Source organism: Peromyscus leucopus, chromosome 3 (genome assembly GCF_004664715.2).
Source record: "Peromyscus leucopus breed LL Stock chromosome 3, UCI_PerLeu_2.1, whole genome shotgun sequence".
Taxonomy (NCBI): Eukaryota; Metazoa; Chordata; class Mammalia; order Rodentia; family Cricetidae; genus Peromyscus; species Peromyscus leucopus.
In genome coordinates, this window is record NC_051065.1 from 143,748,743 (window position 1) to 143,820,831 (window position 72,089).

At 43.1% G+C, this 72,089-nt stretch overlaps 1 protein-coding gene across 6 annotated transcripts; it reads right to left on the reverse strand.

The window, feature by feature from the left end:
- Positions 1-3,160: 3,160 nt before the first annotated feature.
- Parp11 (poly(ADP-ribose) polymerase family member 11) lies at positions 3,161-45,773 on the reverse strand. 6 transcript variants are annotated; one of them, XM_028881537.2, is made up of 10 exons: positions 45,569-45,773; positions 23,000-23,120; positions 22,796-22,918; positions 20,877-21,002; positions 20,005-20,125; positions 17,388-17,463; positions 14,072-14,144; positions 13,851-13,981; positions 7,521-7,672; positions 3,161-5,817 (listed from the first exon to the last, which is right to left on the reverse strand). In XM_028881537.2, exons 4-10 carry the CDS (start codon positions 21,000-21,002, stop codon positions 5,501-5,503), a joined length of 996 nt encoding a protein of 331 aa, XP_028737370.1. In that variant the 5' UTR covers positions 22,796-22,918; positions 23,000-23,120; positions 45,569-45,773; the 3' UTR covers positions 3,161-5,500. The 6 variants fall into 6 exon arrangements, with proteins under 6 accessions (XP_028737370.1, XP_028737368.1, XP_028737369.1 ...); XM_028881535.2 differs by having other exon boundaries at positions 20,877-21,005; XM_028881536.2 differs by lacking the exon at positions 22,796-22,918.
- Between the last annotated feature and the right edge of the window lie 26,316 nt (positions 45,774-72,089).

The following is a 72,089-nucleotide window of genomic DNA, read 5'->3' on the forward strand; positions in this document are numbered from 1 at the left end:
ACCATCTGGATTTATAATTAACACAGCAAAGCGATTTGAATTCAATTCTGGATTGGGACTCTGTTAAACTACATCACAGAGGAGTCAGCATACGCCAAGGAAGCAGGCAGCCTGCTGTCTGGTGGCTCGGCAGAGGGCACAGCAAAGCTCAGAAGCTGCTGGAAATACTAATGTCTTTGGCATAAAACCCATGTTCTGCTCTTGTGAGACGACACTTGAAAATGAGCAAGACCGATGCTAAATTCCAAGTTACATGGCCGCACAGTGAGAGGTAACTGAAAGCCAAGTCCCTCTAGCCTGCCGCGCTGAAGAGCGGGAGCCAGGCAATTAAAGCTGAGGAAAAAAGACAGGAAACTTAGGTCAGACACAGGCAGGACCTGCTGTCTGGTGCTGGGAACCCTGGAGGTGCTTCCTACCTGGGATGGAGCAAGCCCAGGGCAGTAAGCGAAGGGGCAAGAGTAGAGAGGGAGACTGCCTGGACTCTCTGGAGTTCTTCTCCTTCCATCAGATGGGGTGAGAAGGGGAACTACCTTGGGAAAAAGTAAAGATAAAAGACATCCTGTGAGATCCTGCCCAAGATGTGCAAGGCTTGTCCCTCCCTGGATGAATTACTCACACTACACCTGAAGCTCTTGGTTCCTTGTCCACTTCTTACTTCTCTGCTATGTCCAGGTCTTCACCTGTTGCCCCAAGTGACATCATAAGATTGTCTGGGGGGAAGTGATGTAGGCTATGTATCACCAAGATTCTTAGGATGTGTGAAGAGATGTTTTTAAAAGAAGGGTTACAAAAAGGTAACATAGGGGGGCTGGAGAGTAGCTCAGTGGTTATGAGCTCTTGCTGTTTTTCTAGAGGACCAGAGTTCAGTTCCCAGCACCCATATCAGGTGACTCATCAACCCTGTAACTTCAGCTCCAGGGGATCCTAATGCCCTCTTCTGGCTTCTGAGGGCGTCTGAATACATGAGGCATATATTTCAACACAGAAACACAAATAAAAGTAAATATTAAATGTTTTACACACAACAACAACATCACTTTGCTGAAGTTTCCCACCAAACCAATTTTTGTCAGACATGGTGGTTGATGCCTCTAGTCCAGTTACTCCAGAGGCTGAGGTAGGAGGATTTCTTGAGCCCAGTCTGGGTAATGAGACTCTGAGGACATTTGTTTTACTTTCTTTGCTATCTTTCATGACCTTTTGTTTCCTCTTTATCGGAAGATATAATTTCACTGAGAAATTATCTCTTATCTTGAGCGAAAGTATTTGCATGCATATGCATTTTTGTGTGTGCATGTGAAGGTGTGTATGAGTGTGTGTGCACATGCATGCATGTGGAGGCCTGCCAGAGGTAGACTTCAGGGTCTTTATTGGTCTCTACCTTATTCTTTAAGGCATGGTCTCTGGTTGAATTTAGACCTGACTCAGCAAAAGCAGCTGACCAAAGTCAGGACCAACAGAAACTCCATGTTCCCAAATTCTGGCAGTTAAACTTGTGAAGCTGGTTCTCTGCTATCAAAAGGAGCAATGTCCCTTATCACTGGCAAAGGGACAAATGGCTGCCTGTGGTGCCTATGAGCATACAAAAGCACACGCTGACCTCCAGGCTCCCTCAGCATCTATCCCAAGTACCTGTTACACATTTCAGAGTCCATGCTGGCATCCTGATTCTTCTCACCTCCTCTCCACTCAGCTGAAGCACTTCCCTATGCACCCCCACTCGCTCAGCTGAGGAGTTTCCCTATGCCCCCCCCCACTCATTTTCCTTATGACAACACTATTCCTGCTATGCCCCCTCTTTTGCCCTCTCTGTCTTCATCTCTCACCTTCCCCCAGTCTGCCCCCTCCTCCTGCCTTGCTCCTGCTTCTCTCCCGGCCAGATCCAATCTGCTGGCCATGATCAGTCTACTACTTTTTCTGCTCTGGATTCTTCCAGATACCTCTGGCTGTTTTCTCTTTCAGATCTACAATAAAAAACCTTCCCCTTAACCATATCATAGAATGGTCATGTCAGTTTATAGAACCAGCAAATCCCAGGAATCCTGTCTCCACTTCCTCAACACTGGGAAGGCAGGCATGCGCACCATGCCTGGCTTTTCACAGGGTTCTAGGAGTGTGAACCCAGGTCTCCCTGTTTGAATGACAAGCACCTTCCCTACTGAATCGTCCCCAAATAGTTTTTAAGCATTTGTTTTTATTGTTATTTTGTGTGTGTGTGTGTGTACAATGTGTGTTTGCATGTGTGGGGGGTGTGTGTGGGGGGGGGACAAAAATTCTGGTCTTCTGGAAGAGTAGTAGGGGCTCTTAACCACTGAAACATCTCTCCAGGCTCCCCAAAGCAATTTTAATAGTAATAAAGAGCAGACTGGGCAAATCCTGTAATCTGATGCCCAGGAGTTAGTTAACTTACCTGGGCTGTGCACAGTTTGAGGTCACACAGACTATGTAGTAAGACATTATCTCCAAAGAAATTAAAAACAAACAAACAAACAAATAAATAAAGTGAAGCTGAACAAGCAAGATCCCCTTTCTCCAAGGAGAGAAGGAAGTCTAGAGAGAAGCCTGCTGCCAGGGACAGTGGATGATTACTTCTTAGGTGACTCTTGGATGATCCCTCCAAACATTCGAGGTGATTCCACAGCCTAGCTATGCCAGGAAAAGTACCTATGAAGATGGCACACTTACTATCAACCAACGGCCAACTCAATGTTGATCACAATGATGCTTACCATCAGTTGAACATGTAGACAGGAAAAGACATAATTTTAGGGGTTGCAAACTGGGCCATGGCCACAGGTGGCCTTTGTTCCATTTAGCAAGACTGACTGTGGACAGCTGGGAGTGCTAGTGAGTGGAAGTGTCTGGCACATCCCCAGAACCGACCCACTGGACCAGGACCCTTAAGGGAAGGATGATGTATCCACCAGGCCTTGATGTGTTCCAATTTCTAACAGCAGAGGACATGACTTCATCCCCAGGTTATCTGATCAGCCATTGCTCACAACAACCTAAACAAAGACTAAGAGGACCTGGAATGAGCTCCATGGGAGATATAGGCAGCAAAATCCTGGAGAGTCTACGAAGTCTGAGAGGAAAATTCCAGTTGGAACTGAGACCCAGAAATCAGAGGCACACACACAGCACACACCAGCAGCCAAGACCTGATATAGAAAACTTTAATCAACAATTGTGGAAACAATACACTCAGACATTAAATATCATAATTCTCCATCATCACCACCACCACCAGTCTAGAAATAAAATGATCCATTAATCTCAACTGTTCCTGGTGGGAGATAAAAGATTTAGGAAAATGTTTTCCATAAACACATTTCTTTTTACCCCAAGTGTAGACTCCACACAGAGATAAGACAAGTTTGTACTCAACGGAATTTATTCAGCCAGCTTTGTAGCACAGCTCATCACTATGCAATGCTTCCCCCACTCTCCCCTCCCACTGGATTCGATGAGCAGGGGAAACGATGGTCCACTATACACTTACCAGACAAAACAAGTAAAAGTTTAACATGAGTGAATTCTACGTCGTTATAGTTTAAAACACGTATCAAATCACATCTTTCTTGTAAAAGGGGCTGGCAGTCCACCAACAATGCAGTGCTTCCTTAGGGCGGCCCTGGGACGTGCCCTGCTGCTCTCATGCAGCCCACAAAGGAGACTGACTGCACAGACCGCCTGCTTTCTCAGTCACCTTGACACGGACACACAAGTCTAAAGGAAACAACCCCAACTACAGGAGTCATCCCATTCAAGTACTGAGAGAAGTGTGCATTGAAAGCTGGGGGAGACAGCCTCGAGAGAAGAGGGCCTTCAATACTTCACATGAACACAGCTGTAGAAGAGATGGTTAGATCCTGAATGCCTAATGCCTTGAACACTGGTTTGGTGAGCAGGTAGGCAGCCTAGCCTATTTGCCTCCAGGCACTTCTGCAGTGACTACAGTTGGTTTTAAAATGTGTCCTTTCTGTCCTTTCTTAAACCAGTGGTGGACCTACACATTGGAGCCAGGAAGTCATTACTGCCACAGTGCTCCCAAGTATTGTGCATACAGTTTCCTGTGTGCTGTTTATGTACTACCCACCGTACAATTACACATGTTCAGGGCTATAAGGAAAATCTGGTGATATACGAAGCTGAAAGAATCACCATCCCTAATCCTGTTCCACACATGTATTTTTTCTAGATGCTTCCCAGGTCAAATGATAAAGAGAACAATACAGGCAGGGGTACCAGAAGCTAACTTGTGCTCACTTTATCTCAGCTAAAGCTGAATGGGGATAGTAGAGACAAGATGCAGTATTAAGAGTTAGGCAAAGGTTCTGGGTGAATGGCCTGGGGAGTGATCTTTCCCATGAGGAATTATGGAAAAATCAATGCTGGGTAGACAATCAGACAGGCAGCTCCTTGTCTAACACTTCAACACCTGGACAACACCATGCTAGGGTGTTGTCCAACCTCTGCTAGAACACCGACGGGCAGCAGGAAGCTGGCACTGTCCACTTCATCTTCAGGACAGCACAGCAGGGAAGCGGAGAGGCAAAGCCATGAGCACAACTCTGTTCTACAGCTGCTCAGGAGTTGGGATCTGTCAGTCGCTACTCTAAAGAAACCAGACTTCTTCCCAGCATCCCATGTTCTTCACATACAATCATTCAAAACGGAGATACCCAGCTACTAATACATGTGGATTTTAGGAATCACAGTGGAACAGCTATATGTGTGTGTGTGTGTGGGGGGGGTGGACATAGATAAAACCTCTTAGAAATGATCACTGCAGGGCCTGGAAAACAAAGAGAAAATAAACATCTTGGGGCAGGGACCACAGAGCACTGGGGGCTGAACTGTGAGCTAGTGACCACTGGCAGCCACGGTCAGCTCAACTGTGGGAGGTAGGTGAGAAGGGTGTGAACTGTTCTGGGGCTGCAGCCTGCCTTCCTCCAGCAGTGGGAAGCAGGCTCTGTCTTGGTCTCTCTTCTGCTACCGTATCTGCCAGCATGGCAGACAATGCCTTTGTTTCTTTCCTCTGGGAGCACCAGGGCCTGTTTCAGGGTTTTAATGCCCCCTTTAGAAGACCAACAAAGGGACATGCTCATTGACAGACAATAATGCCAAAACTCCATTTATAAAGGGCTGGTTCTCCTACTGGGGAACGCAAACTAAAATCACTTGACCTGATACAAACATGTGACCTTTGAAGACCACCTGGCCTCGGTAATGAGACCTAACCCGTTCGGTTTTATGTGGCTCTCATTGATGTATGTTAAATGGCAACAGTATTGGTCTTTAACAAAACTGTAACTGACAGAAACAGAACAACATGTAACCAACCTGACAGCCAGTACTTCTTTATATATCCAGCCGCATTCTTTCCTGCATCTGTTTCAAAAGTAGCCAATATTTATATTTAGCGGCTAGAAGACAGGGGCCAAATCCTCCTGCAACGAGAGAGCAAAGCTTTGACCACTGAGCCTGGGAAGCGGGGTCAGTGAAAGTCTATCAAGTACTCTGGGTAGATCTGGTTGGCATCAAACACCACAAAGATCTTTGGGTTCCAGGTGTCATCCACACAGCTGTCATACAAATTCACATAGCTCCCATCTTTGGAGGGAGGTCTCATGTATTTGGAGTCTCCGTTTATGTAATCCCCAATTAGCACTCGAGCAAGAAACATGGATTTATAGGTTCTGAACAGATGTCGCTGCTGCACGCTGACCCCATGGATCTGGAACGTGTTACCGTGCTTGATGTCATCTTTGCAGAAACGGCTGGAGTATGCAGCGTCTCTAGCAAAATAGGTTCCTTCAACAGAAAGGGCCAAGGTTACTTTGGAGAAAAGATGAAAGGCGGGGACAACATTCTGAATGACAGGAGAACAGACATGAGCCATACCACAGGGGCAGATGTGGGACCTCCTCCTCTGCACACCTAAAGAACAGAACACAATTCCCACCCTCACCCCATGGGGGCAGCTGTAGGTGTCCCATGCCTCACTAGTGCCCTCTTGTGCCCTGGACAAACTAGGTGCCACACTTGTGTTTCCAAAAGAGCTTGCAAGGCAATCCAGGAAACAAAACACAAAAGCATTCTGGGATGAGAGGTGTGTCAGGTCTGGATTTCACTGGAGGCCGTCCTCCCCAGCTGGGTCCTTCCTCAACCTCTTCCCCATAACCCTCACCCAGCACCCAGTCAAGCTCTGTAGAATACTGCTCTATCTAAGGAGCTCACACCCAAGAGGCTGCTGGCTATAACAAGGGCAATCCAGAAGTAACTCTAGAACCAGGAAGTATACTCAAGAACAAAATTCTGAGACTGTACAAAGTTACAGCTGTGTCTTGGCTCTTCAGTCTCCCTGGGGCCCATGGATCAAATGCTTAATCTTCTGGGAGCTTGGTGCTAATGAGAGATGTAGGGAATTTAGAGAGGGCATGCCCTTAAAGGGGGATTATGAACCAAAGACCTTCTTCTTCCTTACACTTTCCATGGTCCAGCTGCCAGGAGGGATGGACAGTTCACTTTATATGACATACTCTGCCATGATGGTCTGCCTCAAAACAGGCTCCACAGTGCCAATGGAGCAGACTGAAATTTCCGAAACTGTGAGTCAAAGTGAATCTTTCCTTTTTTGAAGCTGTCTTGGGTGTTTTGTTACAGTAAGAGGAAGCTATGGAGCACATTTTTTCCTGCCTGAGCATTCCTGAACACTGTCAGTTACTGTCATGAACGCTCAATAAAGTGTTCAATGCTCTAGAAATGATTGACACAATCAATCAAGTGCCTCATTCTAAAACATTGGACGCGAATTGCAAAGTCTCATAACCAATCAATATTGATGGAACTGGTGTCTGACGTTTCTGACCTCTGACAGCTACAGTGAGCAGCCCTTATCCTTAAATTAATTCACTGCTTCAAAATTAGCTCCTCCTAATCCTACACAGCTCTTGCTGGAAGTGAGGCACGAAGGAAGGACTAGGAGAACAAATGCCCACCCTTACCCTGCTCAGCTCTCTCCCTATCTGCTAGAGTCATGCCACAGGGTGGAGAACGGAGACTTGCATGGCACTAGAAGTAAGGTGGAGTTTTACCCATTTTTCCCTTTAGTGTATGTTGATATTCTTACCTATCATTTTCTAACCAGCAAAACCAACCAAACAAAACACCCAAACCACTAGCTGCTCTACCAGAGCGTACTTAACGTGTTTCTATCACTCTGTGCATTTGCTATGGAGCAGTTTGGTGTGTAGGCTCATCCATGGAAAGGGCTGACTCAGAGACTACAGGTACTGCAAGGCTTCTCTAACAAGGCTCCTCGTCAGGATAACCAGAACCCAGGCAGCTACTGACTATGGCAGATGCGCCAGTCCCACTTCCAGCCTGTCTGAAACCAGAGTCCCCTAACTTGTAGCTTCATCGCTGCCAACTCTGAATCATAAAGCAACTGATTTTCCCTAGAGAGAGGGAATGCTCCCTATGACTGAACCTGGACCTGAGATTTGGATTATTACCTTTTCCAAAGACAGCACCGTGTACACCATTGATTCTCCAATCAAAGTTGTGAATGCAAATTGCTTCCACAAATTCACTGCTGGTGCCATGAAACAGCATTTGCTCATTGATCTGAGGGACACCTCTCTTTTTCTTGAGCTGAGCCTTTTTCCTAAAATCATAAAACATTCAAATACACAAACACAGAAAAATATACCAGTGAGTGGTATTTCTTAATTTAAAATGTTAAAGGGCAAAGTTCAATAGAAAGGGTGAGATAACAATATAAATAAATTATACAAGATAAATGAGTAGACAGAGCAATTCTAGCAAAGAAATTGTTTCAAATGCTCTGGGTTACATAAAAATCATGTCATCAAATATGACAGCTATCAGTGAGGTGTGGTACTTAGTGCTTGTAATCCCAAGGTACAAGAGACAGAGACAGAAGTTCAAGGCTATCCTAGGCTAAAAAAAAAAAAAAAAACAAAAACATTTTGAAGTTAGCTTAGGTTGCATGAAACTATTAAAAACAAAACAAACAAACAAACAAAAAGAACAAACCAAAAAGTATAGCTAACATTGAGACTGAAGGCTAAAAATTACATCCAAAAAGACCGACCGATCATGTAGCTGAGGGGTACAGTGCTTGTCTGGCATGTGGGAAAGCCTGGGTTCCATCCCAGCACTGTGGAACAAAGAGGAAAAGAGGAAAAGGGGTTGGGAGGTCAGCTGACATCTAAAGCAGCTAAGCATTAGAAGGGGTTACAAATGAGACCAAAAACAAATAGTACAAAGTTCTTAGATATTTAGACAAAGAATTCTGTCTTTGAGCTGGGACCACATTTTATTCTTTTATACCCACAGTCTGTGTCAGTGACTGAATTTTGAAGTTTAAGGAGCATCAAGCTCCAGTTTAACATTCTCCCTAGTGAACAAATCTTCAGTGCATCAGAGCTGGAGGACAGATCATATTAATAACAGAAAGACAAAACCAAAAGGCCTAAAACTTTCATAGAAAAATGGGTCCTTATCTACTTGTATATGAAAATAAAAAGCAGGAGCCAGGTATGGTTAATTCCAGCACTCAGGATGCAGAAGCATGAAAATCTCTGTGAGTTCAAGGCCAGCCTGGCCTACATGGCCATGGGTATAGGGTGAGACCCTGTCTTACAAAGACACAAGTTCAATGTAATAAACTAGGTCTAGGTGCACTGTAAATATAAAAAAATAATAAGCCTAAATAGAATGTTGTAAAAATCAATGTATTTCTCAAAATGATACTGTGTGTTATATAGACATACATACCCATGAAGTAACAACACAAAACTATAGGCCAGAAAACATCTCCTTTTGAGAAGAAACAAGAATAGCTTGGGATGGAATAAATGCTTTGCCTCTATCAGAGAGATGTGAGATAAAGATAATGAGCCAAGTACTGGAATGTCAAATCTGATGATGGGAATATGGGGTTTGGAAACTATTTGCTGCATTTGGGGTTTTGAAATGCTTCACTCAAAAGATATTTAAAATAGGGCACCCCCTTACATCTTTGCTAGCTCACTTGAGCTATGCCTGAGACTTCCTTAAAAACATAATACAAGGAAACACAAAAGCACACACAGGACCAGTAAGCGGCCCTTAGGATTTTAAAGAGCAAGGTTCAGCAGGAAGGCTGAGGCACACAAGTCTTCTGTAATATGAACCATGAATGGACAGCAAAGCAGCTTTCTGGAAAAGCCAAGAGTTGCTTAAATCCATTCTAACAGGGAGGACTTGTGGCTGGGTCGTTCTGTGACCAACACTAACTGCTACGAAGTGCATTCATCCCAACATCTCTCCTTTTTCTATGCCCTTTATCTACATCTCCACAGTGCTTCACTCTATGTAGGTGACTTCACTTATTTCACCATGGAAACTGAAAGGATTACAGTCTGTAGGATAGCCAGGCTCTCACCTCCACGTAAGTCTAACTGGACACGTAGTCTACCTCTTCTCTGGCACATGGTCATTGAATCTCATCCCATCATGCTTCTTTCAGAGTTTAATCAATCAACTGCCCTCCACTCTTGTCCTGTTCTCTCACCTCTCCTTTTCTGTAAGTTTCTTCCAATTATAATGTTAACCATTAAAGAAATAATAATAATAATAAAACCTAACAGAACAAAAATACTCTTCTCTTTACCCACTTTCTTATCTTCTCTCCACCTTCCAATGCCAAACTTCCTGAAGGAGTTGTCAAACATTACTTAATCACATGATACAACATCAAATATTACTTTCCCTTTCATTATGGTTTATTGCAAACCCCAAGAACATGCCTAATATTCATCATCCCTGGCACTTCCTCAGGATATGACCCTGCAGATTATCCCTCTGATTCCATTAGCTTCTGCAACTCCACGTTCTACTGGTTTCCTTTCCTCTGCTCATACTCTCCAGAGTCTGGTCCTCTTTTCTTAATGCATACACACATACTCTGGTCATCTTATCATTCCTAGTTGCTAGCATCTCATATCTTCTAGCCTTCATCACTAGTCTAGATCAATTTCCTGATGCAACCATAGAGTATCGGCTGCTACTCCCTCCCATGGTCTCTACAAAGACCAAGTCTTCTGTTCACTCGTACTCCTTTAGTCAAGTAAGACAAACCAGGATCTGGGAGTGGTACTGCCTGTCTTCCTCACTCACCCAGTGTACACCGAGAATCATACACCAAGCCCTATGATCTTACATCGTCAATACCTCCAAACCGCTGCCTTTGCTCCAACACAGCAGACACCACTTTGGTTGAAAGGCTGTCTGTCCAAAGTGTCTCAGTTTAATTACAGAAACCATTTCCTAAACTGCTCTCCCTGCTTCAAGCTGTGACTGCTTTACATCAGGGCTTCTCAACCTTAGCAGAATGCTATTTGGGGATGGAGAGGTTGTTGTTGTGGAGGCTGACCTGCATACTGTCAGATAGTTAGCATTCCTGACCTCTACCCACCAGCTGCCATAGCCCCTATACTCCACCACAGACAATCAAAAATATCTCATTACCAATGTTCCTGGGAGGAAAAATCACTACCAGCTGAGAGCCACCACCTTACAGCTTTTCCTACAGTACTGCCTGGTGAATTATCTTTCTAAACTCTCTCTCCCACCTGAAGTTTTACAGACTTTCCACTGTTTCAGAAAAAACAAACAACAGTAAAGCATGACCAGTTTGGCTTCTAAAGTGCTGCCTGGAAGGCACCTGCTAATTTTAATTTACGGTCTGGCCAATCTGACTCGGAGCTATGGAGGGAAGCCGCAGTCAGCTAGTGGCACCATCAGCTCCTAAGTACTCACTTCTTGACTAGGTTTCTAATGCTACTCACCCCAGGGTTCTTCTATGTGAAAGTCTCTGAATTTTCTGTGTTCCAATTTTTAGATACATTTTGGCCCATGATGACCCCATGTCTAAGATGCCCTCCTTCTCTCTGGCCCATGCCTAGTATAAATAACACCAGCTTTAGGAACCTCTCCTTAGTACCCCTGTTCACTACACACACCCTCCTTTAGGGCAAGGGGGAATCAATGCCCTCACTTTGTGTTCCCATACATCTTTGTGCTCACCCATACATCTCGGGTTAGCAGTGGTCTGGTTCTTTGACCTACAGACCTATACATCATCAAATCCCTAGTACCTAGAATACTGCCTACCACAAAGTGGGGGCTAAGACTACTTGCTGGGAAGAGAAGGAGAGAAGTAAGAAAGGAATGTATAATACGTAGCGAGGTGGACTCACTCAGGGCCTGGCTATCCAGATGATGAGTTACAGCTTACATGTCAATGAGACCAGGGAAGCTATTTTAGTTCTGCAGGGAGATTTCAGAGTGACAGGCTGCCTAAACCACAAGCCACAGTATTTTGAACTGTCATGGCAGGTGTCTGTGGGTTGACATTACAGAAGATCACAAAGGGCATAAACCAAGGAAAATTTCTAGAAATTCTTAGTATAAAATGCTATAGGACTCAGCACTACGTTTTTATGCTTTTCCTGAGAGCTCTGAAGTATGAAGATGAGTATGAACTCTAGCTCAGAGACTGAAATTAAGAATAATAGCAACAGGGGCTGGAGAGATGGCTCAGCAGTTAAGAGCACTTGTTGCTCTCACAGAGGATCTGGTTCAGGTCCCAGAACCCATATGGCAGCTCCCAACCACCTACAGTTCCAGGGGACCTGACCCTCTTCTGACCCCATGGGCACTAGGGATGCATGTGGTGCACAGACACACATGCAGGCAAAACTTACACACATAAAATTAAATATCTAATCATTTAAAGAATAAATAAGTTTCACCAACTCACTTCAGAAAAACTAACTGAATCACTGAAAGAATAAAATCATAGGGAGCAGAGGCTTCTATTTTCCCCTAAACAAAATGAATAAAACCTTCTAAATTCAGGTAAATTCAGTGACTGTCAGAAATATAAGGTTTTTGGCCAAACACTCAAGACTATAAAAAGCACGAGCTGAAAGCTCCACTGTTACTATAATTTCTTACAACTGAGGCCCAGAGACTTGGAGCCACAGAAGAGTTCCATACACCATTACTGTGATGGTGAGCTTTGATTGAGGACTTTACATAATGCAGAGTACCTGGGGATGCAGTCTCATTTAGGAGCAGTTTAGGCTGATCTGTGGGCATGCCTTTGAGGGACTTTCTTGACTAAGTTACTTGGAATGGGTCACTGTGGATGGGTAAGAGTGAAGAAAGCAAGCTGAGCACTAGTACGCATTCATTAATTCAAGACTTGACTGTGGATGTTTATTATGTATAAAGTGTTCAATCTGCATGTACCCCTGACCGCCAGAAGAGGGCACCAGATCTCACTACAGATGGTTGGGAGCCACCATGTGGTTGCCAGGAACTGAACTCAGGACCTCTGGAAGAACAGCCAGTGCTCTTAACCTCTGAGCCATCTCTCCAGCCTGCTTCAATATTCTTAACCTTCATCACCACCTTGACTTCCCTGAAATGATGGACTGTAACCTGGAATTGTGAGCCAAATAAATTCTTTCTCCCTTAAATTGTTTTGGTCAGGATATTTTACCATCGCAACAGGAAACAAAACTGTAACAATCACCAAAGGAAAGTCAGCCTAATTTTCAAGTACATGCAAATGAAATAGTGGACAGAAATATGTTCCAATAACAAAGCAACTATGTGTGGTTAATCTTGGTCTGTTTTGGGCAAATGTTTATTTGTTTGATTGTTTTTTTGAAAGTCTCACCACAGAGTAGTGCAAGTGGCCTCCAACTTGCTCTGTAGCCCTTGAACTCACAGTCCTGCTTTAGCTTTCTGTGTGCTGGGCTAATGGGGGTGTGCCTCCTCATCTGCCTGGGTAGCAAACCCTGACAGATGTTGGACAGGATCACAAGTACACAGGGCTTATTATGGTAGAATTCTACTTCTGTGTTGATTTGAAATTCTTCTGAATAAATCCTTAAAAGCTTATAATAAAAATGTCAGAAATCAAATCTCATCTATAAATGTTTATTTAAAATATTTCAGAGAACCACTTATTTAAATATCATTTATTACAAAAGTACAACATAACAGGTTAATTTGGGTAAGAAATAAGTGTTAGGTAAATAAGCTTTATATTTAGGTTAAAGGCACACTGAGAAATCTAACAGTCATTACTAATGTAGATTTAGTAATGAATAGAGATTTTTAAATCCACAGCATAAACTGAGTGAAGCAAAAAATTTGAAGGTAAATTGTAAAGTGTTCTTTCAAACAAAACAAGCAAAAAGCTGCAGGAAGGATAGTATTAACTGTTTGTTTTTTAAGTCAGTATTTCCAGAGATTTCTAATTCAATCTCAAGTGCTGAGGCAAGTAGCCTCAGCAAAGCTAAAGAGCTCCATTTCGACCTCTAGGAAGCAGTTTCGGACCTAGTGAAGGCGGAGCTTCTCCCACTGTGCTGGCTGAACGCATTCCAGGAGACCCTGTGTGCTGCTGTCTAAGGATGGAGAGAGGGCCAAGGGCCAGCAAGGGCCAGCAAGGGCCACAGAGATGGCTCGGGTGTTAGGAGCGCTTAGTCTCTTGCAGGACTCCCATGGGCTCACAACTGCCTCTAAGTCCAGTACCAGGGGACAGAATGCCCTCTCTGACCTCCGCAGACACCACACATGCACAGGGTGCACAGACGTACACACAGGCAAAACAGTCACACCCATAAAATAAAATAAATGTACAAAGAAATTAAGGCATGGCAAGAGAAGGGCAGCAGGAGAACACAGCTAACCTTGTGTGGCTATCCCTGCAGTTTGGAAGAGTGAGACAAGGAGAAAAGAGGGACAGGAAACCCACCTACCTGCAAAAGAACTCCCATAAGTCTAAGTTTTGAATCCTTTGAATCCTTTTAATTCGGTTCCGATCCATTGTTTTCCCAAAGAGACTGGCAACTTCGTTATATTCATGGGTTTGGTTCTGCAGGGAAACCAGCTGGGAGAAGAAGTTTGCAGAGTTTAGCAGTGGTTTTCCCACCTACTGCCCCAGGATGGCCTGTCCTACAGTCAGTCCATCTGCCCTTACCTGGTAGGGAACCTCAGTATTCACATTCTCCCAGTGTGTTGGCATGGGGATGGCCTCATTTTCACAGATGTAACTTCAAACAGCAAAAGACAGAGCAGAGATTCAGAAGCAGATAATTAGTGTTGGGGATTTAGCCTTTTCTCCACAGCTGAGTGTTCTGTTTGCAATGTATTCATGACAAACTCAATTAAGTTTAACCTTTGGCTTCACTTAAAAATATTTACTAAATGTCTACTTTCCTAATTTTTAAATGCTAAGTTATAAGTTTTGATAGAAATTCACAAATCTACATAGCTTCAACACTTCAAAAACTGCTAATTCAATTTCTTTTCGTTGAGATTTCTATAAAATGTGAATAATATTTTAACCAAAGAAAAGGAATTTCTAAGAAAAATTAGGCTGACTTAAAACAATATCGCAAGCGTCTACGATATTTGTATTGAATGAAATCGGAACCTCCAGCAGCCACTGCTGTCCTCTATGACCTGACTCAGGCCTCCCTTACCGCTTTCTATTTCCTCAGACGGGGCACCCTGACTTGCCGAGTGCAGTCAATCACTCAGCAGCAAATCTTTAAAAGCCATGTAACGTGGTCAGGCCACAGGACACCAACGCAGAGATGGTGGCAATGGAGGTTCACCGGGAATGTAAAAACAGGTACACTAACCTTCCTTGGACTCAGAGTGAGTGGGTGAGACTAACCAACTTCAAACCTATCCTTAGCTCACTTCTGTCAAATTATGGAGGAAACCCCAATACAATACATAATTTTTTCAAGATTTTTATTTGTATGTGTGTGTATCTGTGTACAAGTGTGCTTACACATGTGTAGGTGGCTTCAGAAGCCAGAAGAGGGCATCCAATGCCCTGGAGCTAGTCACAGTCAGTTGTGAGCTGCCTGTGGGGGTATTGGAAACCACTGGGGAAGGTCTTACAAGTGTAATAAGGACAGCGTGGGAACCTTTGTTCCTGCTCCAGGCAGTGTTCTGGTCAGTGCTGACTCTTCAATCCTCCCCCACACAGTCACTGTTTCTAGACCCAGACGTCCTTTAGAGCTTCCTTAGCTTCAGAAAGCCGAGTTTTACTCAACACAAATGGTAGCACAAACCACACATTTTTGTCCCTAGGTTGTTCTGTTCATTTAATCAATTCTTATCATGATCTTTATCAATACAAATGCAATCTCCTCATTCCCAGGGCCAAGGGGAGTCCCAGCACATGGCAAACACTTAGTTAACACTCAATAAATAAATGCCTTCTCTGCTGCACACACATGCAATTCCATTCATCTGTGCATGGCCACGGGGAGCAAGAGGTAATGTGCAGCCCAGGCGCAGGGAACAGGAGCTGGGGTACTTCCACTGTGGAGCATCTTCCCTAGGCCTCTTTAGACACTAGGAGCTTGATGTGTCATCTAGGGACTGCCCAGAGGGGTTCTGCATTGATGCAGGTACAAAGTGGGCGGTTCCCTAGGATTTGGGGCCCAAATAACAAAAGAGCTCAGAGATAGAACTGTAATTTATTTAGCCGCTTGCTTCTGGTGATACTTAGCTTGTTTCAACTTCTGCAACTCCATTCAGAATGCTGCAAAGAACAAATCTGTCCATTTGTTATTTCCTATGTCCAGTAATTTATTATAGAATGACATCTCTGAAGTGGCATTTCAGAGTCAAAGGATGCATTTACTGATGGCTGTGATAGATACTGTCTAAATGGAGTCTTGGAACACTGTACTTACTAACCTTCTCACCAGAAATGTGGAGGGTGCCTATCTTCCAGCAACCTCTCCAGAAAGGCATTTCTTCCAGTTTTGAATTTCAGTCAGTTAACAAAGGACTCTGGCATAATTCATACTTTCCTTCATCATGAGTGTAGGAACATTGTAGCAACATTCAAATTGTCCTAAGAGAGTCCTAGAAGAACTTCAAATACTATAGGAAATATTATTTAAATTAACTTAAAACACTGAGTTGTTTTTTGCAAGCTCTCCATTTTCTCCCACTTTGTCCAATGCATCTTTCAGCTATGGGGGCAAGGCTTAACTAACTTGTATGGACCCACAGGCTTAACAGGACACACATTTGCCAGGCTTGTGATGAGAACCCAGTGCGGTCTGCGTCAGCACCTCCTGACCCCCACCCCCTTAGCTTCCACACTTAACTCCTCCCCTTCCATTACCGCCTCAATTGCTGTCCTCTGCTGTTTACTCCCCCGCCCTTGTGTCTTTGTTTTACAGTTGGTACACCCTGGGACAGAAGAAAATGTTTGACCCTAGCATGGACTTCTCACCCGCCCCTCAAAGGGATACCGGCTATACCAACACACAACTGTGAAACACTTCCTGTTACTGTGTCTCATTCCTGTATTCTATTCCTGGCACTGAGGAATGCATACATCATGTAGCAGGTAAGAACAGATTCTCTGTGTCCCAGATGCAGGAAAGCCTTCATTATCTTTTAAATCGTGATGTTAAAATGTAAGCCAAACATCTTGAGAAAGAACACTGAAAGTATTTCCTTCCTTACTAGTCCTTTCAATTCCTTTCTCTGCTGACTTTCTTAAGAGCTCCTTGGAAGGAGCAGCAGGGCATTCCTTACAATTCACACACTATTGTTTTCTTTCCCAGCTGCATCTTAAGTTCTCCAAAGAGAAAGAATTCCATATTCGCTTGAGGAATCATTCTAGAAAACAGGAGATACACTCTTGGAGTTTTCCACTTGTCTTCCATTCCTATGTGCGACAATATTTATTTGCCTCTGGCACTTTACAGTTTTTTTAGTCTGTATATGACAAGGGAACCAAAATGAAAACATGCAAGCTGGATCCAGGGAAGATGTCCTGCTGCCCGTGATAGAGCATCCTCCCCAGGTCTCTAGTCAACGTGGACTGGGGTTATATCTAAGAACTGCCCAAAAGGGATCTACATCAGTGCAGGGGCAGACAAACGTGGGCAGTTCTCTGGGATTTAGGGTCAAATATCTGGAAAGCTCTGTGAGAGTATGTCCAGTTCAAATTCAACTTAAGCTCAATAGGCCATGTTAAGGGTTTTAAACAAAAAACACATGGCATCTTGTAATTATTATGCGCACTGGTCTAAGAATTGAAATGTGTATATATATACACACATATGACAGAAGAGAATGAAAGGAAACAATGGCAGAAGACAATGATTATTTTATCAGCAAATGAGAGGTTTAATATTGGAAAAAATCACTGTTAGTCCATGAGATGAATATTAGTCTACCTGGTTCCCTGCCAAAGAGTAAGAAAGAGCAGGGAGAGAGGCCCGCTCTTTGTGCTACCCCATTTACAATACCTGAAGGCACTGATGGAGAAAGGAGCCCTTTTTATCAGGCGCTGTTTTCCAGTGACGAGATTCATCTGCTTCATTTCTGAACACAAAGACAGACATATCAGATGAGCCACAGAAACACACAGTGCTCCCAAGTGTCATGCAGCTTAGTAGCCACAATACATGGTGGCCATGTGGCTTTGGGAGGAGCTGACAGCTGGGTAGTTATGGTCTTCCATCATCCACCTGTTCATCATGTTGTAAAGGTGCCAGTGCAGGGCCCTGCTTCAGTGCTTGATCTGGGCCCACACCACAATGCTCCTCTCACAGCCTGCTCTAATGTGCAGGGTGTGTACTGCTGCACATCACACCTCAGGTGATGATGACACTAAAACACGAGAATTCTAAAGGCAGGAGACTTAAAAGCATAGAAAGACATCATACTAAATCTTCCATTGGATTTGTTACATGGAGAAATGCACTCTGGTTTTTCTAAAAATTTGGAAATTAGAAAGGGGTACATTTCCATATAACATTTGCACAACTCACACAATTTCAAAACTGTGCGTTTCTTTACTCCTCTTTAAACTGTACACCTAAACCAAAGAAAAAGGAAAAGAAAACCCGTCCAGAGACAACACATATTTACACAAAGATGGCAGTGACAGAGGCTACTATCTAGTTAGCATCTTCCGCCTGTACCGTGGCCTTGGCAGTGTGTACCAGGTCCCGTTTATCCTCCAGGCAGGCAGTAAATCTTAACAAACGCCACTGCATTTGTCAAATGTGGGCTCTGCCACTCCTGCATTCTCCTAGACTCGGCACACCACGGCATTGCCACCACTCAGGGAAAAGCAAGATCGTCTCAGGACCTGGCACAAAACCTGTGGGATCTTCTTCACAGACAGAAGCTGGACAGTGGCAAGATGGCTGGAGTTAAAGGTCCTGGAAGCAGTCTATGGAAAATGCTAGCAGCTGCACCCTAGACCGGCACGTTTATTTGTCTGTTGCCACATACCACTGCCATACTTTACTATGATTTTTTGTTTTTTTTTTTTAATTCAGGGTCTCATGTAGGCAAGAATGGCCTGAACACATTAAGTAGCTGAGACTGGCCTTGAATTTGTGATCCTCCTATCTCCACATCCTGAGTGATGGAATTCCAGGCATGCACCACCATGCCTGGTTTATGCTGTGCTGGGGTTTCATGCATACTAAGAAGGCACTCTACCAAGTGAACTACATTCTGAGCATCTACAAAAAGCATTTAGGAATCTTCCAGAGTATAGTTCACTAGTGAATATTCTTAGTCAGAAGTGGCCTGCTGAATTACCTAACCATACACTTCAACAATGGCATCCCCTTTACAAAGCCTCAAGTCTGTGTATATCACACTGTGTCTGTTCTGCCTCCAAAACTGTACTTGTATACAGCACTACACAAAACACTAGTAGCATCTGCCAGACACCTTCTGCTGGAATAGAACACCAATGTCAGCATTCCTTATGAGAAGCTTGCTTGCTTAATGCTACTGTTTAAAGTCAGGATTAATTGGAAGTAAAATGAAATTGTTTTCACTCTTTTCAAATTTAACTTATTATCTATTCTTTGAATCATTCTTGATAATCAGCAATTGCAAGAAAATCAAGTTTGGTAGGATGGTATTTCTTAGCTATGTCTATACTGTCCTTGACAAACCCCTTACCACTTCTGGGAAAGCATTTCAGACTTACACTCCATCCTCAGCACACTGCTACCACCACAGTCAGAAAGACACCACTCAGCAACTGGGAAAGAACAGCTAGAAGACCAAGTGTAGAGTGACTACATGGGCAGTTATTAAGAAGCTGCCCATCCCAATCTCCTTTGCCTCAAGCCATACACAGTGGGTGAAGGCAGCCTGAGAGTCACGGACTGAATCCAACAGTTTTCATGAGACACCTGATAACATGACCCCACATGGCGGGTGAATCCAAAGAGGCACAGGTCTAAACTGAAGCTGATCGGCACAGTAGCTGGGTTCATCTATGAAGGAGCCAGCGAAATGAGGAAACATCAGGAGTAGTATCCATTGAAGAGGCAGCCATCTAAGCAAACTACCAAACAGGAAGCTCATCTGGCTTCATTTTGGTCTTGAAACAACTGCCAGCTACCAGTGACTTTCTCATTTAATATCAGTTTGATGTTTAAGATAAAAAAAAGTTCCCAATTCCAATCAATGTCCAGGGATGGGGTGCTGAGTAAAATAAGCGATATAAGCTAGGCACAGCAGTACAGGCCTGAAATCCCAGCTGCTCTGGAGGTGGAGGCAGGAGGATTGTGAGTTCAAGACCAGCCCAGCAATGCACAGAGACCTCATCTCAAAAATCAAAACACGAAACAAGAGCTATAAAGAGCTTTACATGAACTCAAAACACACAGCCAACACCACGTATGTTAACACACACGAACACAGAAACATGCTTTTATAAATGGCAGTGCTGCTCAAGACTAACAGTGCAGTTTTACAGAGCTACTTCTGCATAGAACAGGAGGATTTACTTCATGCTTCAAGACATCTCGGCTAATCCTAAGCTGCAGACTGCACTGTGCCGATAGTCTAAGAACACTCTAGAAACAGACAACTAGGAGGGGAACATACCTGCAAAGTCTATCTTGTAGCTGAATTTGGAAGTAGTAAAGGAAATGGAGCCACAAGGGTTTGTTTTGAAGCTTTTTTCGATATCTTCACTGCTAACTGAACATTGAATGTTGGTATCCGGCTTTAAGACAAACCAGAAAGTTGTATTTACCAGCTGTTCACGGTAATGGGTTGGCCACAGAAGTGAAGCTGAGGTCACAGTGACAGAGAACAGAGGAATGAAGGATGCCTACTGCCTCCTGTTCTACCTCCCGCACACACAGGGAGCACAACCAAACCTGCACATGGAGAACGATTAACGGCACCCAGGGGAAAAACAGCTACTGTTATGATGGTCTCTGCGACAGTCACCTCACATGTTATCACGAGTTTCACACATTACCTAATGGTTACACTAAGTGGCTCAAGTACACCTTTCACCAGCCTGATAACCAAACAATGGGAGGGGAAAAAATCCCCAATCTACAAGTTCTTGTGTGGGGGTTCAAACCTCAGCTAAACTCTCTCTGCCACTTGGACCAAGCAAATGAGCTTTCCTGAGTTCCCCGTTCTTTGACAGCAGATGGAGCAGCGCCATCTGCTTCACAGCTGTTGTGAGGACACCCAGGATGCATACAGCACCTAACAGGACACCCAGAGCTTCCCACCCTTTGTTTCCATCAGGTCAAAGCTGGATGTGCTTGTATGTGCCAGAGTCCATCCCCCAGGCCTACTCCCTGTCTAAGCATACCACTGCTTCTAAGAGGCTACTGCCAGGGGGAAGAAACAAGACTTCTGGCTACTTGGGTTTCCATCAGGGCTGGTCTCTGCAGGGCCCCGTGAACATGACGACACACCAGCGAGCCCTTGCCTGGGAAGCTTGGCCAGGGTACCTGAAACATGTGCCACTTCCCACACTCCGCCAGGTAGAACCAGCCCCACTGCGTGTCTGATGTGTCCATGTCATCCACATCACTCTCCATCTTCTTGGGAAAGAATTCCTCTGTCTTGTGAAACATCTTCTGGAAAGCCAGTGAGAGGTAGAGGAGGAAACACCCATTAATGACCAATGTGCTTGCTATGGAACATTCTACTTCATCACCAAGAACCAGGTTCCAACTTCTTTCCCACAGTGACATTTGACAGCTACTGCAGACTGGCCTTGAAGATAAGCAACTTAAAATGTTAGTGCTGCTTAACACATCAGGCTGATGATCCTCCTTTGGTGGGATAAGTCAATACCCATAGAGCCCCAGGAAATAATTCATCATTCGCTTGACTGTCAGGTGCCCCTGCACCACAACTACTTAAGACCAGATACATCTCTTTTTCTATTTCGAATAGTCATCCTATTTAATGTCATGAAGAGACATTTCTAAAATATGACCTGAGGCATAAAAAAGGCTATAAAAGGAAAGAATACTATAATAATAAAGTTTTAGTTAAAATATATCTATACTTGCTTTCATAAACACATGGATATAGGCATGAGTAACACATGCACACATGTACACAGGAAGGGAGTTTGAACAGATATGATAACCTGTCATAGTGTCTTCTAAGCACCAAGATGTTAGGAGGGTAATGACAGAGTGACGACAATCTCCGACCCTTATATGGCTCTTACTATATGTCAAGTGTTGTCTAAGAACTGTAGAGATGACTTATTTAGGCTTAACAATAACCTATATGAGACAGGTATTCCTGGTAGAAATTAGGAAACTAAGACAGAGAGGTCACACAATGGGGAAGCTAAGCTCAGGCAGACTGGCCTCAGGATCTGTACATATAGGTAACATGTTATATTGTTCTATGCTTCATGATCAATGGGTTTTATAATGTTGACTAGAACATTAACTCATGTGTACCTAATCTTTGAAAAAAGAATTGACATTCTTGGGTGGAAACTGTGATGAAGTCACCAGAAAAAGGACCAAGTGGCTGATCAAAATGATTTAACTTCACTTGGAACTTGACTTCCTATCATCATTCTCCAAAGGTTTTTACATTATTGATTTAAATTCACGCAACTAGTCTAGTCTATGGCCATATCACCCTGAACATGCTTGATCTCCAAAGCTGAGAAGGGTCAGACCTAGTTAGTACTTGGATGGGTGACATCCCAGTCTAGACTACAATAGAGAAGCTCTGTAGCTTCTTATAAAGGAGATGTAGAAAAAAACTAAACAAAGCACTTTTTGGGCATAGTGGCACATGCCTTTAGCCCTAGTATTCAGGAGACAGAGGCAGGTAGATCTCTGTGAGTTCAAAGCCAACCTGGTCTACAGAGTGAGTTACAGGGCATCCAGGGCTATACAGAGAGACCATGTCTCAAAAAAAAAAAAAAAAAAAAAAAACGAAAATACATAAATGAATAAATGCATTTAATAAATAAATAAATAAATTTGTACAACTAGCATATGACTTGCAAAAAAGGCAGAGTACTCAAGCTGAAGGCTTGTCTGCCCCCCACAGGCATTCTCTTACCTTCCTTTTCCAGAGTTAACCAATGGTATCACTTTACAATGCATCTCTCAGGGATGTGTGTCTGTGTGTATGTGTGTGTGCTGTAGAATCTTGTATATACACATCTACACTGGTGATATACCAAAAATATAATCCCCTATACCTTTGATTGTTTTTAACAAAGAATCTGGATTTCTCAATAAGCTGAAAAATATTTTTATGCCACTATATAAAATGTAAAAGCTGTGTAACCCAGGATAAGTTTCCACTATTTTGTCTAGGCCACATTCCCCAACACAGAGTAGAAACTAAAGTTCCTTCCTTGCTGAGTAGTTAGGATGAGTACCTGTGCTCCGTGAATGGACTAGTTAATTTTGATTTTTTTATTCATGTCCAGCAACTTTCCAAGGAATACTTTTCTGATATGTCCTTGGTTTCATTCCTTCCTGTTTTACAAGTCGATTAACTGCTGGAAAAAACAAACAAACAAAAAACAGAACAGAACAGAAGAGCCTGGGATCAGGGTTCCAGGTTAGAATGCACTATTTACCTTGTGTGTCTCCACTGGATGATAAAGATGATGACTTAGAATGTAGAATCAACGGTCCTGCTAACTAGTCCACACACCCACTCTCCTCTTCCAGCACTCTTCACACTGCTTGGCCATTGCACTGTGAGAGAGCAAGAAAGAAAGCCAGGGGGACCCAGGGTTAGCTCTTGTTTTGGGAAATACCCTGAAAAATTGCAAAGACAAGCTTGAAGCAAATACCTAAGATAATACTGGGCCATGGTTCGGTATTAGAAAAGGAACAGAGCCACAGAAAGATTCCCTCCTATGGCTACAGCCCAGTGTGTGCTCTGTGCTTTGACTCTGCGCCTGAGCTGGCACTGCAGGCCAGTCTACAAGCCAGGCACTGCAGCCTGTCCCAGCTACCGAGGCTGAAGTGGGACCATCACTTGAATCCATGAGTTCAAGGCCAACCTGAGAAACACAGTGAGATCTGAGGGAAGGAGAAAGGAGAGAAGAATAGAAAAAGAGGGAGGGAGGACAGGAAGGGAAAGAGGGAGGGAGGAGAGGGAAAAGAGGGAGGGGAAGGAGGGGAACTCCCTGCCATAAATAACTTTGACTAGCTAGGCCAATTCCCGGTCACAATTTATACTATTTTTTTCCTCCATAGTCCCATGTTCAGGAGAGAGAAGACATTACTTTACAATTAAAGTCAGGGAAAATACAAAGCAGCAAATGATATGACTATTTTGTCTAAAATCACAGAGTGTGCAGTACAGAGAAGATTAAAGAAGCCCATGAGACATGCTGGGGTTCTATCTCCCTCCAGGTGTCCACCCCTCACCTCATTTCCACCGACAGTCAGTCCTCATCTCCTTTGCTGCCAAGCTTCACAGATGCACTGGCTTTCTTTTAAACAATTCATTTCATATCATAAAAGCCACAGCATCTTCTATAGCGCATTGCCTCTCCAAAGGAATGACTATTTTGTATAATTTGGCATCAAGAGAAATTTGGCTTAAATGAAATCATTTAGAATGCTGTCACTATAGTAAGGATGGTTCTAGTTAGGATACGTCTACAGGTCATCAAAAAAGCACGTGCAAGTTATCTAACACGGAGAAGCACTTAATGCATGTTAGATGAATGGGCCAGTTCAGTGACAATGCCACATTCGGCCTGAGTTTCCTCTTTCTAACTGGGAGAAAACGATGCTTCCTGTGCAGAAGGCTACAAAGAAGAAACAGCCAGCATCAAGTGGCAACGCATCCTTCTCGTTTTCCAGTGTGCACACTGGTGGAGCCTGTCTGTATTCATAGCACCTGGGCACATTCCATCTGAATCATGCAACTGGAAAGTAACAGGGAAGATGAGTTCAAAGTCAAATCCTGATCCATATGCTGGAACACAATGCTGCATTCCAGACTTACCATTTCTAGTGAGAGTGTTACTACAAAGTGTAAGTTATTTTATTAGCATAAGCATACTTGAGGAAGTCACATTTGGAGATGAAGACATCTTTGCCTCTCTATAAAGAAGAATCGGCACTGAAACTCATGACACACCTGAATTCCCAGCACTTGTGGGGCTGAGGCAGGAAAAGGCAAGTTCAAGGCACGTATGGGGTATGCTGGGAGACACTGTCTCAAAACACATGTGCATGCACATACACAAAGTAACATTTTGTTTATTTATTGCATTTGTGTGGGCATACATGTACCATAGCACACACATATCATGGCACATATGTGGGGGTCATTAGACAACTTGTAGACGTCAGTTCTCTGCTTTCACCATGTGGGTCCCAGAGATGGAATTCAGGTCATGGGGGGTCCCAGAGATGGAATTCAGGTCATGGGGGGGGGTCAGTGTATATGTGTACATATATATGTTTCCAAAACCTGCTACTAAAAGTTGGTAAGGGGTGGACTTTCCATCCTAATAGAATAAGGAACTCAGGAAGTGGATCCTCTTCCCCAAAGATTGGCTTTTCAACTAGTAAAACTGCTTTCAAATTCATTCCACTCTGGAGAGTGCTTGGGGAGTTTCTGCAAGTGACAGAACACACACAAGAAACTGACCATCATCTGTCCTGGGGCTCTTCTGTGCACAGCCAAAGATGGGGCCCCTGCACCCCCAGGCTGAGGAAGGGCAGACGTTCTGTTCCAGACAAAAACAAGAGAAGACAAACTCCCTCCCCTCCCCAAAGTCTACTTCTATTTAAACCAGGCAGCCTGAGACACTGTGTCCTGATTGCTGCCAGTCCAAATTGCTCCCGGGGAGAAGTTTCACACCAAGAGGATGGAGTCAGGAAGGTGAAAGGGCTGCTAACTCCCTCACCTAGTGTCCTCTCAAGGAGTAGAATGCCACCTTGGGAAAATAGGGCTGCCACCCTGAGCTGCAGGTACAGAGACACAGGGACTCTGCTCAAGGGCAAATGGACACAAGGAAGAAGTCCTCAGCTCTGCCCGCAGGAGCAGCTCTGTTTGGAGGAGAGAGCAGAGGACCCTGAGACTAAGGGAATTCTGGGCTACAGTGGACAGCTTCATGAAAACCGGGAAAGGGAGGTGTGGGCCCGAGTGGAATGGCAGAAGCGGCAGTTCATACAGAGGAGACTCCAGGGAGGAGCCCTCTCGGATCAGGCACTGCTGCAGATGAAAGACTGTGAACAGCCCGAAGCTTGTACCCACCTAGGAACGAGCAGAGCAAGTCACCGGGCAGACCTGAAAATGTTCCTACATGACAGACATCCCCGCTAACACACGAAGGCAAAGGGCTTCAACATCCCCGCTGACAAACACTGACTACACAGGAAGTTACTCTGATCCATGGGCAAAAGCTGTGAAGCAAGGGCTGATTTTTTATTGAATTTTTCTAATCTTGTTGTTTATTTAGTGTGTGCACATACATGCATTTGTGTGCCCTGCACATGTGTGCCGTGGCTCAGAGGACAACTTTCCAGAGTCATTCTCCTTCCACCATGTGGATCCCAGGGGTCAAACTTAGGTTGTCAAGCTCGGCAGCAAGGATCTTTATCCACTGAGCCATCTCACCGACTCCAAGAACTAATGTATAAGTTAGCTTACAAGTAGCAGGTTTCATTATGGCATTTTCATACGATTGAATATATAGCTCAGTTACCCCCAGCAGTATGGAAGATGGTAAGTCCATCATTAGTCCTCTGGGGGAGTGGTCCAAAAGGAAAACCTCTGCCAGGCAGTGGTGGCACACTCCTGTAATCCCAGCACTGGGGAGACAGAGGCAGGTGAATCTCTGTGAGTTCAAGGCCAGCCTGGTTTACAAAGCAAGTTCTAGGACAGCCAGAGCTATTACACAGAGAAGCCCTAGCTTAAAAAAACCAAGAAAAAATAAAGGAAAACCTATTTCTGGGCAAATATTAATATAGCACCTCTCCAAAAACAAAAGCAAAAACAAACAAACAAAGCCTCCCTCAACCACAACAGCAGCATCTGAAGAGTTCAAACCTGACCACCTAGGGGACTCAGCACAACCTTCACCCATCACTTGTCAACTTGGAAGTGCTGCCTGAGCAGTTAGGACAGGAGGTGAAGCAGTGTGAAGAAGGCTCCACTCATACATTCAACCAAGTAACCAAACCACACAGTGATGGAGCCCAAACTACAGCAGCCACCAAGACGTCAGAACTAATACAATAAACTAACCAGTTTTCAGAGTCAGACATGGTGTTATTTGCCTGTGATCCCACCACTTAGGTGGTGGAGGCAGGAGGATCTCTGAGTTCAAGGCTAGCCCAGGTTGTATAAGGAGGCTCTGTCTCAAATGAATTAATTGCTTTAACTGAATACCCAGCTTTCCACACACATACACAGAAAAGGAATGTATGAAACATGCAACCAAAACCAGGGCAATTAACAATGAAAATGTCTAACCAAACAGAGACTATCCCTAAATATGGTGGTGGATGTCTTTCATCCTTAAGCCTGAGGCACAAAGTTTGAAAGTTCAAGGCCAATCTGGGCTACAAAGCAAGCTCCAGGTTAGCCTGGACTACAAAAAGAGACTTTGTCTATTAATTAATTAATTAAAATTAAAGAAAAGAGATAATGTAACAGTGGTCATTCCTTTGGGAATTGCCCTTTGCAGATTCATGTTATCTCCCTTGTCCAGTATTATAAATTCTAAAGAAAAGTCACACCTAAATGACTAGAAAATTAACTCTTTCTTTGGATTTATGGAACCCAAAACATCTGGTGGCATTCAGATAACACCATGCCCCTCCTTATTTCTTTAGTTCTGGGCATGGACTGACACAAAGCATGTAAACTGCCATGAGAAAAAGTGTTTGTCTTAGAGAAAAAGTGTTTGTCTAAGGAATTACAGCACTAGTCCAGAAAGTCAAGGCTGACTGCAATGATCTGGTCAGAGCAAATAGTAAGCAAAGATGTGACCTGGATGAGGAAGAGCCTAGCAACTTACAGCCTTCCACATGCTGCCCCTTGAACATCCTTCCCTCCCTCTAAACGCCTGCTCCTGTACCTGAAGTTTCTTCCCCTTTTCTTAGGGTTCTGGCCTTGAATAAAGCTGATTCTTTTCCCAAGAGCTCATGCCCCAAGTATTAGCTTTGGAGTGGCACAAAGATCGAATAACAGTGGGTATTATGAAAATAACTAGAAGTTCTAGATTTGAAAAGTACTAACAGCCAAAATGGAGAACTTACTAGACTCCGGATTAGAGGAAAGGCCCAGCAGAAGCAGTCAGCAAAGTTGCAGACAGATGGGCAGGCATTCTGTGACGTATGCCTCCTAACAGGAGCATGGCCTGAGAATCGCCCTTGTGGCCTTTCCATCTTTCTCCTAGCATCTCAGTATCTCTTGTGTTGTTTTCTTTTCTTAGAACTTCTAAAGCAATTTCCAATAAGGAATGGGCATCATGGCCTTGTTCTTGATCTTAGGGAGAAATGTTGAGTCTTTCACTGAGGTGTATATCAGGAGCCATGCATGGTAGCACCTAACTGGAATTTCAGCATTAGGAATACTGGAGGTAGGAGAATTAGCTTGGGCCCAGCCTGGGCTACACAGCCAGATGTTGTTTTCAGATGTCACCTACGCCTCTCATTCCTCCTTCAGGGTGAATGATTTTCTAGGACTCAGAAGTTGTTGACATTGTAGATTTTATTACAGACAAGGATAGAGAATACAATCAGCAAAGGAAAAAGAAAAAACAAAGCAAAAAGCACAAGAGATAAAGTCCGCAGAAATCACGTGCAAGCGTCACAGTGTCCCTTCCCAGAACACAACACACAGTTGCTGCTCAGTAAACACTGCAGGATTTCTACTAAGAATCACTGGCATCCGCATACAGTATCCATGTGACAGACCTGGGTGAAGCTCCATATCGTGAGGGAAAACAGACATTCCCCTGACCCACTCCAGGCATAAACATCTGGACAAACTGCTGTAACAAAGTTCAGAGGCTCAGGGCCTCAGGCTGTACCTGTGCTTCTCTCAGGGCAGACATTTCCAAAGCTCACTTCCTAAAGTTTCAGACTATAATGGTGACAAGCTTGTAATCACCTTACTGCATAGAGCGAGTTCCCTTCCACCCCATGTTGCTTATAGAGTTTTAAATAACTCCAACCTACAACTTCAAGGCCCAAATACTCTTTTAAAAAAAAATAGGATTTCATTCAGTTCAGACTAGATTCAAACTCACTATATTGTCAAGGACAACCTTGAACTTCTGATCTTCCTGCCTCCATCTTACCAGTCCAAAGATTACAGGCATGTACCATCATGCCCAGTTTATGTAGTTTGGAAACCCGGGGCCTTGTGCATGCCAGGGACATACTCTTTTATCAGTGAGCTCCACCCCTAGCCCCAAAATAGTCCAGTTTTTAATGCTGAGATCAGGTTTTCAAACCCTACCCCAGTGTTACACTTTCCCTACACTGAAGCAGTCAAGAAATGACTGAAGAATCCGTTTGTTCCTATGTTTGAAACACACCCAGAGCTGTTTAATAATGTAAGGTCGTTTAATCTGACAACTGACAGAGCACTATAAAGAGTCTTTGGGGAGGAATCTACCCAGGCATCTCAAGCTGTGTTTGATCTTCTGTCCAAAAGACCTCACGGGGCAAGCAAACACAACCCACACTTATGACATAGGACTTTCTAATTTAGTAAAACCTCAGTGGGGAAAATATTGACGCACCTGGGTCTAACCTACATCTTGGGCTAACCAGAGTCAAGTGAGATATAGGCACCTTACAAGAGGCTGCAAAAATTGTGGGAGACCCACTCCAACATGTATGTCCAGGGAACCCCTGAGGAGGGAGAAGTAAGAAATATTTAGATAGAAAGAGATACCTAGACAACGAGAGGAAAGACAGAAACACAGGATAGCCTCGGGAGGACCTGGATCCTTATCCACTGGCCCAGAACTTTATTCCAAAGGGCTTTTTATAACAATGCCAAGGGGCGAGGCAAAAGACCTCCCCCTTGCTACATACAATCAAGTGTAGACTCTTCCAAACACCTGGTACTCAGGCCCATGGTCCAATCATTCTCTTATTCAGCCCTGCTGGTAAAGCAACCTCCAATCTCACCAGGAAACCTCTATGGGCTCCCACAAAAAAAAAAAAAAAAAAAAAAAAAAAAGCCCTTTTTTGGTGGTGATAATTTCTTTGTACTCTTAACAAAATTTGCCTGAAGATCAGAAGGCAGAGCCAACCACTAGATTAAACATACAGGCCAGGCAGTGGTGGCGAACACCTTTAATTCTAGTACTTGGGGGGCAGAGATCCATCTGGATCTCTATGAGTTCAAAGCCACCCTGGGCTACATGAGCGGTGATGGCTCACACCTTTAATCCCAGTATTTGGGAGTCACACGCCTTTAATCCCAGCACTAGGAAGGTTGAGACAGCAAGTGATATGGCTGAATGGAGAAAGGAATATAAAGCAGGAGGAGGCAGGTACTCGGGGATTTCCGGCTGAGGACTCAGGGGCATTCTGTCTGAGGATTCGTGGAGACAGGATCTTCCCTTTAGGCTGAGGAGTTGGTGAGTTGAGAAATGGCTGTGGCTTGTTTCCTCTGATCTTTCAGCATTTACCCCCTATCTGGCTCCAGGTTTTTATTATAAGACCAATTAGAATTCATGCAACATCTGGCACTGAACATGGGGCATGAATTCACACACACACAAAAAAAGCTGCTTACCTTTGCAGGCACAGGCTGTTAGCCACAAAAGCCACGGGAGTTAGCCACTTTCAAGCAAGTGCAGATGGCTGGCTTTTTGGCTTCTTCCCTTGACCAGTGGGTTGTGGCTTTCCCTGGACCCCCTCCTCAGGCTGCTGCCACACTAGGTAGCTGCCTCATTTTACTGTCACCTGAATCGTCACTGTTAGCAGATTTGGTGAGCCAACTGAGATTTTTTAAAATGGGGAATTAGTTTAAAAAAAAAAAAAAAAAAGACAGTTTATTCCCACCTTTAAAATGGGAAACATGCCGGGTAGTGGTGGTGGCACATGCCTTTAATCCCAGCACTTGGGAGGCAGAGGCAGGCCGATCTCTGTGAGTTCGAGGCCAGCCAGAGTGAGTTCCAGGAAAGGCTCCAAAGTTACAGAGAAACCTTGTCTCAGGGGGAAGAAAAAGGAGGAAACATTATTACAATGAAGGGAGTTAGGTCTCTGTTTGATAATATGCTAGATGGTTTGAAAATGGAACAATTAGCCGGGCGTTGGTTGGGCACGCCTTTAATCCCAGCACTCGGGAGTCAGAGCCAGGCGGATCTCTGTGAGTTCGAGGCCAGCCTGGGCTACCAAGTGAGCTCCAGGAAAGGCGCAAAGCTACACAGAGAAACCCTGTCTCGAAAAACCAAAAAAAAAAAAAAAAAAAAAAAAAAAAAAAAAAGAAAATGGAACAATTAAAATGACAGGATAATTAACTTGGATAGGATTTACAAAATGTCAATTATAAACATGATCAGTTTGGTCATTCTTGTTTTATCCCTAAAAAAGTTGGTTTATATGAGTGTCAAGTTGGTTGATATGAGTGCCAAGATACAAGTCTTAGAAAAACTTACTAAAACAGATCGTAGAACTAATCAGACCCAGATAGAGGAATCTAAAGGAAAAAACAATCTCAACAATGCATTATAAGGTTTCAGAGAAGCAGCCTAAGGCTTTTCAACAGCAATGTTAATTTATCCAGTAACCGTACAGGAACTGCCAAATGACAGATATCCCCAACTGTGTAAGAGCTGAATGGACTCCTGCACGAAAGTTAGATTTGAGGAGATTTAAGGAAGTGATAGTTTTATATGGCATGCACTCATCTTCTGTGAAGCAGATGTTAAACTCGTAGTCAACTTGTAATAGAATTATCCTCAAGACTGGAGAGTTGGTTACAGCAGTCTTTGAGGCTGGTCCCCAATTACAATGGAGGACTTGGTGGAAGGATGAAGCTAAGACCCCTGAACAATGGAGGGCTAGAGGTATTGAAATTTCCCAACTTCTTGGAGAGGGCAATTATGCTGATGTACAAGGACAATCTTTATGTGATAACTACACCCTGGGTTTATGCCTCACAGAAGACTTGAATGTTTGGAACAGAATTGAAGAAATAGGAAAGAAAATTGAGTCATTTACAAAAGTTATACAGAGCTTAAAAGAAACCCTCACTGATTTCTTACAAAGATTGACTTCAGCAGTAAATACAATGAAGCCAAATTCAGAAGCTAGACAAATAATAATTGAATCTCTGGCTTTTGAAAATGCTAATGTACAATGCAAAGGGGTAATTAGCTATTAAAGGCAAGATCAGCACCCTTGGAAGAAATGATCAGAGATACAATCAATATTGATTCTCATGATCATGATGATGCTTGGATAGGAGAAGTGATTTCCAGAGGTTTGAAGAAAAATCAAAATGTCAAATGTTTCAATTTTGGTAAACAAGGTCACCTAAAAAGGGACTATAAACAGGGCATTCCTAGAAACATTGTTTTTTAAAGGAACAATGGCTACAGAATGCCCATCCCTTCTGGATTATGCAGAAGGTGTGGTAAAGGCAAACATTGGACTAATGTATGTACATCAACAAGGGACAGAAAAGGTAATCCTTTGCCTCTGAAGTCGGGAAACCCCCTCAGGGGCCTCTCGCAGGCCCCCATGGCAAATTCAGTTCAGTCATTTCCTGCCATCGTAGAAGAAACCCCTTCCCAGAGCAATTAAATAACCAAATGCCTATTGTAAAAAACCATACTGTTCAGGGAGATAGAACAGCTATATCAGAGAGAACAAAAAATTCAGGAGAAACCATATAGTGAATTTTTTGGCAAACTTTTATAAATAAACAAAGACCAAAATTAAAAATACAAACAAATTACGTTTTCATTGAAGGCCTTGTAGACACAAGTGAGGATGTAACAATAATTGCACCGGAATCTTGGCATCCAAATCTGGCCTCTTTAGAAGGTAAATATTCAGCTGTTAGGGACTGGAACATTATTTCAAGTGAACAGAGTGCAAGATGGGTCAAATTTATAGGGCCAGAGGACAAAGAGGAAAATTAAAGGCATATGTGGCTAATATAGCTATGAATCTATGAGGCCGTGATCTATTACAATAGAATACCCAGATCAACATTCCTCCAACCTCAGAAACAAACCATAAACTAACACATATTTCTGAAAGAAATATTAGGCGGTATTATAAAAAACAGACACTGACCATCCAGATTGTGCAAGAACAGGGCATAACAGCTGTTGATCTTTCAAAGACACCAACAGCTCTACCTTTAAAATGGTTAACAGACAAGCCTGTATGGGTTCAGCAATGGCCTTTAACAACAGAGAAACTGCAGGCTTTAGAAGGGCTGGTACAAGTGTAGTTAAATGCTCAGCATATTGAAGATCAACCAGCCCTTGGAATTCTCCTATATTTGTTACTAAAAAGAAATCTGGTAAGTGGAGAATGGTAACAGATCTAAGAGCAATGAACAAGGTTAATTCAGCCAATGGGCTCTCTACAATCTGGAATTCCTTTGCCTAATCTGTTACCTAAAGGATGGCCTCTTATAGTTATGGATCTAAAAGACTGTTTCTTCTCAATACCCTTACAAGAAAAAGACAGAGAAAGATTTGCCTTATCAGTATCTACTCACAGTAATTCCCAGCCAGTCAAGAGGTATCAATGGAAGGTTCTCCCACAGGGAATGTTAAATAGCCCAACCCTGTGCCAATATTTCATACAACAGCCATCGAAAGCAATACATAAACAATTTACCAAATCTATAATTTATCATTACATGGATGATATTTTGCTAGCTGATTCAAATATAGATACTTTAGAGAGAATGTTTTAAGAAGTAAAGAAAGCCAGGCGGTGGTGGTGCACGCCTTTAATCTCAGCACTCGGAAGGCAGAGCCAGGCAGATCTCTGTGAGTTCGAAGCCAGCCTGGTCTACAGAGCAAGATCCAGGGAAGGTGCCAAAGCTACACAGAGAAACCCAGTCTCGAAAAACAAACAAACAAACAAACAAACAAACAAAAAACAAAAAAAGTAAAGAATGCCTTGTTAGAGATAACAAATTGCTCCTAAGAAAATACAAAGAAGAGATTCTATTAATTATTTAGGATATAAAATAGGTCTACAAAAAATTAGACCCCAAAAGGTGCAAATTAGGAGAGATCAATTAGAGATTCTAATGACTTTCAAAGATTACTCAGAGACATTTCATATCTACGAAACGCTGTTGGGGTAAAAAATGAACTGAGTAATTTGTTCAAAACCTTAGAGGGTGACAAGGACTTAAATAGTCCAAGAGAATTATCAGCCGAAGCTGAGAGAGAATTGGCCTTGGTGCAAAAGAAAGTACAAGATGCACATGTGGATCATGTGGATCCAAAAACTTGATTGCATTCTGGTTATTTTGCCCTCTAAGCATTCTCCTACAGGAATTTTAATGCAGAGGGAAGATAAAACATTGGAATGAATATTTCTACCAAATAAACAGAGTAAAAAATTAAAAACTTATGTGGAAAAGATCTCTGAGTTGATTTTAAAAGGAAAATTGGACCTCGTCAATTAGCAGGAATAGACCCAGCAGAAAGTGTAGTACCTTCAACCAATGATGAAATTGACCAATTATGGACAGAAAGTGAACCCTGGCAAAGAGCTTACAGTAATTTTTTGGGAGAGATTAACAACAAATATCCCAAAAGTTATAGAATTAAACTAATAAAGAAAGCTAACTAGATCCTGCCTCGAATTGTACAGGAAACACCAATATCTGGAGCCCCTACATTTTATACAGATGCAAACAAACAAAGAAAGGCAGGTTGTAAATCAGAAAATTTAAGTAAAGTGGTTCAAAGTCCTTATAATTCTGTCCAAAAATTAAAATTGTAAGCTATTCTGATGGTATTAATGGATTTTTCAGAACCCCTCAATATAGCTACTGACTCTCAGCATGCTGAAAGAGTGGTCTTACACATTGAAACAGCAGAATTTGTCCCTGATGAGTCAGAATTAACTTGGTTATTTATTCAGTTAAAAGATATAATCAAGAATAGGAATCACCCCTTATATATAAGTCACATCCGATCCCACACAGGTCTGCCAGGCCCTCTAGCACAAAGTAATGATGAGACTGATAAACTATTGATAGGAAATGTACTGGAGGTCTCAGAATTTCATAAAAAAAAACATCATGTCAATAGTAAGGGTTGAAAAAAGGATTTTTCCATAACCTGGCAACAAGCCAGGGAAATTGTAAGGAAATGTCCTATTTGTTCTTTTTACAATCAAACTCCACTACCAGCAGGATGTAACCCAAAGGATACTCAGAGGAATGAAATCTGGCAGATAGATGTATTTCATTTTGTAGAATTTGGAAAATTGAAATATGTACAATCACACCATTGATACCTATTCAGGATTTCAATGGACAACTGCTCTGAGTTCCAAAAAGGCTGATTCTATAATCACGCATTTACTAGAAGTTATGGCCATCATGGGTAGACCTGTACAAATTAAAACTGACAATGTTCCAGCATATGTCTCTGGTAAAATGAAACAGTGTTTTGCGTATTACAATATAAAGCATATTACAGGTATACCACACAATCCTACAGGCCAAGCAGTCATAGAAAGATCAAATTGAACTCTAAAGGATATGGTAAATAAACAGAAAAGGGTAACAAAAAAACCCCAGAAATAGACTACAGAATGCTCTATTAACTTTGAATTTTCTCAGCACTAATGAGAAAATAACAAATCATCCTGTATACTTTAAAGATGTGCTGACCTCAAAATGGAAACCAGGATATGTGTTACGTTGGAGATGAGGTTTTGCTTTTGTTTCTACAGGAGAAGAAAAGGTATGGATACCATCAAAACTGATACAGGTTTGATTTGAACAAGAGAGACCTCTTAATTAGAAGCAATGATAGTTCATCAACCAGCATGACCATTCAATTTAAATTAACTTAAACCACTAACAAATGCTTTTCATTTGGTCAGACAGAACTTGCCAAAAAGGAACCTCCCCAAAGTTAGGGTTGGGGAAGGGTTTTTGTTTTTGTCTTTCAGGAGAATGAAGGTTAAGGAATCTGAAGAACACTGGACAAAAGAGACATCTGAGGAAAAAGGACAAATCATCCAGAAAAAATGTCCCAAGAAAAAGAGTAAATTGGCCTATTGTTATATCACATATAAAAGTTCATAAGTCGCCGGGCGGTGGTGGCATACGCCTTTAATTCCAGCACTTGGGAGGCAGATGCAGGCAGATCTCTGTGAGTTCAAGACCAGCCTGGGCTACAGAGTGAGTTCCAGGAAAGGTGGAAAGCTACACAGAGAAACCCTGTCTTGAAAAAACAAAAAACAAACAAACAAAAAAGTTCACAAGTCGGGGCTGAAGAGATGGCTCAGAGGTTAAGATCACTGACTGCTCTTCCAGAGGTCCTGAGTTCAGTTTCCAGCAACCACATGGTGGCTCACAGTCATCTGTAATGAGATCTGGTGCCCTCTTCTGGCCTGCAATCATACATGCTGTATACATAATAAATAAATAAATCTTAAAAAACAAAAGTTCGTAAGTCTTCCTAAATGTTTGTTTCTGCTATTCTCTATACACTTAACACAAATAATCTTTATGTAGTCCCAATTCAATTAAAAATTACTCTGAAAAAAACATACAGAAATGATAGGATAAAAGGGTAGATTATTTAATCTACTCTGAAAAGGAAAAAGGGGAAGATATAGATATTATAAGATAAAAAGGCAGATAATTGAATCTACTTTTAAAAGGCAACTACTAGTTTTAAATATTTTACATTGGATTGGATTTTTGTATACTTGATAGCAAATTATGTATATTGATAGAAATTTGAAATTGATTTGTTAGTAAATACTGTACATATACTTATAATCTTGTTCAAGGTATTGTACCTATACAATTCATTTAACAACATAATGCAATTTTCTAGTCCTTGGAAGTTATTACCAACTATTTAGGATAATAAAGAAATACAGGTTAGAAGTTAGTCATTACAATTAAACTTATTATGTATGTTTTCAAGGTCAAGCAGAAATATATTTTAGATATACAGGTTATCTTCAAACACTTCAGAGATCTACAGAATATGGCATTTAAGATGTTTTAATAACAGATTTTTTTTTATGACAGTGAGATATGTCTGCTCCTGGCAGTACCAATCTACTTCAGAGATGATGATGGGCACTGAAAAAACTCCATATGGAGTTTACTTTCATTGTGGCAAAAGCTAGTCACTAGGCAAGAAAATGCCCTTGCTTTGACTGCTGACAGTATGCTGTCCAAAATGGACAAGCAGGACACAAAAGAAAGGACTGCCGATCCTTGCCAAACAAGGTAGGAAAGCACTTTAGAAAATTCTGCTTCACAGAAGAGTCTGTCAAATTGCTAAGCCTGTAGGCTGAAGATGGATGTCCCAACATTGCAGAGAAACCTCATGTGACTGTCCAGGCAGCCAGCTGTTTCTGTCATTCCTCACAGTTTTTGGAAGTGGCTTGTTTGCAATTCCTGTTTATTCGGTTAATATTATGTCCTTCTCAGGTCTCTGAGGGAGTTGAAGATTAGATGGTTAGATGGTTATAGTTATAGTTTTCCTTGTTAACAAATTCAGAACAGAAACTCACTAAAGAGGTGTAAAGTGTATAAGTTTAAAAGACATCAAAAGACAGTTTTCAGTTGGTAATACAAGTTAGGATAGAAAGTGAATTGGGTACATTTGGACTCACCAAAATAGGATAGATAATGGAATATTTTCGCTGAATTTGTTAAATGCAAATGGACTAGACACTGTTGATGTATTTATTGCCTATACATTGTATATAGTACATTGTATATTGTACTTATTGTATATAAATTTTCTTATTTTTTTTTTATTTTAGACAAAAAAAAAGGGGGGGAATGTGGTGATATTTTATTTGTACTCTAACAAATAAAGCTTGCCTGGGGATCTGAGGACAAAGTCAGCCACTATATTAAACATAGAGATCAGGCAGTAGTGACACACACCTTTAATCCTAGCATTAAGGAGGCAGAGATTCATCCGATCTCCAGGAGTTCAAGGCCACACTGGGAACAGAGCCAGGCATGATGGCACATGCCTTTAATCCCAGTACTAGTTAACCATGGAGGTCTGAAAGTCTGTACAAACACACTGGAAGTGATAGAGCTGGGCAGAAAGAGAAAGTGATGTAGCTGGGTGGAGAGAGAAAGTAAGATGGCAGAAAGGTATATAGGTGTGAGTATACAGGAAGTAGCTCTCTCAGAGGCTGAGGATTTCAGTCAGAGGATTCATGGAGTTGGTGAGGTAATAGTTGGTGGCTGTGGCTTGTTCTATTCTTCTTATCTCTCAGTTTCACACCAATATCTGGCTCCAGGTTTTTTATTAATAAGACTGTTGAACAGTGTTATAAAACACGATGAGAACAATTATAAAGAATGCCAAGAATACAAAGACAGCTGTGTTATTTCTAGAATCATAAGAGAACAAGCTACACCTTCAAGACATCCATCATCACCCCAACCTGTGAGTATATGTGTAAAATGTACTTTCAGACTCAGAGGAAACAGCCCACATGTCAGCTGCCAATGCCCACATATCCCCTGTGGTGGTTTGACTAAGAATAGGCCCCATATAGGCTCATATATTTGATTGCTAAGTCACCAGGGAGTGGAACTGTTTCAAAGGATTAGACAGACTAGGAGGTGTGGGCTTGCTGGAGTAGGTGTGGACTTGTTAGAAGAACTGTGTCACTGCGGGTGGGCTCTGAGGTTTCTAAAACCCATGCCAGGTCTCCCTCTCTGTGCCTACAGATCAGGATGTAAAACTCTCAGCTACTGCTCCAGTGACTGCCTGAGTGCAGCCATGTTCCCTGCCATGATAATAAACTAAACTTTTAAAACTGTCAACAAGCCCCCAGTTAATTACTTTCTTTCGAATTGCCTTGGTCATAGTGTCTCTTCACAGCAACAGAACAGTGACTAAGACAGAAGTTGGTAACTGGGGTTGGGGCACTGCTGTGAAAGGCTGGCCAAGCTACTTGTTAGTGGAATGTGGATTTGGGGCTTTGGGTTAGGAAAGCAACTGAATGCTTTAATCGAGGCTTAATGAGCCATGCTAGTAGGAGCACTGAGGGTACCAGTGCTGAAAGCAATGGGGCCCAGCTCAAGAAGTTTCAGGGGAAGAATACCATTAAGTGGCTTAGGGACCATTCCTGTGATATTTTGACAAAGAATGTGGCTTCTTTCTGTCCTCAGCTTAAATATCTGCCTGAGGCTAAACTGAAGAGTTTTGGATTAATGGTGTTGGCAGTGGAGCATTCAAGACAGTCTACTAATGACTATATTGTATAGTTATTAGTAATTGCTCTTATGCAAATCTATAATGAAAAGGAGCAAGCTGGGCAAAGAAAAACACAAAATTTACAGTTTGAGGAGAAAAGGAACATATTTATCAAGGAAATAAATAGAATAATAGAATAAACAGAATAAAAGAAGTAGTGACCCCAGGGCAAGACCCCACCCAGCTAAGATTCCACCTTTTTTTGTTGTTGTTGTTGTTGTTGTTTTGGTTTTTCGAGACAGGGTTTCTCTGCCTAGTTTTGTGCCTTTCCTGGAGCTCACTTGGTAGCCCAGGCTGGCCTCGAACTCACAGCGATCCGCCTGGCTCTGCCTCCCGAGTGCTGGGATTAAAGGCGTGTGCCACCACCGCCCGGCCAAGATTCCACCTTTTGAAAAGGAATTAAAGAAAAGAATAAGCAGTGAAGGAAACCATCACCAACAGAAAACTGGTGCAAATGTAACTGAAGGAGGGAGTCAAGTTCCATTCCCATTAAGTAGCAAAACTTGGCAGCTTCAGCCATGTGGTTCTGGCTTTAGAGTCAAGAATATAGAAAGGGGTTGTGGAATCTCCCTCCTCAGCTGAGGCCTGGTGTGTGTGTGTGTGTGTGTGTGTGTGTGTGTGTGTGTGTGTGTGTGTGTGTGTGTGCTGTTCCTGCATGAAGGCTGAGAGAGGCCGCTGAGTGAAGCCGTGAAGTGAAGTTTGGATTTCAATGGACACAGCAAGATGTTGGATATGCCAAAGTCATGGGATATCTGCTAAGGAGAGCTGCAGACTGGGTGTGGAACCAGCCCAAGATAGAAAAGTATAATACAGTCAACAAAGCTGAAAGGAGTTGGAGATCTGAAGAGCCCTTTAACATCAGACATAGTGATGCAGAGTTTGGAGTCTGCCCTGCTGGCTTTCAGTCTTGCTTTGGTCCAGTGTTTCCTCACTATGCTCCCTTTTGGAATGGTAATGTATATTCTGTGCCATTATGTTAGAAGAATGTGACCTGCTTTTTGATTTTGATTTTACAGGGATTACAATGAAGAGACTGCTGAGTCTCATAAGAAACTTTGAACTTTGACACAGTGATAGTCTGTGATAGATTATGGGGATTTTTGAAGTTGGGCTGAACACAGTTTTACATTATGATATGGCTATATGCCTATGGGGGCTGGGGAGTGGAATGTGGTGATCTGAATAAGTATGGTACCCATAGGTTCAAATATTTGACTACTTAGTCACCAGGGAGTGGAACTGTTTGAAAAGGTTAAGACAGATTAGGAAGTGTAGTCTTATTTGAGTAGGTGTGGCCTTGTTGGAAGAACTGTGTAACTGGGAGTGGGCTTTGAGGTTTCTAAAGCCCATGTCAGGTCTCTCTCCATCTACACACAAATCAGGGTGTAAAATGTGAGCTAATGCTCCAGCGCCTGCTTTCATGCCACCAAACTCCTGGCCATAATGATAATGGACTAAACCTCTGAAATGGTAAACAAGCCCCCAGTTAAGTGCTTTCTTTCATAAGAGTTGCCTTATTCATGTGTCTCTTCCAGGAACAGAACAGTGACTGGGACAACCCCTCCATCTTTAGTTGTTTGAGTGGTTGTTTGAGCCATGCATGAAGCACCACCCCTAGTGAGGTGGCAGGTAACTGTTACACCTGCCTATGACCTTGAATTACATGCCCCTGGGGCTTGGCCCCTGGAGGACCCTTAAGGCCTGGGATGTACCTCTCTTTGCTACCTTGTGGTTTTGGAGGCTGGAACAGACCAGGGCAGAGCTCGCCAGAGAACAGCATTGAACCATGCCTTACCCTTCCAAGATCCTGCAACAAATTCCTTTATTCTGTCTTGTGAACTAACCTTCAAATAAATTCCTTTGCCCATTAAATAGACTCTGTGGATTATTAGTGATATAATCCCAATATTTAGTCTTGGACACACCTTTCTCCATTTCTCTGTATTTGACATCTACTTTCCATTCATGGGCTTGAGTCATTTTGCTTGCTTTGGTCTTCTCATATGATTCCTTTCCATAAGGATTTACTCAAATGTAACTTACTTTAACAGGTCTTTCCAGCATCCCAGACACCCTCAGATACCACTTTCTTCCCACAAGTCACAGTGCATACAGTGAGTGCCCTCATGGGCAGGCAGGCTCTGATTCAGTTCATGTTTGCACTCCCCTCTTTAAGTATCAGAATCATGCTGATTTAGTAAGTAGAAAACATTTCCTGATGACTTGTTGAGTGAAACGAACTAATGACCAAGGGTTTAGTTTCACCAAAGGGACAAGCAGTTCGAGGAGTCAAGATGAACGATGACCCTTAGCAGGTATGTTCACAGGACAGCCTTGGAGCTTACTAAGAAAGGATTGTGCTGAAGGGAAAAAAAAAAAAAAAACCTCAAAGATGGGATGTTTCAAGAGGCCGTGCAGCTAAGTTCAAAACTATAACTGAAAACAAACCTCAGAAAAGGGCAGGGTGACTCAGCCAGCAGAAGCATGCAGCCTGACAACCTGAGTTTGATCCCCAGAAGTCACACACATGGTGGAGGGAGAGAAATGATTCCCACAAGCTGTCCTCTGACATTTTATTGTGCTATGGTATGTGTGTCCGTGCACATACACACACAATAAATAAATAAATAAATAAATAAATAAATAAATAAATAAAATGAAATCAAAATAAAGTCAGGTGGTGGTGGCACATGCCTTTTAATCCCAGCACTCGGGAGGCAGAGGCAGGCAGATCTCTGTGAGTTCCAGGCCAGCCTGGTCTTCAGAGTGAGTTCCAGGACAGGCACCAAAACTACACAGAGAAACCCTGTCTCAAAAAGCAAACAAAAAAACCAAGATGAAATCAAAATAAAAAGGGGAAAGAGAAGAAATCTTTCTTCTGTACTAGAGTGTACAGTTCCAGGAACAATGACAAAGAAGGTTTGAGGGGAAATCTGTAATTGACATCCAAGTTGCTGAAAAACAGAATCAGCCAAAGGTACCTAAGGTACTGTATGTGGTGATTCAAAGAATCTTGGAGACTTCCTGGAAAGCACTGTTGGCAGAAGCCAGCCTGCAGGAGTGGACTGTGGCTAAGAATGACAGCAGTCTGAAAGAATGAGAGAGACAAAATGACAACTCCAAGGAAGCAGGAAACAGCTGTGAATATAAAATAACTGTGGAAAAGGTGGATGTGCAGAAAAGGTAGGGACCAACATCTGATAATCATCACTGCACCAGGGGTCAGAACGGAGCAGAAGGAGGGCTTGGCTATGAAGACAACTGTGGTGTGTGATCTCGGGGGAAACCATTCTCCTGTCCTCAGCTAACTCAGATTATTCTAACAATATGAGTCAATAAACAGAAATGGCTTTTGGAAGAATTTAACAATTTCTAGAAAGACATTGTCAGTGTAATAAACAGTGTGTACCCCTGTGGTAGTTTGAATGAAAATGGCTCCATAGGCTCATAGGGAGTAATACATTTAGGATGCGTGACCTTGTTGAAGTAGGTATAGCTTTGTTGGAGGAAATGTGTCACTGGGGGTGGACTATAGATTTCAGATGCTAAGCCAGACCCAGTGTGTCTCTCTCTTCCTGCTGCCCGCTGATCCGGATGTAGAACTCTCCTTCTCTAGTACCATGTCTGTCTGTGCACCACCATACTTTCCTCCATGGACTAAATGGACTAAACCTCTGTAAAGCCAGCCCCAATGACAAGCTTTCCTTTACAAGAATTGCTGTGGTCATGGTGTCTCTTCACAGCAATAGAACCTTAACTAAGACAACTCTTAAACAAATGTCTATTACTTTTCAGTCCCTTCATCTAGGTGACAGAGAAGACCTAAAGCCTGTCCTGCCTAACAATTCCAGGGACATACTTAATCCATTCCTAGCAAAGAGAGAAGACACAACAGCCTAAAAAGGAAGGATAAAATCAGGGTTCAGAGTCAAAGCAGGGACAGTAACCTCTAACTTTTCCTACAGGCTGCCATTTTCGTAGGTGCGGAAATGTCCCAGAGTCTCTCCTGGGACAACAGATGGAGAGATACCAAGAACTCACAGAACTGCCTGCCACCCGTCAACCTGACTCACTTGGGCAGAAGACTTGGCTAAACAAAACAATACAGACATTATGTTTGTATTCAAAAGTAAAATAGTGAAATGGGATAAGACTTCTTTATCACTCCTTGGGTACCTCAATTTGGGTTGTCATCTTTAGTACCTAGGAAATACTGTAAAATCTGCAATAATTTTCCATGTTCTAACCACTTCCTGGAGACTTTAAACACAGACAAGGAGACTGCTTCTGAGTCTACACCAGGGTCAGTGTAAGATGCCCTCGAAACATTTGTGAAACAATTTTCACACAGTAGCTATTTTATCATAGGAGTAAGAAGGGGTATTATTTTCAGGTCCCAGGTTGTACCTTAAGGCCATGGAGACTATCAAAACTACAAGGGAAACTAGATAAAATCAATTAACCACCATTTAACAAAACCTTCCCTCATTACAAAAAGAATTTGGCCAGGAATGCAAATATTATCTGCACTGAAATTTATAGTACACTGTGGTGCTTTTCTTTTCTATTTGGATTTTAAATCTTTCCAGATGTACATGGCTTAGGGTGACAATTTTACTTCCTGGAAAAGCTAAACAAGCTTTCCAGATGCCCCTTCTATCAAAAGAAACTCACAGATGATTAGTGAAACCCATAAATGCAAAGTTTACTTAAAATAAAAATGAAATAAAATAAAAACTAAGCTGTGGGAGCTGGAGAAATGGCTCCAGGGTTAAGACACTGCTCTTCTAGAGGACCAGGGTTTAATTCCCAGCACCCACATGGCAGCTAACTCCAGTTCCAGGGGATCCAATACCCTCTTTTGGGGGGCACTGAATGAATGTGGTGCACAAACATATATGAAGTCAAAGCACTCATAGGCATATAATAAAATATTGTTTTGAAAACTAAGCTGTGCTTGTTGACAACATTCAGATGCTCACAGGAAAAGAAAAGGAAAAGGAAAAAGACAAAGAAAACAGTACCAGCAGGTAATAAAACACAATAGCGCTCAGCCATATGATAATGGCAGAGGGCCAAAAAAAAAAAAAGAATCCAAGGCTGTATGTTCATTATGATTAACAAAAGTCAGCTTGCTTAGCAAAACTTAAGAAAAGTCTTACATACGACTTCACAGAAAACTGGGCCTTTTTTTTTATACAAAGAAATAGTGACATAAACCAAATACATGAGTCATTCACTAGATCCTCTGTAATTCTCACCAAAGTATAACCGGCCCGATAGTACAAATATAAGTGTGATCCTGAGGGAAAAATGAACAGGGTGAGAAGAGACCTCTTAGTGCATTACTGAGCCAGTTACTGTCAAGAATTCAACAAGTATTTGTTATGCAACAGGATAACTATATTCTAGTTGAATATACTAAACATACCACGTTCACATAGAAACAATTCAGAGAATTTATAGTATGTGACCTTGAACACAATTTATACCCTAGAAATGGGCGTCTGTGGGAAATCAATAGGAAGGGACTACTAATAAAAACCGACTCCATATCCATATATACATGTACAGAGATAGATACAGATATAAAATGAAGATACCTGATAGTTAACAGTGAAAGTGTGTATGAACATCTATAAGCCAGTTTTATCCCAATGCTAGTCGTTTTGCTAAAATCATATTCAAACAAGTACCTTCCTCTGACTTGAACTGATTGCAATATTATAATGTATGAATCAAAAAAATCTGATAACTATCATGATGGAATGGAATGGAACCACATGCGCACCCGAATTCCAATCAATGGGGTCATTTGTTCTGGGTACGAACTTTAAAACATGGGGGAATTTTCTGATAAACTTAACCGGAAATACATTCCAGAAGCGGGAAGAGAGGAGTTACTGGTTATAGCAAAAGGATTATTTCAAGTATAGACAGTGGGGGTTATTAAAGTCAACTTAATGGTTAGCTCAGCCTCTGAGGTTTCACATAGTAAACCCACACATTTCTTGAAATGCGATTCTGCCGGTCAACTCCTACGCTCTTACTTGAGTGTACATTTTTTTTCCTCACTACTATATTCCCATAACAAGGGCTGAATATTCTTGACAAATAGATCTCACTCCTCATTCGTGGCGGGCCGGAGTTTGTTTGAATGAATGAATGAATGAATGAATGAATGAATGAATGAATGAATGAATGAAAGCAAAGTAGCAAAAATGCCTGCAGACATAGGAACTACTGAAGGCAAACAAAGAAGGATTCCAGATCATTGTTCTAACAACGGAAAGAAAACATCCTAGAACGTCATCCTCTGAGACTCAGTACATGAAGAGGAGCCTAAAACCTCTGTAGCTTCAAAAGCGGGGAAGGAGCAATGAGGGTAAGGGGCCGAAAGGCATTAGCAGGTTCGAAAGCCAGTAATCCCAACCAGAAAGCAAAACACAAAACACAAAAAATTAAATAAAGGGAAAAGCCAAGACGGAGAGGCCCCCGGAAGTAAAATCAACAACCGAGAAGGGTAAAGCAAAAGCGCGGAAGCGGCCACCGAACGTCCCCACGGCTCACAGCCACGGGACCGCGACCCGCAGGAGGCCCGAGGCCCAGGACACCCGCGACCCGGAACGCAAACCTCGAGCCCGAGGCACGGCGGGGGCGAGTTCCCGGGAACGCCTCCCGCCCTTCTCAGGCAACCCCGCCCACTGGGCCCGCCCCGTCCCGCCGGCTACTCACCGGATTCGCTTCCCACATAACGGTGCGAAATCGAGCGGAGAGAGCCTGAGGGAGGGGTGAGCCGCGGGGTCGGTATGGTGGGCTTTTTCCGAGGGTCCCCGGGAGCTAAGGGACCGAAAGGCACCCTTTACGGAAGCCTTCCTCCTCCCCCTCCCCGTCACAAGCTGGCGTCTTCGGACCATCGAACCTCCGGACTTCCGCCTAGAGATAGCCAATCAGTGGTGGTCCCGCCCACCACAAAAGCTAGCTCCGCCCCCGTGGCGCCCTCCGGAATTTCTGCGCAGGTCGTCGCGGGCGGGGCTCTTACCTCGGTTGGAAAGGAGTTTAAATCCAGCCGTCCTCCCCCACGGTGTGGTCCTCAAGCTTGGCGGGTTGTAGCTCTTCCCTCTAGAACCCGGGCTTATTAAGATCGCCTTATACTGAGTGTGGTGGCCTCAGTACTAGGCCTGAGAAGCTCAGCTCGACCAATGGCATTTGGGTCAAGCTTCAAACCTCTTTGTTTCCTTCTCCCTCGAAGTGGAGGTGATAGTTCTACTTAGGGGTGTAGCAAGCTGACTAACATCAAGTACTTCCGTGTTTGCAATGTAGGGGGGAAAGTGAGTTATTGGCCAGGTGTCGCTGGGCCTGGGAGTGAACACTGACCCATATATTGTCCCTGCCTTAATGGATTTTAGAAATGAGAGAAGAAAGCAAAAAGTAATTTGGAAATGCAAGAAGGTGTAACATGAAATTGTAGACAGCATGGCGAGTACAGAGGTCTCTGAGCACATTTACCTAGTGCCTTGAAAGCTAAGGCCACAAATGGGTACACGCACTGAAGTCACTTGGGTAAAAAGAGCTAAGACAGCCAAATTTTTTGGGAGGGGCCAGTGCTAATTGCTTACTTTTTTTTATTAATCAAAAATTTTCATCCAACTGCAGCTTCCCCTCCTTCCTCCTCCCATTCCCTCCCCCCATCTCCCCTCTGCCCCTTCTTCCCAACCCACCCCCCCTCCACCTCTGTTCAGAAAGGGGCAGGCCTCCCATGGGTGCCAACAAAGCATGGCATATCAAGTTGGGGTAGGACTAAGTTCCTCCCCTTGTATTAAGGCTGAGCAAGGCAACCCAGCATTAGGAACAGGTTCCCAAAAGCCAGCCAAAGCATTAGGGACAGGACCTGCTCCCACTGCCGGAAGTCCCACAAGACCAACCCACACAGAAAGCAGAGGGCCTAGGCAGTCCGAAGCAGGCTCTCTAGCCTTTGGGCCATAGTCTGTGAGCGCCCCTGAACAGGCCAGTTGCTTCTGTGGGTTCCCTTGTGATAACCCTGACCCCTGGTTCCTAAATTCTTCCTCCTTTCTCCTTAACAGGATTCCCGGGACTTGGCCCAGTGCTTGGCTGTGGATCTCTGCATCTCTTCCATCAATAACTGGACAAAGGCTCTCTCGATAACAATTGTGGTAGTCACCGATCTGATTACAGGAGATGGTCAGTTCAGGCTACGTATCCACTATTGCTAGGAGTCTTAACGGGGGTCATCCTTGTAGATTCATGGGAATGTCCCTTGCATCAGGTTTCTACCTCACCCTGAATGCACCGCCCCCAACAAGTCATTTCTTTAATTACTCTCCCCCTCCACTCACCCCTCAACCCGATCCCTCATGTTCCCATCCCCCTCTCACCCCTAGTCTACCCAGGAGATCTCTTCTATCTTCCCTGTGTCCCGCCTTGGGTCCTCCTTGTTACCTAATCTCTGGGCCTGTGGATTGTAGCATAGTTATCCTTTACTTAACAGATAGTATCTACTTATAAGTGAGTACATACCATGTTTGTCTTTCTGGGTCTGGGTTACCTCACTCAGGATGATTTTTTTCTAGTTCCATCCATTTGCCTGCAAATTTCCTGATGTCATTGTTTTTTAACAGCTGAGTAATACTCCGTTGTGTATATGTACCACATTTTCTTTATTCATTCTTCAGTTGAGGGGCATCTAGGTTGTTTCCAGATTCTGGCTATTATGGATAATGCTGCTATGAACATAGTTGAACAAGTGTCCTTGTGGTATGATTGAGCTTCCTTTGGGTATATGCCCAAGAGTGGTATAACTGGGTCTTGAGGTAGAGTGATTCCCAATTTTCTGAGAAACTGCCATATTGATTTCCAAATTGGCTGTACAAGCTTGCCAAGCAGTGAAGGAGTGTTCCTCTTGCTTCACATCCTCTCCAACATAGGCTGTCATTAGTGTTTTGGGTCTTTGCCATTCTGACAGGTGTGAGATGGTATCTCAGAGTCATTTTGATTTACATTTACCTGATGGCTAAGGATTCTTCAAGTTTATCTCGGCCAATTGAGATTCTTCTGTTGAAAATTCTCTGTTTAGATCTGTAGTCCATTTTTTAATTGGATTATTTAGTTTTTTGATGTCTATTTTCTTAGAAAGAGTTATTTATTTATATATTTTTATGTATGAGTGCTCTACCTGTATGTACACTGGTATGCCAGAAGAGGGCACCAGATCTTATTATAGATGATTCTGAGCCACCATATGGTTGCTGGGAACTGAACTCAGGACCTCTGTAGGAGCAGCCAGTGCTCTTACTCTGAGCCATGTCTAGTTTCTTGAGTTCTTTATATATTTTGGAGATCAGCCCTCTGTCAGATGTGGGGTTAGTGAAGATCTTTTCCCCTTCTGTGGGCTGCTGTTTTGTCCTGTTGACAGTGTCCTTTGCCTTACAGAAGCTTCTCAGTTTCAGGAGGTCCCATTGATGAATTGTCAGTCTCAGTGTCAATGCTATTGGTGTTGTATTCAGCAAGTTGTCTCCTGTGCCAGTGTGTTCAAGGACAGCTGAATATTCTTAAAGGCAAAGAAATAGTAAGAGAAAAGATTTTTCTTCACACATTTTCAGAAATAGGTCAAAGAATACCCACAGATTTAGAACTTGATTCTTTACATTTTAATATGATATCCTTCCATTCCCATAGACATGAATCTATTTCATTAAAGTAGACTGATGCTATTCCATCATTTACGTGTTACACACATATCTGAAATAATCTACTGTGATAGTCACAAGGTTTTCATGTTCCCAAAAGTTACTATGATCACTATTTTTGTTCAGGCATTTATCCATTAACCTCTTTGGAACTGATTCTTAGAAATGAAACTATTCAATAAGAAATTAAAGCCAGGCGGTGATGGCACATGCCTTTAATCCCAACACTTGGGAGGCAGAGCCAGGCAGATCTCTGTGAGTTTGAGGCCAGCCTGGTCTACAGAGCAAGATCCAGGACAGACACCAAGACTACACAGAGAAACCCTGTCTCAAAAAAACCAAAAAGAAAGAAAGAAAGAAATTAACAAAAAAAGTTGCCAAATGGTTAACCAGTTGTCCAAATATTTATTGCATAGTATAATCTGTTTTTTACTCACTGCTTTGAAGTTAAATTTGAATGCATATGCATATATAAATATATTTCTGAACATTCTTATCTGTCTGCTAGCCATCTGGTTATTCCTATGCTATGCCATGATATTATAATATGTAGATTCCTGATGTACTTGCTCTTTCATAAGAAATGTCTTCTAATTTTCTTTTAACTTTTTTTTCCAAAATAATGAGTTCTCATTCAGAACATACTTCTTCCAGTGTTTAGGTTATGTGTTGATGGGAGGAGGTCTGAGTATTGAACCCAGAAGCCAAACACTTGTTCTGCCACTCAGTTATACCTTTAGCTCCTAACTCTATGATATCTTTAAATACATTTAAGATATTTTTACAGAAATTTGCACAATTCTTACGTGTTTGTTTTGGATATTTTATAACTTTTTTCAAGTGTAATAGTTTTCATTGCTATTATTTAGGAAAGCTGTTGATTTTTGTGGATTTACCATCTGTCATACCACCTTGAAAATGTCTTATTAGTTCTGTAATTTATCAGCCAATCTGTGAATTTTATACATACAATAATGTCATTTACAAATAAGATAATATTCTAAAACCTCAGAAAAATTTCAGAAATTATAGGATAATAGTTATTATATAGATTATAGACAATAGTCATTCAGCTTTAATGTAATAAAACAAGAACAGGTCCCTAGCTGATGTTCAATATTCTAAATACACTATCATTTCTAAAATCAGTTTCTTTCTATCCCTAGTTTACTATAGGAAAGGGCATTAAATGTTATCAATTGTTTCTTCATTTCATTGTTATATCTGTTTCAGTCTGGGTCATCAATATAATGAATGACTTGAATAAATAGATTTACTAATCTCTAGTCCATCCTCACATTCCTGAAATAAGACTTTCTTAATTTAATCTATCCTTTGTTTAGGATTAAAATTTATACTGAATATGATGGCACATGACTATAATCTCAGCATTTGGGGTGTGGGGGGCATGGGGATAGAGAGTTTGAGGCAACCTGAGCTACATAAAGAGAGTCTGATTGTCTTTCATAAGTTGTGATATCAGGATGATACTAGCCCTGAAAAGTGAGCAGTAGCAATTCAAGCAACTTTGGAATTCATCTTCTTAAACGCCAGAGTGGGAGCTGGGTAGTGGTGACCCACGCCTTTAATCCCAGCTCTCAGGAGGCAGAGGCAGGTGGATCTCTTAAGTTCAAGGCCAGCCTGGTCTACAGATGGAGTTGCAGGACAGGCAGGGCTACACAGGGAATCTCTGTTTTGAAACCTCCCCAACCTGCCACCCCCCCCCCCCAAAAAAAAAAGCCATAGTGGGTCTTCACAAAGCAAGTTAACCAGGGAAGGTAGGACAACAACGTCCTCCATCTTTTATGAGGTGGGGGTTACACTTCACTTCCTTGAAGCCTTAGTGCAGGGTTACTAACAGAGGGGTGGGGTGGGAGGCATTGACTAATGTTGGTGTATGTTGGATAAATACACTTTAAAATACACTGTCACATCCCAAAGTAACAGGAAGGAAACCAAAAATAGCTAACACAAATTTCAGAGACACCTTTTCTTATTATTGATTTAAGAAGTTAAGAAGTGAGTATGGGGAAGAATTGTGAACAAATGACTATCTGGTCCTTGAGTCACAAGTTAATAGCTGGTAGGCTTTAACAGAATAGGTAATAATAATTAGATGTGATTTAAAAAAAAAAAAGTATGATTTTAGAAATGGAAATGTTTCCATAAAACTGTGTGTACTTCTAGTTTCCCTTTGCCAGAGATTCTCACTTACCAACCACTGGCTTCAGCCATGCTGACCCCGTTAGACTTGGAATGGGGCTCTCCATCTTACTGAAATGACCTGCCTGGGTTCTTTGGGGTATTCAGGCTCATAAGTTATGATGATTTAACTTACATTGCTGAAGAATGAAATGAATCTTAGACTTTCTAAAATAGTCCAGTGGAGAAAAACTTCATTACTGCCTCCCACAGTTTCTTTGGTGGTGGTGGTGGGGGGGGCAGGGTTCTAATCACTGAGGCTCACCCTCTCACAGCCTTCCCAGGAACCACCTTCCATGTGTACTGTCTGCAGTTTCCTTCTTCTGTAGTACCCATAGCACCCAGTAGGGGCACACCTCTGTTACATTGTGCTAAGGGCCCAGAGCCACAGCCCCAGCAACCCTGTGTGCTGATCACAGGCACCCGTGTTCTAAGGAACGCTTGGTGACCAAGTGTTTTAGGTCTTTGAATGCAGCGGGGGAACCTGAAAACAGTCAGATGCACTGATGAATGAAGACAGGCTCAAATTGAATTTATGGGGGTAGGGGATGGATAATAAGGAGAAAAGAGAACCAAGCAAGGGCTGGAGAGATGGCTCAGACGTTAAGAGCACTGGCTGCTCTTCCAGAGGATCTGAGTTCAATTCCCAGCCACCACATGGTGGTGGCTCACAAATACCTATGATGAGATCTGGTGCCCTCTTCTGGCATACAGACATATATGCGGGTAAAACCGTGTATACATAATAGAGAGAGAGAAGAGAGAGAGAGAGAGGAGAGAGAGAGAGAGAGAGAGAGAGAGAGAGAGAGAGAGAGAGAGAGAAACAAGTAAGTAGTAAGATTACCTATTATTAATGTTACTATAATTGTCGGTCTTTTCATTACCTTCCTTCCTTCCTTCCTTCCTTCCTTCCTTCCTTCCTTCCTTCCTTCCTTCCTTCTTTCCTTTCTATTTTTCGAAAGCTAGGTATTGGGAGTCACAGACTTCAGACTTTTGCCGCCTACCTGAGTGAGCATTCCCACTGTTGAATTTCAGGATACCTTTAATTCGATAGAATTAAAGAGACAATTTATTGAGAATGCTATTCAGGACTTCCCCATGACTGCTAGTTTCCCCAGCACGAACACTAGAGTTTCCATACCACATGGTAGCTGGCTTTGTTGTAATGATTTCCCACATGCCTGTAACATACTTTGATCACATTCCTGTCTATTCCTGTCTCCCTCCCTCCCCCGGTTGCTTTTCTAAAGGCCAGATTCACAGCCAAAATTTGAGGGGCACTAGGAAAGGATCTGAGGGACAGGCTCCTGTGTCAGAAAGGAGAAGAGGGGCCTGAAGGAAGGCTCAAAAGGAGAGAGGAGGGGCCGAAAGAGAGCGAGGGAGTGCTGGAGAGAGCGCATTTGCACCCATTGAATGTAAAGACCCAGCTCTGTCTGAGAAAGCGCCAACAATGGGGCCAGGGCCCAGAGTCGGCCCTGCTGTTGAAGTCTGACAGTTAACAACCCCAACAGGAATTAAGAGGTGAAAGAAGCAGGTGAAACATTTGCAGAAGCTGAGATAAGCATTCCTGGGAAGGAATTCTCTTTTAAAAACATCAAAATGCAATCCCCACAAATTTTAATTAGGAAACATGACAAGGAATTAAATTCGACCTTTAAAAAAATGAAGTGCTAAGTAACTCGCCCACACTCACTGGAAGGACTCTATTGAAAATACCAGTGATTATTAGCTTTAGCTGCTGGGGGAAATTATCCAAGCACAAAGATGGGCATCAGCATTCAGCTCACAGCAGTGGGCAAAAGCAGCAGCTGAGATGCACGGCCATCCTAATTAGAGGATGCAGCATTCTGAAAAGCCTGGAGCCCACCGCATTCCTGACCGGCCGGCCTTTCCTTCCAGGAATGCCACATTCAGGTTTGGGTCATCAGCACGTTCCTTTTCTGTTTTTGTTTCTTAAAGGCCTTTAAAGAAATGACTGGAGCCGAGGCAGCACATAGGACTTAGGGAAGGGTGCTAGAAGCTTTGATATGGAAAACAGAAAGCTCGCCAACACAAACGCTGGCCTGAAAAGTGGTCTAGAAAAGCATGTGAGAAGGAGGTGAGGGAAAGAAAGCTTTGGAGTAGCGAAAAGAGCAGGTGGACTGCCCACGCTTATAGGTCACCCCAGATCTGTGGGTCCAGTTTGTCCCTTAAGAGCACACCCAGGGACACTGAGAAATTGCAGCCAGTTATCTCATTTGAATTACTCCTCAATTCTTTATTCTCCAGATATTTATGGAACACCTTCCGTTTTCCGGGCAATCTCTCTCTCTCTTTCTCTCTCTTAGATCAGTAAACTGTTAAAACAAAACAAAACAAAACAAAACAAAACAGCAAAACCCTACCTTTGTGCTACTTACTAGGGGTCAGAAGGCCTTGATATGGAGCTGAGAGGAAGCCAGCAACAGTACAGTGTGATAAGTATATTACAAAGGTCAGGGTAAAGAGCATTGTGAGTACCCGGGATAGGTCTGGGGAAAGATAACATTTGGGAGCAACTCAGAGGAGATAGGAGTGTAGGAATTAGTAGAGATCCTAACAAAGTGTTCTAAGCAGAGGCGACAGTCAATGCAAAACTCCTAAGCAGCAACAATGCATGGTTGCATAGGGGCCGGAGGGGAGGACACTTTGGGAATAGAGTGTGTGTGAGGGTTGCAACTCGAACAGAGCCTGTTGTAATAATTAGCCAAGCTTACGTGGAACTAAGCCTTTGCCTGATGCTGTTGTAAGCCCTTTACACGTATGTGCATATCTATGATCATATTCGTATCCATGCGTTTATAGGTGTGTACGCATGTAAGCAAATATGCTTGCCCAACAATCTCGTGAAAGAGCTACTTTATTATACATGTGTTCTTCTTGCAAGGAAACTGAGGCATGGAGAAGTTAGCTCGCTCAAGAGCAAGGAGCTTGGCCATAGTACTTTACTCCAGAGTCCAAACCCCTAGTTGCTACCTTACACAATTTCTCAGTGTGGTTTTAAGTCACCCACTTCTGGCTGACTACTCAACCCCATGTGGATCCAGATAGCCTCCTAAGATAAGCATATGCTTTTCTTAAAAGAAAGCCGCGTTGCTCACTGCTGTATCGCCTGTGACCCTTACCCTGCCCTTTGTTCCTCTTCCCAATTCTCAGCTCTAGAGACGCTCTTTTCTGCTAGGAGCCCTTGGTGGCCAAGGCTCCTGCTTGCCAAATCAAGCACACGCCTGTGGGAGGAGCTTTGGCCCAATCTGTGGGGGTGGTTAGGGGTGCCTCTTCGGTTAATAATGCCAACAGGTCAGAGGCAAGAAAGCATGACTTGAGTTTAAAGCTGTATTTTCCTGTTCCCTCTACTCTGAAAGATACCACAAGGTTGGGGGGGGGGGTGGAGTGTCCCCCCCTCTCTCCCCCAAGCTCCAGGCTTTCCTTGCTGTTTAACTTTTTCTCTCAAGGCTGGGTACCTCCATACTAAAAGCCAATGAACCGAGCATTGTGAATAGGCATGCTATGTGGTGAGTGAATTATACATCAATAAATCTATAACATTACTTTTTAAAAGCTAGAATCTTGCTTTTTCTCCTCTCATTTGTTCTCCCTCCGTCCCCATCTTTCTTCCCAGAGCTCCCGGGCATAGAGAGCCCCACTCTGAAAGTTGCCCACTATTCCCAGATCCCAGGTGCTCTGCCCACAGTGACAAGCTCTGTACAAACTCCAGGGTTCGTAGCATTATGCCGGGAGAGTGGGGGTGGGGTTCATCATACTTTTGGTTCCCACTTCCTTTGTTAGAAAAAAATAACCTTTCATGTTTAAATAAACCTGTCTATTATGACCCAGAAGGCCACATTCATCTCCTAGTTTGAAGCCCTTTCTTAAACGTGACTAGCTGCTTCAGCGGGAAGGGATGAAAGAGATTGGGATGCATTGTTAGTGAACCAAAAGGGTCAGGAGCCGCCAGCACTCCTGGCCTGCCCAACTGAATGATATTGAGCCAATGAAATTCCACTTTGGAGCTTGCATCTTTGTCTAAAATGAATGATTTGGTCTTGGTGGTCATCACGGTGGCTGGCATCTCCGGAAGTCTACAGCCTGTTTATAAGATACAATCAGATGCAAGGGCTCAGGTGCATCCTTACCAAGGTGCCAACAGGTGTGCACAAGATCCTGTCCCTTTCTTTGAGGAATTTTCCACAGACTGAAGGAGATTCAAACTCTCCCACATGAATGACTTACAAAGGCACAAGCCACCCAAACAAAACAGAAGACAAGAAGCTGCAGGAATAAATGGCCAGATCTCTGGTCTGGATCAACTTACACTGGTGTAAATAAGGTGACATGGAGACTCTTACCCCAGTGACCGTTGGGCTCTTTGGGCCAGGTCACCGTAACATACCTCATGGATGGCCTCAAGTCACAAAGAACGGGTCTTAGTTGGACCACCTCCCACCTACATGTAAGGTTTGGCATAACCCCTATTCTAATATATTATTTCTTCCTGAGAGATAATTCTTGACATTATTCCAGATCCTGAATAAACCCAAAGCTACGATATAAATGTATATAATGGTCTACTTCTCAGAGCCCAGTGAAGCAAATATGACTTGGAATAGTTTGGCATGGCATTGAACGAGATCTACGTGGCAACCAGTCCTCAAATAGTATTGTACTGAGGAGAAAGAAAGACAAACCCTTATCCTCTATTGTAGTATTAGGATCTTCTCATCGCATCAGCTCCTGTCCCGGGTGATGGCTAAGCTTTCCCCAAGACCTCTAGTCACATGGTTTCACCTGTCTGAACATGCCAAAGGTTCTAAGAAAGTGAAACTGAAAGGAAAGAGGAAGGAAAATTGGTCGTGATCTCATTGAACACTTTCGTTTTCATTCCATCCTAAGGATGCTGCTCACAGCTCGTTTTCCAGTCTTATGCTCAGACTGAGGACTAAAAGCATACAGTTTTGGAAAGGACCTTGTATAAGTCTTTCCTAGACAACTCAGGGCCATTCAGCATTTGAGTTGGGGACTTCTTCCAAGCTGCGTATTCTGGGTAAAGAAAGGGATAGCAGCCTCCTTTGCTGTGGTTAGAAATTTTGCTTATTTCCAACACAAGATGGCGCTGGCACACAGGCGACGACTTTCCTGACAGGAGGAGGCGGCCAAGCCACAACCACAAACTTTCTAATAAGCCAGAGAATTCCTGTGTTTCTGGATGGACAAGCCCAGCTTTTGTGAAGGCCATGTCCAGAGGGCTCTGACAAACAGAGGTAGAAGGCCAGAAAAAAAAAATCCATCAAACTCCGAGGCAGGTAGGTGGTCAAGAGGATTTCCTGAGTTACTATGATCAAAGGTGACGAGTCTTACATTCTGATATGGAATATGTCTTAAGCACTTAGTGCCCGGCTGGATTCAGGTACTGATTATTTTAGTGCATAGTGGAGCCATTTGGAGGTTCCTAGACTCTCTGTTTGAACTATAACCACCAACCAAGCTCTGATACATTAACATCTGAGGACAAAGTTGGGATCAGAAAGGAGTTTGCCTGGCCTCAATCTCCTTCCCTATACCTGCATGAATCTCCACATTATAACCCCGCTCCCATCTCCAATCAGTTTAAATTCTTGCAGTAATACCAAAACTGTCCACTCAGAGAAGCAAGCAACCCAATGAGTTTCTAGATCGTTTCTAGAGCTAGAATGTTCTTCCTTACAGCCAAAGTGTGGCAGATTTGTCATAAAATATGTTCTGGACATATAGCCAACAGTGGCATGTCAATTGCTATTTTTCCATGATTGGGGCCAAAATGTGGTTAACTTTCATAGTTATGCCACACTGATTTTTCTTTAGAACTATTGGTCAACTAAAACTCCTATGTTATTCATATGGATATGTCCTGACAAGAACTGTTCCCGCTATTATATATGAAATCCTGTGTGTGCGTGTGCGTGCATGCGTGCGTGCATGCGTGTGTGTGTGTGTGTGTGTGTGTGTGTGTGTGTGTGTGTGTGTGTAGGGGGGTGCATGCAGGTAAGCATGTATGTAGAGGCCAGAGATCTACACTGGGTATATTCTCTCTTGCTCTCTAGTTATTTTGGGGACAAGGTTTCTTATTAAACCCAGAGTTCACAGATTCAGCTAGAATGGCTGGCTGGCCAGTGAGCCCCAGAGATTCACCCACTTCACCCTCCGAGTGCTGGGGTTATAGACCTGCGCCATCACATTCAACTTTCTCATGTGGGGATCCACACTCAGAGACTCATGCTTACACAAGCCCTTTTCCCACTGAGTTATTTCAAAGCAAAATACAGGAGTTAAGCCTTATGTTGTCATAAGGTTTTAAGTTGTGGAAATGACTGAGAACTGTTTAGAACCAGGTCTGCTACCATTCTGGGATCCAAAATTCTGTTCCTTCCCTCACACTCCCACCTTGTTTATGATCTCGGACCAAAGATTTAATTTCTTCAAGCATCAATTTCTTTATCTCTAAAATGGAGAGAGATACAATTGCTACTTTCTTCATAGGTTGGTTACAAGTATAATGTGATAATTACTTGGAAAAAAAAATCTATTTCCCACAATTCATAGCACCAGTGGTCATATAGTGAGTGACCGATGAGCATTTGCTACTGTTATTAGTTATCTGCTCATCCCTCAGGTCAGCTGTTCTTTGAGTCTTATGAAAATCTGATGACTATCCCTTCTAAGACAAAAGAAAATATTTTCCTGAAAGCGGAGAAGAGAGCTCACGGCCCCCAGTTTCCCTCAGGCTTCTCCACACACTAATCAGTACTCTGCAGGTGTAATGCCCAGCCCAGCCTCGCCTGTCCTCATGGCCCTCGGCCAGTTCCGTCTTATCACACTGCAATTATGATGGATCTTGTCAAAGGCCAGGCTGAAAGCAAGGATAGTTTTGATGTCTCTTCTCTCTACCAATCTAATATCCCTATCAAAAAAGGAATAAATGAAGACATGTTTTGTTTCAGAGATTTGGGGTTGGCTCCGAGTGATCTCTGCTTTTCTAAAGACATACAAAGAGTCTACTTAATAATCTGTTCAGTTGATGGGTTAAAAGTGGTGAAATTGTGGGTTATTTCCCCTTCGTTTCTATTATTATAATAATGTTTGTGGAGTAAATAGCTTTTTAAAATTCTGCTCTAGAATTCTGCCAGGGGTAATTGTCAGGCTGACTGGCTTATAGTTTTTATAATATGCCCCTTCCCCCCTTCTGAAAATGGGGACAACTTTGCCCTCCTCTTGTCTGCTAACAGGCCTCCCATTCTCCATGCTTTTTCAAAGGTTATTGACAATGGTTCTGAGAGTTCTTTGAACAACCTGGGACGTGATTTGTCTAAGTCTGGAGATTTGAATTTATTAAGGGGGGTGAAAAGAGCGCCACACTGGTTTCCAGCCCTGGCTTTGCCATTCGCTAGCCCAGAGAGCACAGGCAGCTTTTGATTTGGTTTTAGCCCAAATTTGGCCCCATCTGTGAAATAAGGCTTTTGGACCAGATGAACTTGAAGGTCAAATCAAGGTCTCATGGCTCCTATGTCGTGAGTCAGCAAGCATTTCCCTACTAATTTTCCTCACTTAGCTTGGTTCTCAGTATCTCTCAATGACTTTTTCTATCCTCTTTTATTTTGAGCACCCATTATTTTAGAGTCACTTGTTTATTTTGTGTGCGTATGGGTGTGGACACACACATGCCACCCAGCGAGGATGCGGAGATCAGACGACAACTTGGGGAAGCTGACTCTTTGCTTTCACCACGGGGGTCTGGGGGTTGAACTCAGATGGTCAGGGTTGGTGGCGAACTCCTTCCATGCCGATCCACCTCACCAGCCCGGAGCATCACATCATTTAATTTAGAATCCAGATACCTCACTGTGACACTTGGGGACCATCTCATTTAGACACTGTGTTTCATTACAGTTATCTTCTATCCCTCTGGAGGACAAATCTGTGCACCCCATGTCACTCCCAGGATGTGTGTGTCCTGTGCATGGTCCTCTAGGACCTTCTGCTAAGGTGGTTACCTCCCTAAGGTGGACTCTCTCCTCAGCCTTCTCTCACAGCCAGATCCCAGCCCTGCTCTCAGGCTACACTGAGTTCTCCTTCTCCTGTGGGAAGTGTTTTGTAGACATCCTGAGTTCTAATAGCCTCCTTTCCCCACATATCTAATGTGTGCTTGCACAATTCATCATAATACGTCGTGGCATTTGGGTGTAGATGCTCTGTTGAATTTTACCCTTATGAATCCATGTGCCCTCTGCCCTGTCCCTGCTCAGGGGCAGGTGGGCACTGTTCTGGTGGGACACTTAATAAATTCTTGGAGGAACATGGCATGAATTTGAAGGCATTATCAGTAATGTTTCTCTTAATCAAAGTGTTTGAGTAATGAATACACAGAAATGGGGAGGCAGAGGCAGGTGAGTCTCTGTGAGTTCGAGCCCAGCTTAGTCTACAGAGTGAGTTCCAGGACAGCCAGGGCCGCACATAGAGAAAACCTTTCCTGAAAGACAAAAACAAATCAACAAAACCTACTCTGCTACACACCTAACATCAAAGTAGCAGAAATCTATGGATTGTAAACCAAACATGTTTTTTATTTAGTAAGTGATATTTTAGTTATTTGGTTGGTTGATTAGTTAGTTAGTTAGTTAGTTAGTTGAGATAAGGTCTCACATGTATCCCAATTGGCCCTTGAACTCATCATGTAGCCAAGGATGGCCTTGTTCTTCCTACCCATCTAGTGCTGGGATTATAGGCAGGTGCCATCACATCTGGTTTTCTATAGAGCTAGGTCTAACCTGAGGCTTTGTGTAAACCAGCACTCTACCACCTGAGCTATATCCCTAACCCATAGTTATTATCAATAATAAGGGGCAATGACTTTCCAGTGCCCTGTTGTGGTAGTTAGAATGTAATTGGCCTCCATAATCCCAAAGGGAGTGGCACTATTAGGAGGTGTGGCCTTGTTGGAGTAGGTGTAGACTTGTTGGAGGAAGTGTGTCATTATGGAGGCAGACTTTGAGGTCTTATATATGCTCAAGATACCATCCAGTGTCATAGTCTGCATCCTGTTGCCTGCAAGATGTAGAACTCTCAGCTCCTTCTCCAGCACCGTGTCTGCCTGCACACCGCCATGATGTCCCACCATGATGATACTGAACTGAACCTCTGTAACTGTAAGAGAGCCATCTCAATTAAATGTTTTCCTTTATAAGAGTTGCCGTGATCATGTGTCTCTTCACAGCAATAGAAACTCTAAGACACCTATATTATACTAAGTATAACTCTCAGCAAACACGGGAAGCATAAATATATTAATGCACAGAAAGGGAGACTTACCACTGCCTCCACAACCTTTGCAAAGTTATAAGTTATTATAAGTGAGCTTTAAAATTTTTTTCCTAATTTTTAAAACTTTGTTTTCTGTGTATGAGTGTTTCACATGCATGTATGTGTGTGTGTGCACCAGGTATGTGTGTGGTGCCTGAGGAGTCAAGAAGCCATTTGATCTCCTGAAACTGGAGTTACAGATGGTTGTACACTACATGCATCCAGGTGCAGGGGAAAACCTGGGTGCTCCAGCCCCTGTAAGTACTCTGAGCAGAGTACTCAGGTTCCCACCACTGCTCTACATTACAAGGAAAATGACCTGGTGGTAAGACTTTAGCTCAGTGGTGAGGGGTGCAGCTGGTGGTGTATCTCAGTGGCAGGGTGCTTGTCTCAGTGTGAGGCTCGGTGCCAGGGTGCTTGTCTCAGTGTGGAAAAAAGAACACACTCCAGCACAAGAATAAAAAAGTCTTTCAAAAACTTCAGCTACAGGCGGCTGGAGAGATGACTTGGTGGAAGGGACAGTTGTTGCTCTGGCAGACGACCCAAGTTTGATTCCCAACACCCACAACTGGTGGCTCACAACCATCTGTATTCCAGTTCCAGGGACTCCAATGCCTTATAAGCAGGCAAAACAGGCACACACACACACACACACACACACACACACACACACACACACACTTAAAATTTCAGCTACAGATAAACTCACAAAGTTGAGACAGTAAATACAGACCAGACTGTGCTCTGGACACAAGTATCAGGGATGCGGAGTTCCATGTAAAAATACATAAACTTTGACACAAAAAGTTGCTGGTGTTGGAAAGGAAAAAGGTGACACGTTACCTGGACAAATGCTCCCAGGGTGACTTGTGTATCCTTCCAGGGCTGGCTGCCACTGGGATGTAAGAGAAAATGGTTTGTTCCTGTGGGGTGTGCCCTACTCAGCATTTGTAAAAATGCTTCTTTTTACTCCGGAAACTTCCCTCCATGTACAAGGAGAGAGTCTAGAGATGGCAATCACCTTCAAAGCCTGTCCCCAGTGACCCACAGCACCAGCAGCTGAGGACTAAGTGTTCAAATCCACCGTCGTGTAGAGGGCTTTTTGTACTCAACCACAACAGCAGAACTTTTGAGAGGAGATGGAACCTTCAAGGGGCGGCCTGGGAGGAGGTATTTAGATCGCAGGGGCTGGTCCTTGAGGGAGGTTGTGAGGCCCCAACTATGTCATTTGTCTCCCCAGCTGTGAAGTGAGGTTTTATTTTATTTTATTTTTATTTATTTATTTTTTTTTTGGTTTTCCGAGACAGGGTTTCTCTGTGTAGCTTTGCGACTTTCCTGGAACTCACTTGGTAGCCCAGGCTGGCCTCGAACTCACGGAGATCCACCTGGCTCTGCCTCCCGAGTGCTGGGATTAAAGGCGTGCACCACCACCGCCCGGCCGAGGTTTTATTTTGTTACATGTTCTTCCATGGTATGCCACCCCAGGTCCAAAGCAACAGGGAACCCATCAGGGACCAAACTCTCCAAAACTGTGTTTCAAAAAACAAAAAACAAGAGGAAACAAAACAAGAGGAAACAAAAAGCCCTTCTCTATTTTGAGTTCACATTCACGAGTGTTTGTTACAGTGACAGAAAGCTGAGCAGCCATGGTCAAATAAAACAAAATACCCACCTTATTAAATAACATCAGGCATTTCGTCTCCATACCAACACAAATCTGATGACATGGATTGGGACTGAACCCAGTGTCACTTTCCAGCTCTGGGTCTCAGATCCGTGACTAGTTCTGAGGCTTCGTTTCTGCCTTTTAAAAATCTAGATGATAACCACTTATCAATTTGTCTTAAAGAGTAAATCTGATGAACCATTCCAAGCATAGGGTCCAGTGACTGACATAGGGCAACTGTTGGACACCGTCTGTTTCATGACACAAAAATGATTTTTTCCCTAAGTGAATGTCAATGTCTGATTTTTAAAATTTCATTTCCTAAACTTTAATAAGCATTAATCAATAAAACTACAAAATAAAATGGACATATTTTGAAAGTAAGAAAAAAAATGAAAGATTTTCCCCAGAGTTAAACAGTTCACTGGCATTTTAGCTCCAAGGGCTTCCCAGACCTTATTTATGGCTGTGAAAGGATCAACAGTAGGAAATGTAGCATGAAGCCACACGCTGTGGGTGAAGGTTGGGCTCTGGTGTTCAAACAGGTTTTTATCTGGTGCATCCAAGGAAGTGTTTCAGAGCCCAGAGCACACTGGCTTGCTAATCCCCAACATTTTAGGGCCTAGCCCTGAGGTCACCAACACCAAGAGACTCTCAACTATCTCACACAGGCTAGACCTGTGCTGGCTCAAGTCTCAGAGAAACATGTAATCCTAGGCTTTGGTGAACCAGGGAAAAGTTCATAAGAAGCAAAAAAGAAGAAGAAGAAGAAGGAGAAGGAGAAGGAGAAGGAGAAGGAGAAGGAGAAGAAGAAGAAGAAGAAAAGAAGAAGAAGAAGAAGAAGAAGAAGAAGAAGAAGAAGAAGAAGAAGAAGAAGAAGAAGAAGAAGAAGAAGAAGAAGAAGAAGAAGATTTGATAACTACATCCTGCTGCTTCCATGTCTTCCAAGGAAGTGCCCACCCTGGCAGATGTGGGCATATGGGGATTTCACTTTCCCATTCTTTATTGTACAGAGTCTTTCAAAGAGTCAGTTGAATAAACGAAAGTTCAGGGAACATTCTTTGACCTTCCACATGTAGTTGACAGCTATACTTCAAGGAAAGTCTGAACAGAAGACCCGCCGAGGAGAAGATTAACTACTACCCCAAGGTGCTTGCCCAGTCCTCGCTGTGATGGCTTCCTCTCTGTGATGGCTTCCTCTCTGTGGGTCCTTTTTCAATGACAGTCTAGACTTCCTTGAGATTATTTGCTTGGTTCTTAGGGTCGCTGTATGCTTTTCTTTCATGTCATGGGAACACACTGAAACATGTTTGACCTTAACACCCACTGACTCTCCTTCCTTCTCTCTATCACATCTTATGCTCCTGGGGTTGGTCATTTGCCCAGACTCCTCCACTGCACTGTTATCTCCAAGTCAGGACTCCTCCTCTAAATCTCAGGATGTTTCTAAGCCTCCCAGAGCAGGTGGCTTTTTGCCCCTATTTTGTTTTGGGATTTTTTTTTCAAATTTTATTTATTCTGATTTTATGTGCATTACCTGAATGTATGTGCATCGTGTGTATACAGTGCCTGCAGAGGCCAGAAAGAGGGCATCAGATTGCCTGGGACTGGAGTTACAGATGGCTGTGAGCCATCATATGGTTGCTGGGAATTGAACCTGGATCCTCTACAACCGAAGAGGCAGTGCTTTAACCACTGAGCCATCTCTCCAGCCCCAAATAGTTGTCTTTTGTTTTTAATATTACGTATTTTATTTTATTATTTTATTTGTGTGTGTATTTGTGTGTGTGTGTGCACTTACACAAGTTTATGTGCATCAAATGCATGCAAGTACCCATGGAAGCCAGAAGAGGGTATGACACCCTCTATTGTATGACACGTGACATTCCCTAGAAGTGGAGTTACAGGTAGTTGTGAGCTGCCTGAATCCATAGCCTTTGTAATAGCCGTGCTCTTAACCATTGTGCCATCTATCCAGTTTCCAGTGCCCCCTGTACAGGCTCTGTGGTCCTCCAGATAGCACTACAGCTGGATTCTGAGCATGTAAAAGATAAGCCTGTTGAAGACATTCCAGTTCAAACCATTACATGGCACCACTGACCACCAAAGATTCATGGGCATCTGGTAATTTAAAAATGTATTTAGTTCAGCTTCAAGAGTGGCAGGAGTCTTACCATTTCCAACATTGTTAAAAGGCCCAGAGAGTCTGACAGTGACATGAATGGTCTCCAGTTCCATTCCTACCAGAGTCCTTGTCCCATCTGAAACCTCAAGAACGCTTTATAGCCCACATTTCTGTTGGCACTCTGCTCCTCTGAAGTCCACCAGAACCACTTAGAAAACTCTGAGCACAGCATCCTTGCCATCATCCTAGTCCTCATCTCCAGCCTCTTTAGTAATATGCAAGCTCCGTATAGTAAAAATGTTTGCCTGTCTGCTCATGTATGAGTTCTTACCATCATCAGCACGTAAATTGCCTAAGTTGCCATTGCTTAGCTGGGTATGATAGTGGACACAGAATAAAAAGGTATCCAACAAGTCATAGATCGAACAAATGAATGGTGTTCTCCCTTCACCTAGCTTTTCATATTCCATCTGTACTCTTCATTCTATGGGGCCTCATTTTGTTCTTACCTCTTCAAGAGTCTGTTACTACAACAAATGCTCCACTTACTGGTACCTTGCTATCCCAGAATCCATCCTTAGAGGGTCTATGGTCTTTAGTAGTATTCTCATTGGGTTATGTGGTTTGAGAACACAGTGTAGAAAGTGTGTACATTGTTGGGATCAAAGGGGCCAGGGATGAGCTGCATAAATGAAGCCCAGTCATTTCAGAACCTCTCAAGTTTCTGGGTTGCCATTTTCCAGGGGAATACATAAGCTAACTTGAGTGTAGGGATCATATATTTGATTTCCATCACCCTTGGTTTCTTCTTTCCTATAAGACAGAAGACTTTATCTTAGGAGCCAGGAAAAGCAATGAGTCATCCATGGAAGGGGGTTCGTAATACTCCAAACTCAAATGTCTATCAAGACCAAGTAGAGAATGTAAATAAAAACCAGGGACGGTTAGCAACTAGAATGGGTTCATTCGCTTGTCTAAAGGGATTGAACATGATGCTAATGGTTCCTACAGGGCAAAAATGTGGGTCCTGGAAGGTTCAAAAGAAACTATCAATCTAGAATTTGATGTAAAATATGAATTCTTAAATGTTCACAGTGAATCACGTTTCTGGGTAAGTAGTCCAAAAAGCTGCCTGTTAGCAGCCTGTGTTGTAGGAAAGAGAGCTAACAGTCCAGTAGTACCACCTGGGCTTGACTCCTGGCTCTGGGCACAGTGTCATGAGCAGTGCTATCAAAAGTCACTTTACCTGTGCTTCGTTCCCTCCCTCTCTAACATCAGGACAGAGCTTCAAGGGTTGCTAGAAAGATGAAGATGATGCAGCTGGAAACCCATCTTCAGCTTCCATCTTTCTCTAACCTCTGTCCTCTCCCTTCTTCCCCCTTACACTGGAGTTTTTCTGGTCCTGCCGGGCTCACAGTCAGGGCAAGTCTCTCTCACCCGCCAGTCCCACAGCTGCTCAGACCCAACCTAGTAAACACAGAGACTTATATTGCTTACAAACTGTATGGCTGTGGCAGGCTTCTTGCTAACTGTTCTTATATCTTAAATCAACCCATTTCTATTAATCTATAAGTTTCCACATGGCTTGTGGCTTACCTGTATCTTACATCTTGTTTGTCATGGCAGCAGCTGGCAGCGTCTCTCTGATTCAGTCTTCCACTTCCCAGAATTCTCTCTCCTTGTCCCGCCTATACTTCCTGCCTGGCTACTGGCCAATCAGTGTTTTATTTATTAACCAATCAGAGCAACGTATTTGACATACAGAACATCCCACAGCACCTTCCTTCCACATCCTTGTTTAAAGCAAACTAAGGAACACTTTTGTAAAAAAAAAAAAAAAATCACTTGTCACATGTTTTTCTAGGGAAATTACCATGATCAGACTACAAGGCACAGTGCTGGGTCAGCTGTTCATGTGACCCCACTTACAGCTGTGATATTAAGCAAACCTGGAGAATTTCTTTCTGTCTTTTTACTGCTGTGTTCTTCAAAAGATAAGAGCACAGAGGCCATATTAAAGCAACAACATTTCCCAAATTAAATTCTGGCAATATATTCACCCATGTCCTGACTAGGAAGTGAAGGGAAGACCCTGAACCAGCGGAGAAACCCCCCAGTGCACAACTTCAGGGTTTCAAAAAGGAAGGAGGAGAATTTAACTAAAGGAGAAGGGGGGGTGTCCTAGGCCGGTAACATTATAAGGCTGGGGCTCAAAATAAGCCTGAGACTTGCAGAAACTGCTCAGAAACTGCACAAGCTGCTCTGTGCAAGTGCATTGGGAACAGGAAGATGAGGGAGAGCCAGGACCAGTGCTTAGAGCAGATGGTGTGATGTCAGCAAATGACAGACGGACAGCAGAGTTACCCAAGTCCTACTCAGCTTCCGTCATCTCTGTCTCCATGAAGAATCCTCAAAGGGGAACGGGTAGTATAAACATGGTGAAGAGGAAATTGCAGCCCTGGGTGTGAAGCTTCATGGAAAATGAGTACCCACCTTGGGTCTAGGAGAGGTTCCTGGGGATGGAAAGAACTTGGAGATTTAATCAGAGAGCCCTTGTCAGGAATTTTGCAGGAGTCTTGGTATTCATGCCAAAGGATTAGTGATGGGCGACTGTCCGAGTTGTCAAAAGTGAGGAATGTGTAGGTTAGGGAAACGCTACACTGCAGAGCTTAGCTTTGATCCACAGCAAACTCTAACCTGAATTATTAAAGAGATTGTAATCGCTTAGAAAAGGAAGTGGTGATCTCAAGCAGCCAGGGCAAGCTCTGTAGACAAACCACACCATGCTATCATCTCATATTTTTCTCTTTTGAAAGGTATCCAAAACTCACAAGATTGTTTTTAGCAAGTCTCTCGGAAAGGCTGTGGACAAACCCTTTTAAAAACTGGGTAGCTAGCAACTGAGGGACCTACTGGTTGAAGTCCTCGTTGAACAAACCACCGTTTGTTCCTACCCAGGAAGCCCTCAGACAGTGTCATACTAACTCAGAGGGGGACTGAACAGGATGCCACCAGCCCTTGTTTGGGCCCAGTGACACAAACAGTATGCCGGCTTGCACATGTGGACCGACACAAAGCGAGAAGAGTAACTAACATGCTGCTGTGTGGTAGAGGCAGGATGGGCGTCTACCAACAAGAAGCCAAAGGAAACACAGCAGGATGCAATGGGAGGGAAACAAAGGTTCTTTATTTCAGTTAAAAAAGAAAAAATGGAAAAAGCTCAGTTCTTTGAAGCACTGAAGCAAGACAACATGAAAAAGTCTTAAGAATTTTAGTTAAGAAAAAGCCAGCGTGACCAAAGAAACAGTTCTTGGTACAGACACAAGACAACGGAACAAACAAACAAACAAAAATGAGCAGACCTCGATGATTGAGAGGAATTTGTTCAGAGCAAGGGCGGTGAGACTGGAGCTATTGTCTGTGTCTGAGCATCGTGGCTTATTATGGGCACCACGTTTCTCCTGCACTGCCACCTTTGTTATTCCTTTAGTCCTGAAAGAATACAGTCATCATCACAAAGAGCAGAGCGGCAGAAAGAAGAAAAAAGTCACTTTACATTCACTTTGTAGACAGCCATTGCCATCTTGTCATAGATCCCTGAAGTTTTTTTTTTTTTTAATGCCTCAAGAAGCTACATGGAGAGAACTATTTAAAGTGAGGTTCATGCACTTACATTCTGCACTAACAAAACTGGCCCTGGGGCTGGGGATATAGCTCAGAACAGAGAGTTCGCTTGGCACATGCAAGACCCTGGAGTCGATTCCCTTGCGTTGTAAAAGAGATAAGTGACCAAGCCAATGAATCATTAGATAATGAATGTTTCCCCATGTCATTACACAGTCTTTGAAAACACAGCTTTGATAGATATGTATTACACTATGGTATGACCATGCTTGGATTCAAATGTCTCTATTTTGAGTACTTGCACTTCCTCCATTTGGAGGTGCTGGTGGTAAGGTGACACACTGATTGTAAAGAGGACACCGACAAAGTCGTGGGCAACCCAGGAAGAACACTGGATTCGTGAGTTGTCCCAGAAATCATGTCACAAGAGGGGCATTTCCAAAACCTGTGAAGGCTGATTCCAGAGAGGAGCCCTGACAGCTGACCACTCCCAACTCCATAATGCTGTCAAATGGGAAAAGAAGTGAATTCATTTTGTGTGGCTCCAGCAGGTCAAACCAAGAGCAGAAAAGTGGTTGGAGGGAGCCTGGCTTTATCCCCATGGATAACAAATCCCTGCAGCCCACCAGCAGACTGAGCATCCTTATGAGGGAGAAATGATGAAATCCTGGAAAGTGGACAGTTGGAGATAAGCTGCCTGGATCAAGAATGTGGGAAGAAATTCCTATATTCCTTCTGACTGCAAGACTTGGTGCTTCTTTTCTGAGTTAAAAAGATGTCATGAAAAACATTATCAGTGTCAAGTAGCAAAGAAGCCAACACCATTCACTGTACTGTTGGTATATGTAAGCATTAAGATTCACAGATACAAGACATCATTTAATTCTTTTTCTTTCTTTTTTTTTCTTTTTCTTTTTTTGTTTTGTTTTTGCTTTTTGGTTTTGGTTTTTTGAGACAGGGTTTCTCTGTGTAGCTTTGACTGTCCTAGAACCCACTTTGTAGATCTGCCTGCCTCTGCCTCCCTTCCTCCCGAGTGCTGGGATTAAAGGTGTGCACTACACACTCAGATAGGTTTTTCTGGGGGTTTGTTTGTTTGCTTGTCTTTGAACATCATTTAATTCTTATAACAGCTTTGGGAGATAGCAGTGGACATTATACAACTTTCATAGGTGTGAAATTTGAGGTTCAAGGACGGCATGAGGATTCAGCAGGTAAAATCTCTTGCCATGAAAGCCTGGCTACCTGAGTTTGATCCACATAAAATGGTGGCTCCAATGGTGTGCATCTATGATCCTAGAGCTACTGTTGTGAGGGAGGTGGTGACAGAATCAGCTGGAAACTCACGGGCCAGCCAGCCAGCATGGAGTACACAGCACAGTGGGAAGAAGAGAGATTCTGCCTCAAGAAAGTGAAAAGATGGACCAGATTCCTCAAACTTGTTCTCCAATCTAAACACATGCTATAACATGTACACACACACACACACACACACACACACACACACACACACACACACACCGAGCAGTCAGTTAATTAATTATAAAGAATAATTATAAAGAAACTTGAGCTCCAAAGTGGCAAAGCCGCTCAGCTCCTTCCTAGCACCTTCCATGATGGCCGCTGCTCCTCCTTCTGAGTTCCCAGTCTATCGGTCGTAAGCCAACAAACATAGCTTCTTTGTCCTCTTTACTGGGTGTATTCAGAATCCATTCAGGTAGGCTTTTAAACCCTTGAGGGTAGGATTATGTGTTATTTTGCTTTTGTCTCCTATCCTCTTCTGATCGAACAATCTGTATAAAAGGCAGATCTGGTCCTGCCAGCCTCCTGCTTTAAATTCTTCGTGACTTCTCTACCCACCCCCTGCCCCCCCACACACACAGTGGCTCTTAACCCAGTTGAATGGGAACTGGGGACAAGAGATTAGTGCCTATTACCAAACCCGGGGAAGACATGAGGCCTGGGTTGAAGCAGCAGAAGCAATGTATCCATTGAAAAGAATAAGTGAAATAACTGCTTCGTAAATGCATTTCCTTTTTGGCAGGGATCCAGGGGCAGTCCTGGAACTCACAGCCTTTGGGAGAACACATTATTTTGAAGTTTGGGAAGAGTGCATGAGATTTTTTTATTCTGATCAAAGGAGTCCTAAGTTTGGCTGTTGTGTTTTTGTGAAAAATTCTCCCAGTTAGCTTTCTGTTGCTATGATAAAACACTGACCAGAATCAACTTGGGGAGGAGAGGGGTTTATTTCCTCTTACAGTTTTCAGCCCACCCTCAAGGGAAGCCAAGGCTTAAGGCAGGAGTTGGAAACAGTAAATATGGAGAAATTCTGCTTCCTGGTTGCTGCTAGATTTACATTCAACTACTTTATATATATATAGTTCAGGCCAAACTGCCTAGGGATGGCAGTGCCCATGGTGGGCTAAATCCTTCTATATCGAATAGCAACCAAGCACATGCCCCACAGACATGCCCACAGGCCAACATGGTGAAGTCACTTGTTCAGCTGAGGCTCTTTCTTCCCAGGTGTGTCGAGCTGACAAGCAGAATTAGTCATCGTGGAAACATTGACCTAAGTAAGACAATGCCACATGTGTCACATGCCAACTTTCAAAAATACAGGGCTCTGTGCCTAGACCCTCTTGGGCCAAGGCCCTACCCAGCACAACTCTTCAAAGTGTTTGATCTCTAGATTAGGTGCCCCTCATTTTCTCATATGTTAATTTCACTATGAACTTCCACGAGAAAACCTCGTTCCAGCTATTGGCTTCAGTTAGACCTAACTTATAGATTATGGGAGTTGATAGCGACAGAGACCTTTATTGTAGTAGAATATTATTTCAAGGTGTGTTACTTTTGCTTATGTTGCATTTGTTTAACTCTGTGAAGTTGTGTTACTGTACCTGTATAAAATACCTGATGGTCTAATAAATAATTGGCCAATTGCAAGGCAGGAGAAAGTATAGGCAGGGCTGGCAGGCAGAGAGTATATATAAAAGGAGAAAAGTGGGAGGAGAGAGCTAAGCTTGAGGATAAAAAAAAAGGACTCCAGCTACACAATGAGTCACAGAGTTTAAAAGAAGAAGAAGAAGGAGGAGGAGAAAGAGGAGGAGGAGGAGGAGGAGGAGGAGGAGAAGAAAGCCCAGACAAAAGATAGTCAAAATAAATTTTAAAAAGCTGGCTAAAAACTAAGTCAAGTTAAGGTTGGGCATTCATAATTAAAAATAAGCCTCTGTATATAATATATTTGGGAGCTAGGTGCCCCCCCCCAAAAAACCAACAAATTGGCGCCCAATGTGGGGCACTACTTCTTGTCCTTTTTTTCTTTAATGGTTACTGTCTTTTAAGCCACAGCTGTCTGTGGTATTGTATTACCCCAAATATTGTGCATGCTAATAAACTTATCTGGGGTCAGACACAGAGCAGCCACAATATTAAACATAAAGGAAAGGCAGTGGTAGCACACGCCTTTAATCCCAGCATTCCAGAGGCAGAAATCCATGTGTTCAAGGATACCGACAGGCATGGTGACTCATCACGCCTTTAATCCCAGAAAGCAAGCCTTTAATCCCAGGGAGTGGTGGTAGAAAGCAGAAAGGTATATAAAGCATGAGGACAAGAAACTAGCAGCATTTGGCTGGTTAAGCATTTGTCTGGTTAAGCTTTCAGGCTTCTAGCAGCACAGTTCAGCTGAGAGTCATTCAGATATGAGGACACAGAGGCTTCCAGTCTGAGGAAACAAGACAAGCTAAGGATCCGGTGAGGTGAGGTTAGCTGTGGCTTGTTCTATCTCTCTGACCATCCAGCATTTCACCCCAATAACTGGCCCTGGGTTTGATTTTATTAATAAGAACTGTTAAGATTCATGCTACAGCTGTCTAAATCAACAAATGCAACTCCATCACTACCAGCAGTGATTAGGCCACAGGGCCACAGCCAGAGGGAAATGAAAGCGCGGCTCACAAAGCTACAAAGAAAACTTAACTAAACCTCTATCCCTTTAAAAAATTCAAAATTCAAAGGTTAAGATAAAGTTCTGCTCTTCAGAGACTAAATAACAAGTAGCTCACCTCCTCTCCTTGCTTGCATTCTCCAAAAAGCCCTCCTGCTTCCCCTCATCCCTCCTTATAAACCCTTTCTCACCTGGCTCCTCCCTACCACTTCCTGTCAGCTAGTGCTGACTCAGCCTTCTGAGCACAGATACATTTTATTTAATCAAAACATCTTTACATCACTAAACAAACATTCCAAAACATAAACAAAAGTAACACACCTTAATATTCTACAACACTTCTTTCAGGGTCTGGGGTTGTCTACACCTCAGCATGTTACTCATCTCTGCCCCCTTTCTCACTGGCAGGGAACTCTTCTCTCTGAATAGACACTGTACAGGTCTGAGGTACTCTTCATCTTCCCTTGATGACACACTCAGTCCAGGGCAGTGGGACACACAGTGGAGTTTCATAGGAAAGGTTTTATTCAAGTTGATGCGCAAAGATAACAGATCCATGAGAAGAGGGCTCTACCTACTGGGAGGACAGACCTGGGGATAAAAACCATGCTGGAGTGATTAAGAAGAAAGTTAGA

Coding starts and splice junctions, on each gene's coding strand:
- Parp11 (XM_028881536.2), bottom strand. CDS start 21,002: ATGTTTCACAAGACAGAGGAATTCTTTCCCAAGAAGATGGAGAGTGAT. Junction 20,126..20,876: donor GGAAGTGGCACATGTTTCAG/GTACCCTGGCCA, acceptor TTTGTCTTAAAG/CCGGATACCAACATTCAATG. Junction 17,464..20,004: donor CTACAAGATAGACTTTGCAG/GTATGTTCCCCT, acceptor CTTTGTGTTCAG/AAATGAAGCAGATGAATCTC.